The sequence below is a fragment of the Tachysurus vachellii genome, chromosome 6 (genome assembly GCF_030014155.1).
Source record: "Tachysurus vachellii isolate PV-2020 chromosome 6, HZAU_Pvac_v1, whole genome shotgun sequence".
NCBI lineage: Eukaryota > Metazoa > Chordata > Actinopteri > Siluriformes > Bagridae > Tachysurus > Tachysurus vachellii.
Genome location: NC_083465.1, coordinates 6932980 through 6993927, shown reverse-complemented (window position 1 = coordinate 6993927; position 60948 = coordinate 6932980). Strand labels below are relative to the sequence as shown.

General features: G+C 38.4%; 3 protein-coding genes across 9 annotated transcripts in view; 1 reads left to right on the top strand and 2 right to left on the bottom strand.

Moving 5' to 3' along the window:
- The first annotated feature begins 233 nt into the window (after positions 1-233).
- slc29a1a (solute carrier family 29 member 1a) lies at positions 234-29764 on the top strand. Of its 5 annotated transcripts, none has more exons than XM_060871930.1 (14): positions 234-328; positions 5163-5287; positions 21577-21641; positions 21725-21806; positions 22068-22234; positions 23990-24129; positions 24424-24558; positions 24679-24776; positions 25282-25363; positions 25663-25748; positions 26157-26265; positions 26360-26445; positions 27859-28058; positions 28987-29764. In XM_060871930.1, the coding sequence occupies exons 3-14, from the start codon at positions 21610-21612 to the stop codon at positions 29096-29098; spliced, it is 1329 nt and encodes a 442-aa protein (XP_060727913.1). In that variant the 5' UTR covers positions 234-328; positions 5163-5287; positions 21577-21609; the 3' UTR covers positions 29099-29764. The 5 variants fall into 5 exon arrangements, with proteins under 5 accessions (XP_060727913.1, XP_060727912.1, XP_060727915.1 ...); XM_060871932.1 differs by lacking the exon at positions 234-328 and adding an exon at positions 1453-1526; XM_060871929.1 differs by lacking the exon at positions 5163-5287.
- A 3129-nt stretch (positions 29765-32893) lies between these two features.
- LOC132847039 (zinc transporter ZIP9) lies at positions 32894-38387 on the bottom strand. Its single transcript, XM_060871927.1, has 7 exons — positions 38079-38387; positions 37672-37777; positions 36857-37030; positions 36215-36280; positions 35560-35645; positions 34009-34143; positions 32894-33379 (listed from the first exon to the last, which is right to left on the bottom strand). Exons 1-7 carry the CDS (start codon positions 38172-38174, stop codon positions 33122-33124), a joined length of 921 nt encoding a protein of 306 aa, XP_060727910.1. The 5' UTR covers positions 38175-38387; the 3' UTR covers positions 32894-33121.
- A 1425-nt stretch (positions 38388-39812) lies between these two features.
- The window catches only part of tmem63ba (transmembrane protein 63Ba), a 33110-nt gene continuing 11974 nt past the window's right edge, over positions 39813-60948 (bottom strand). For 2 of the 3 annotated variants that reach the window (XM_060871920.1, XM_060871921.1), the window contains exons 2-24: positions 54850-55086; positions 53608-53687; positions 52901-52939; positions 51999-52089; positions 51486-51523; positions 51186-51328; positions 50973-51024; positions 50744-50852; positions 50539-50609; positions 49734-49814; positions 49490-49613; positions 48117-48250; positions 47796-47933; positions 47559-47712; positions 47192-47298; positions 46791-46877; positions 45805-45870; positions 45355-45517; positions 44324-44429; positions 43431-43598; positions 42895-43010; positions 42737-42808; positions 39813-42131 (exon numbers count right to left, since the gene is read on the bottom strand). In XM_060871920.1, the coding sequence (XP_060727903.1) occupies positions 41949-42131; positions 42737-42808; positions 42895-43010; positions 43431-43598; positions 44324-44429; positions 45355-45517; positions 45805-45870; positions 46791-46877; positions 47192-47298; positions 47559-47712; positions 47796-47933; positions 48117-48250; positions 49490-49613; positions 49734-49814; positions 50539-50609; positions 50744-50852; positions 50973-51024; positions 51186-51328; positions 51486-51523; positions 51999-52089; positions 52901-52939; positions 53608-53687; positions 54850-55032 (2505 nt within the window). In that variant the 5' untranslated portion in view covers positions 55033-55086 and the 3' untranslated portion in view covers positions 39813-41948. The remainder of the gene's footprint in view (positions 42132-42736; positions 42809-42894; positions 43011-43430; positions 43599-44323; positions 44430-45354; positions 45518-45804; positions 45871-46790; positions 46878-47191; positions 47299-47558; positions 47713-47795; positions 47934-48116; positions 48251-49489; positions 49614-49733; positions 49815-50538; positions 50610-50743; positions 50853-50972; positions 51025-51185; positions 51329-51485; positions 51524-51998; positions 52090-52900; positions 52940-53607; positions 53688-54849; positions 55087-60948) is intronic. The other variant, XM_060871922.1, reaches the window with a different exon arrangement.

Below are 60948 nucleotides of genomic sequence, written 5' to 3'. Positions count from 1 at the left end.
AAATCACTCTTTCTGAACAAAGGTAGTAGAATGATACTTTACCCGTGAGAAATATTATCGCTTTTTTTAATAAAATTTCATATTAATAATGAATCAAACACCATTCATTTTATTCGACAGTAGGTATTAAATGAATGTTCTAATATTTTTGTGGCACGTGCGGCACATACAACGTAGTCCACCGTGCACCGAGAGGTTGCACGCTATAAAGTAGCACGTAAAGTGGGCGTCATCAAAAGTCCTGAGGCGCATGTGCTTTTTCTTTTTTTGGTGTGAGAGACAACACGGAGACCTAACAAGAAGAAAGTTCTCTTCACTCTACGGAAAGGTAAGTCTGTGTTCATACAAATGAACAAACACATTTCAACGGGAAACAAACTAACGTGTTTGTGTTAGGTTTTTATTTAGTGAGACTTTTGTCTAACACGCGGTTTTTTTGTTTTGTTTTGGTACTTAATCAGTTTCGCGCTGTGTACATGGTTGAATCGCACGTGTCATTTGTTAACGGTGCGTCCTTGTCCTTATTCCTCGTCCTATTTACGTTATGTTTGTTTGGTTAACCTTGATATCTATAAAAAAAAAAAGGAGGCAGCAACGAGCTATAAATAGATAAACTATAGCTGGGACTATAATTAGTGTTTTACACTGTGTTAACATTGAGCACGCGCTTTAATGTTGTGCATAATCTACTCCCAAGATTAAGATTAAGATGTTACCAAACGGGGGATATTCTACAGCTAACGTGTAGAGATTATGAATGGGTTTCTCCATTTATCAGTAATGTTTGATGAGCAGGAGATTCAGACCCACGTGGTTTCGACACGAGGAAATCGTGCTCTTTTGTGAGACAGGAAATTCTTTTATTTCTATTCTTTCGTATTTCTCGACTTCGAATTGAATACGAAGTCGATTATTATTATCACATTTTGTAACACTGGAGTATGTGGAGCTTCAGCTTGGCTTGGGCTTAATGGTGTGTGTAGAGTTCATCAGAATCAGACTCAGACTCAGATTCCAGAATAGGAAGGAGCTTTATTGTCAATATGTTTGTGCATATACACGTGAATACAAATAGACAAAAATATTGAAAAATACATTGAAAATTGTATGTACAGTTGTGTTCTAGAATCTAGATGATAGAATAGTATAGAATGAGATGCAGGGATGTACTAGGATGGAGGCGGTAACGAATTAAGATGATCGCACATGGTTCTTGCATAATGCGGGGGGGATTTTTAACTGTTCACGAGGTAGATTGCCTTGGGGAAGTAACTGGAATTCATATTTATTTGTATAGCGGTTTTAGCAATTGACATTGTCTCAAAGTAGCTTTACAGATCGTAAACATAATGCAAAATGTTAATATAAAGATTTATATAATTCAAACATTCAAGAGTAATATTAGATATATTTTAATGTATTTGTATTTATCCCCAATGGGCAAGTCTGAGGTGACTCGGGCAGCAGTGGCAAGGAAAAACTCCATTGGATGGTAAAGGAAGAAACCATGAGAAGAGACACTGGAGGTGTGAAAAATATACAGTCTGACAGTCTGTTCTCAAAGGCCACATGGAGTTGGCATTTTCTCTTAGTATGTCCGAATACTTAACGAAGCACAGTCCAACTTGAGCTGGTAAATCTCTAGATGCCTCAGGATCCTCACATTTTTGGCCTCATCTCAGTGAAGGTCCAAAATCTTCATGGCACGGAACTGTTCTTGTTCCTGGTTGTGCTGGTATTTGGGGCTCTGAAACGCCGGGCAGATGGTAAAAGTTCAAAAAGCGGATGACTTGGATGTGAGGGATTCAAAGTGATTTTCTGAGCCCTTCTCCTCCTCATCATATATACAGTTCTTGGAGGGTGGGCAGGGGAACACCATTAATCCTTTCAGCATTCCGAGCCATTCGAGCCACCAAACCAGACTGTTATTGATGTGCACAGAACATACTTGACGGCGGCTGACTAGAACTGTTTCAGCATCTCCTATGGCAGGTTAATCTTCCTCAACTGGCTAAGGAAGTGCATCCTTTGATGGGCCAAGTTGTTGTGATTGCACTAGACAGCCAGCTCTTTAACCTCCTGTCTGTAGGTAGACTCGCCTCTGCACTTGATGAGGCAGATGACTGTCGTGTCGTCCACAAAAACTTTAGGAACTTGATAGAGGGGTCGGTCGTTGGTTTGCAGGGAGAAGAGCAGTGGGGAGAGAACACAACCTTGAGGGGTGCCAGCGTTGGTTAGCCTGTTCAACTGCCTTGATAGTACACCGTCTTTTAGCCGAGAGCACCCTCTGTTGTTCTTTCTTATGTACTCAACGTCTACACATGATGTGTAAAGAGAATTGGCGCATCACTTCAAATGGAAGGCTGTGACTGCACTGCTGAACACCAGTCAAGTATGTCAACCATGGCAGAAAAAAAACATGCATTCTGAATCAGAAAGTGTATTAGAAAAGCTAAAGTTCCAAGCTCAGTGGCTGTCTGATTTTGACTGCTTTTTTTATGATGAGGAGAAACATGTGGTGATGTGTAAGTGCCCCACATTAGCTGGTAAAAGGACTTTGTATCAGGGTTGCGCAGTTTTAAAAGTGAAAATCTCACAGCGAACTAAAACAGTAACACTAAAACATGCAGCTTGTCGAGATAGTGTAATGGCTTCAAGCAAAGACCCTGAAGAATCTGCAATTGCAAAAGGGTCTCAAACTCAAAATAAAGAGTGACAGCACAGAGAGATGTGAGATTTCTGTAAAAATTAATACTGCATATTATATAACTAAGAAGGAATTGAGTTTTAAACAGATGAAGCCCCTAATTATGCTGCTGAAAAAATGGGCTGGACATTTGATGGTGATGTCTGCTGTGCTGAACTCATTTCAAATATTGCAGCAGATTTACAGGACATGGAGGCAAAGTAAGTGAAAGAGTCAAACTACGTATCAGTTATGATTGATGGTGAAATGAATTCTTCTGTGACAGAAAATGAAGCTATCTGTGTCAGGTATGTACATGCTGGGCTGTCAGTAAATGATCTTGTCTCTGTCACAGAGCTGTCACAAGCTCATGCTGATGGTGTGACTGACTGCATTCAGTCCTCAATGTCAAAATTTAAATTAGATGCCTGGAAGCAAAAGCTTGTTGGATTTGGTGCAAATGTGCCAAACAGCAGGTGTTGTTGCAAAACTGAGAGTGGACGTAGCAAAACTGAGAGTGGACGTAGCAAAACTGAGAGTGGACGTAGCAAAACTGAGAGTGGACAATCCAAAACTGAGAGTGGACAATCCAAAACTGAGAGTGGACAATCCAAAACTGATCGACATTCACTGTATTGCTCACAGGCTGGAGTTAGTACTTTTTGAAAAGAGGTGAACTTAGTTATTTATGTAAATGACACCTTGATTTGGAAAACCTACCATTTCAGCCCAAAGAGCCACAGAGAACAAAAGAACTGAAGGATCTGCATTTTGTCATTTCCTGGCTGATGTGCTGCAGAAGATCACAACATTACCTCAGACTCTATAGAAGGCAGACCTTATCCTACCAAGTGCTGTTGCTGCAATTGAGCGCTGTTTGTCCAGTCTTGACTACATGAAATCCAACTCTCTCCCAGATGGTATGCTGGAAACTTTCATCACACGGTGTCTGGAAAAGTATTGATGCTCACAACTTTTCAAGGCCAATGCTCTAAGACAACAGATGTTCAGTCATGCTAACCTGGATAACCTGCTTGGAGTTAACAAAGATCAAATTGCACAAGCTGTGATGTCAGCATTTGTTTTGTCAGTTTTAGCACATCCTATCATTAGCAATCTAATGATGTTCATGGCAAGTCCTACCTGGACATTTACCAGACACTGCTGCTGAAGCAACCCTACAGAGGAGCGATGCAAAAGATTCTTAATGTTGTTCAGATTTTTCTTGTTTTGCTGTTCAGCCCAGCAAAATTGTCAAACTGAGGACTTCTGGCAGTTCCCAGAATATTGAAGTCTAATAAGGTGGTAAGGCATTTTTGTATTTAGCTCCCAAACTTTGGAATAGTCTTCCTGATAGTGTGTCTGAACCCCGAACACTTTCGCAGTTTAAATGTTGATTAAAAACTTCTCTTTAGTCAAGCATACACAATACTTCCCATAATCTCGTGCACTAATACATGCACATTATCTAGTTCTTGCTAAAATTATGAAAAGCAGCTACGCTAATTCCTTTCTACTGCTAATTCCTTTCTACCCATCCTGAGATTGTAACAGCTCCGATTGTCTTCCGTGCCATGAAGATTTTGGAAGGCAACCATGTGAGGATCCCTAGGCATCCAGAGATGTACCTGCTCTAGCATTTGGCAGATGCCTTTATCCAGAGCGTTATACAACTGAGCAATTGATGGTTAAGGGCCTTAGTCAGGGGCCCAAGAGTGGCAGCTTGGACCTGGGATCGAACTCATAACCTTCCGAATGGTAGCTTGACTGGTACCAGTTTGACTGTGCTTCATAAGGTATTCGGACATACTAAGGAGTTGCCAACTTTACAAAAAATTCAGAAATTTTTTTTTTCTTTTTTTCTCCATTTTCGTTCATGCATTTTATGTAAAAAAAAAATAAAAAAATCTCGGGATTAAAAAAATTAAAAATTTTACTAGCCAATGGTGACTCAGGCATCATTGTGTCCTTAGAGGGTTTGTTGGAATGGTGTTTAAGGCCCAACTAAAGTCTACAGGTTCCCTGATTTATCCAGGTGTTGCAGGATATAATGGGGTTCCCAAGTTTACTGCACCATCCACGGACCTGTTTGCTTGAAGCAAACTGCAGGGGGTCCAGTGAAGTCTTTCAGATAAGCAAAAACACTCTTTAAAACACTGCTTAATTTTAGGCTTTTATTTTTAATCTACTCCAAGAAGTTGTGTTAAAGACATTTTGACATACAGGTTATTACCAATTGGGGAATATTTTACAACTAACATGCAGAGATTATGAAATTGTTTCTCCGTTTGTCAGTAATGTTTGACCAGGTGATTCAGATGCACGTGGTTTCGAAACAAGGAAAGCGTGCTCATTGTCACGGTAGCAGACAGGAAATGCGTATATTTCTGTTTCCATTCAATGTTTTCTTACAGGAAATCTGGTCAAATTCTGTGTGAGATCTGTCTTCTCAACATCACATTTTGTAACATTGTAGTATGTGGCGCTTCAGCTCGGCTTGGGCTTAATGGCATGTAGTAGAGTGAATCAGAATCGGACTCAGAATCAGAAGGAACTGCTTCCAGTTCACAAAGACAACAACACACCGACAATAAAAATAAGGTAAGAATAAAAAATACACATGTAAATACAAAGACAAAAAAAAAATAATTGAAAAACAGAAATTGTATGTACAGTTGTGCTATAGATGATAGAATGGAATAGAATAGAATGGATGTACTAGGATGGAGGTGGTAACAAATGTAAGGTTATTGCGTAATGGGGGAACATTTAACTGTTGATGAGGTATATTTCCTGGGGAAAGAAACTGTTCTTTTGCCTGGTTGTGCTGGTATTTGGGGCTCTGAAGCGCCGGCCTGATGGTAAAAGTGCAAAAAGCGGACGACTTGGTTGAGGGATCCAGAGTGATTTTTCTGAGCCCTTTTCCTGGATATATACAGTTTTCGAAGGGTGGGCAGGGGAACACCAATAATCTTTTTAGCAGACCGAACTGTTCTCTGTAGTCTTCTGATGTCTGATTTAGTAGCTGAGCCAAACCAGACAGTTATTGATATGCATAGAACAGACTCCCTGATGAGTAGAAATGTTTCAGCAGCTACTTTGGCAGTTTAACACAACCTTGAGGGGTGCCAGTGTTGGTGGAGTGGCTGTTTGACATGAATTTCCCCAGTCTCACTAGCTGCTGCCTATCTGTCAGAAAGCTGGAGATCCACTGACCGATAGAGCTAGGAACAGAGAGCTGGATTAGTTTGGTCTGGGGGAGTGTTGGAATGGTTGTGTTAAAGGCCAAATGTAAGTCCACAAACAAGATCCTCACACAAGTCCCAAGTTTTGGAGGCGTCCTCTTTGGCCTGACAAAGGTATCCGAGTTGTTCTGTAAAGCATGGCTTATAATTGTTGAATGTTCGCTGACTTGTCTCAGTGATCTTTGGCAGCAGCTTTAAAAACTCTCCAATTGCTGATGTCAATACAGGCTTGTAAAACCTGCTTTGTTTTGTTGGTCCATATTTTTACAGACTTCACTACAGGTTAAACAGATTTAAGTTTTTGCCTGTAGGTTGGTAAGAGATGAACCATTAATTTGAAAAACTGGTACGAGGTTGTGGTTTGTTCTGCTGAATATTCAGCAGTTCATCCATGGTAAAACTGATAGTGTTTGATACACAAAAAAGAACAAAAACACTAAAACAACTGGAGAGCGAAGCTGTGTGGTGCCATCATGTAAGGTCAATCATGTTGACGTTAATATACTTGTGTTGGTTCATATGATGATATACTTCAAGTGTATAATTGGGGCTACAAAGGCAGCTCCAAGGCAGGTCCAAAGTTCATACCAAAAACAAATAACACCGTTATGAATGTTTCTAGGACATTGCCAGTTCTTATAGTATTATCTGTTGGAAATGGGCTTCCATAGTATTAACATTCTGTATATTAATGTTAAGTAATTTAGCAGAAGCAGCATATCCCTGCACACATGCTACAGAGAGAGAAGTGAAAACCTTCGAAGATTTCTTATGCACTTGTTTGAAGCTTGTGATTACAACAAGCACTACACACATGAACTGCCAAGTCAACAAGTCTTTCATGCTTACTGTCACAAATTCCTGTACCTCTTTCACATGTTTTTTAAAACCTCATCCCTTAGAGTGACTAGTATTATGGCTGCATGGCAGTGGGTATGTTCAGTAAACACTGTAATATCTTTCTTACTGTGGTTCTATTGTTATGCTGTTCTTATGGGAGCCTTTTGCTGGCATGGATTTTTGTCCACTTATAACAGAACAGAAGAATCACTACAAATCTATATCAAGCATCTTGATTAATCAACTTTATCCTGTCAAAACATTTCTGTCCTGATGGGAGTAGTCACCTCCAAGACACTTTGTTGTTTTGTCCTTTAACTGGTCACCTGTTTAAAACGACAATGTTCTCAGTGCCTGCCTGCGAACATGAACACCAAAGTGTAAGGTTTACTTCAGGCACATTGTTCCAAGATAGTACAACAGATCAAAAATATTAAACAGGTGTGCACATTTATGTTGTGTCCTTTTTTCTTTGAGTCTCATTCTATCTTTTCATCAAGTATGGAGATAGTTCTGACATGATTTGTCTGTGTTTTTATTTAATTATTTTTTACCTCACAAATTCCTGCCAGTTTTATGGGGGTGTGCCATACAGAATGCACTCAAACCAATGGGAGAATAACTATAAAGTCAAAAGACCAGATGTGCTCTGGTTGATAATTTAAAAAACATATCATTTATTTAGTGCAGCATGACCTCATACTGCCAGCTGTCTGCCATTTCTGGCCTGCCATTACATGATCAGTCAGGAAAGAGGTACAAAAGCATTCTCATAGCTTCATGAATATTGATGTGTGGTTTGACTGCGTTTTGACAAGCATCGAGATACATTTCGACTAAAGCTTATATTGCGCATGAATGAGATCATTTGTGATTCACTTTCTTCCATAAGCAGTTTCATCCCAGCAAACAGCAAGATGACTCATTTCCACACTGCGTTTTGAGGTAATTTGTTGTTTTGATTAATGCCAAGAGAAAACATTAGCATCACTCCGGAGTTTTGTCTCATTGCACTTGGAAATGCTTTCGTTGTCATCATGGCCTGCTGTTCAGCTTTACTAAAGGTTTTCTTTAGGTTTTTTTTATAAAAAATAATAATAAATAATAAATAAATACCCGTGACCCGAGGAAGTTCGGATAAGCGGTAGAAGATGAATGAATGAATGAATAATAAATAAATAATTAAATATTATTTATTTTCACAACACAACACAGTGGTACCAGTATGTCACATCAGCCATCAGTATATACAGCCACATAGGCCATATCACCTTATAATCTTTGGATATACACGTTCATACATAAACAAAGTGCCAAAACAATATAATAATAGGGAATAATAAAAATAATAATAATAAAAAAAATACAGCAGGGCATATCAAAGTAAACTAGATTTGTAAAGTTCGTCGTGACAAACTTTGATGTTGGCTTTGACGATGCAAGTATTCGCGAAGACCGGTGCTTTTTGGAGGCGAGTGGACATAAGGGTCAGTGTTACTTTTGGAAGCAAGTAGACAGAAAGCTAGGGTGCCAAAACATTTGGAGATAAGTGGAGACAAGCATGTGACAGATGTGATCATCAGAATACTCTTGAAGTTTCCCACATGAGTCCATGTTCATGAATCACATGTCCATGTTGTGCTAATTATTTTTTTCATGTGACGTCATGTGACATGACCAGAATACATGTGAGGCAGTTCTCATTGTGCTGAGTGTTTTGTCACAAGTCCATGTTGTGCTAATTTTTAATTTCCACGTGACATCACATGACGTCATCAAAATACCTGTGAGGAAGTTCCCCTCATTGTTCTGAGTGTTTTGATATTTCATATTTTGGGGGCGGGGCTGCAGCACAACCGAAAAGCCAGCCGGTAAACTTTGTTCAGAGTATCACCCTAAAAGAGCTGGCCGAGTTTGGTGTAGATAGTTCGAAAGCTTGCCAAGTTATAAACCTCCAAATTTTATAATGGGAGTCTATGGGGGGAAAAAAGGCCATTTTGAGACCCGGTACCGGAAGTACCGGTACTCGGATCGCTTAGAAAAGTAATAGCAACAAACTTCAGAGTTCAGGGTCTACAACATATCTGAATTTGGTGCATGTGGCTCAAATGCCCTAGGAGGAGTTACTCTTGATAAATTTTTGTCTAAGCTTAAATAGGAAAACAGAATGTTGGCTTCTACAAAGCCAAGTATATACAAAAGTTCAGTACACTTTCTTTGCCACAGTCAAGGCACAGACCAGTTTCACAGTTCAGAAGGTAAACATTTGGAGATAATACAAAAGACTTTCCAATAATCTTCTGAATAATCTTATGGATCTCTTTCCAGTAACCTTTGATTTCATCACAATCCCAAAACACATGCATCACTGTGCCAATGTCCGTCCCACACTTGAAACATAATTGAGAAGAATTGGGGAAAATTTTATGAAGTTGAACTTGTTAGATAAGTCCTGTGGATAAATTTATAATTCTGTTTGTGGGCCGATACTGAGACACCTTTGGGGAAAACACATGTACAAACAGATAACCACTCCTCATTACTAAAATTTGATCCTAAGTCCTTTTCCCATATTCCCTCAGAGAATCAAAAGTTGAAGAACCCACATTAGACAGCAAAACATATACCTCACAGATCTTTTCCTTAAGAGTAAATGAAGAGAGGAGCTGTTTTTCCACTTCCGTGAGATCAAATTGTATATTTCCTTCTTTAGAGTATGACTCTAAAAAGTGCTGTAATTGTAGAAATTTATAAAAATCATTACTGGGCAGGTGAAATTCCTGCTTTAATGATTATAATAACATGTCAAATTTTGAAACAAAAAATTTAGTCTCGGAAGAATATTCATTCTTATAACATTAATCCTACCAAAAAAAGAATTTGGAAGAATTGACCAATCTGTTCTGATTCATTTTTGTAATTAACTCGGGATAGTTGGCTTTATACAAATCGAACAAATTAGGCGTGACATTGATTCCCAAATATCGAAATCCAGAAAGTGCTAAATTAAAAGGGGATTTTGTAATGGCTTTGGGGGGAGTGTGAAAATACAGTGCCTGAGACTTGTCTAAATTGATCTTATATCCTGAGAAGTTACTATATTTTTCAATTACGGCAAGAATTGCGTCAGTAGAGGTCTCGGGATATTTGAGAGAGAGCAGAACATAATCTGCATAAAGGGATATACAATGTTCCTGTAGACCCATTTTAATTCCATGTATATTGAAATTAGTTCTCACAGCACCAGCCAATGGTTCGATAACCAAAGAGAATAACAATGGCGAGAGTGGGCAGCCCCGATGACATCCTCTGCTTATTGCAAATCTGTCAGACAACATTCTGTTAGTGTTAACTTGAGCCATAGGGATGGAATATAAAAGTTTACCCAAGCCGATGAAATTAGATCCTAGTTCTATTTTTTCTAATACTGCAAAAAGAAAAGGCCATTCCACCCTATCAAATGCCTTTTCAGCGTCAATAGATACAATGAAGGCAGGTTCTTTGGTAGCGTTCAAATGATCAATAATATTCAACACTCTACGAATATTATCAGTGCCATATCTGGACTTCACAAAACCTGTCTGATCTGGGTTGACAATGTAAGGCAAGACAGTTTTGAGCCGGCGAGTTAAAGATTTGGCTATAATTTTTATAATCCACATTGAGTAAACATAGAATTTGAATCTAAAGTACTATTTATTGCCTGCATTAAAATTGGACAAAGCTCTGGCCAGAATTGCTTATAGAACTCTAACGGAAACCCGTCTTGGCCGGAAGCTTTACCGGTTGGCATAGATTGTATAGATTGCCAGATTTCTTCCTTAGTAAAAGGGGCATTTTAAAAAAGCTCTAGTATCTTCCGAAATGCTAGGAAGGGAGACCTCACTTAGAAAATTCCGCAAATCTTCACTGGAGCCGCAGCTGTATAAAGAGTTTTGGCTTGGCTTGTTTCCAAATTCGTAATAATGCTGTTTACTGAAAAAATAAGTTTTTTTTAACATGTTCTGTATGATCTAGATTAAGTTAGGCTCTGGCTTTATTTAACAAAATCCAATTATCTTGATTTGGGAGTCTTTTATGTTGTTTTTCCAGAAAGTATACTTCAGCTTCTAATTCTTTCCTTCTTTGGGTTCTAAGTTTCTTCATCAAAGAAGCATAAGCAATAAGGTGGCCTCGCAGCGTGGCTTTGGCAGCATCCCATTTTACCGCAGGGGAAACTGGTGAATTCTGATTGTCCTGCCAATATTGAATTATTTTCTGTTTAAAAAAAAAAAAGAGTGAACGTTAGTATTGCTTAAGAAAGTGTTAAATTTCCAGTAGGATGAATTCTGAATTGATATACTAATATCTATCTCTAAATAAACAGGACCATGGTCAGATAATACAATAGGGCCAACATAAGAACTCACACGATGTATACATTCAGAAGGTATGAAAAAATAATCCAGTTTTGAATAGGAATTATGAGAGTGAGAATAATCTCTGTCTTTAGGATGCAGCTGTCTCCAAATGTCCACCAGGCCGAGGTTCGTACAAGTGTTGCGCAAAATATGTGAGGATTTACAGCTAATTGAGGCCTGGGGTGTTGATTTATCCACATTTCCATCAAGTGCGCAATTGAAGTCACCTCCCAAAAAAACAATGTTTTTCAATACTGGTTAAATTTTAACACCGCATATGACATAAAATTAGGGCAATCTATATTTGGGGCGTATACATTTCCTACAGTAATGTGTCTTCCAAGAATTAAACCTGAAATCAACACAAATCGTCCTTCGGTATCATATTCTACATGCTCGAGAATAAATGGGATGTTTTTATGAATAAGGATTGCAGTGCCCCTACTGTTTGTGTATGAGGAAAAATAAATCTGACCAACCCAATCTCTTTTTAACTTCATATGTTCTTTTATAAGATAAATGAGTTTCCTGTAGCAGCAAGATAGATATATGTTCTTTTTTAAGGAATGTTAAAAATTTTCTTCCTTTTAATTACATGGCCCATGCCCTTTACGTTCCAAGTTACTAATTTAAGTGTGTTCAGCATACAGAAAATGTAGTCATAAAAGTAACGTGCAGAGTTATACAACAGATTATGCCAGTATGAGATGCCAGTATGAGAAACCAAATGCAAACTGAAGAGTACCACAAATAGAACATAAACCCGAAAAAAAAGAACCCCCCCTCCCCCAACCCCATCCCCAAACGATGAGGCACAGATGACATCAAGAAGTCACAAAATAACACAAGGCGCCTTAAAACTAACTAAAGGTTTTCTGAAGAGGTCTGCATTTTGCACTCCAGACATTGTCAAAGTACATGTGAGGTGGCTGCATCATAAACCAGTTTTTCCTTGGCCCTTTGAGTTAAATCAAAGATGTTTTTTCATCCTACTATGTTCTGCTTCAGGAAAGTCTCTAAACAGAAGAGAACATTTCAAGTTTAAACCTGCTGTATTCTACTGGAGCTTAATGTTAGGGCTTCAGGCTTATTGTTAAAATTTTGTACAATTTACAAAACAGGCTTATTGTTAAATCAGGTTAATGTTAAAATATTTTAGCTGTCTTTAAAATTAAAGCTACTTGTGTGGGACATGAGAGAACTAAATTAAGTACAAGATGTCCTAAAAAAAAGAAAAGGCATTCGACTCCCTGTGTAATTAAACCTCTTCCTAGTTTTGGTAAACTGACAAATGCCACAATTTGACAGTGTGACTATTTCAGTGGTCAGCAAGCTTCAATATCAAATGTTTGTCTGTATTATATCTTATATCTGTCTGTATTACTTCTACTATGTTGATATTTATATATATATATATATATATATATATATATATATATATAAAATCTCAACATAGTAGATGTAATACAGACACATACACACACACACATATACATATATATATATATATATATATATATATATATATATATATATATATATATATATATATATATATATATAAAATGTATGTATGTGTATATATATATATATATATATATATATATATATATATATATATATATATATATATATATATAATATAAAATGTATGTATGTGTGTATATATATATATATATATATATATATATATATATATATATATATATATATACGTATATGAATATATATATACGTATATATATATATATATATATATATATATATATATATATATATATATATATATATACGTATATATGTATATGTATATATATATATATATATATACGTATATATATATATATATATGTATATATATATATATATATATATATATATATATATATATATATATATATATATATATATACGTATATATATATATATATATATATACGTATATATATATATATATATATATATATATATATATATATATATATATATAAATTTAAATGTCTTTAAAAATGTTTTTTTGAATTGCTTAAGACCCAAATGCCTCCTACGCTGCCAGCACCAACCTGGATACCAACCTGGGAGGGTTAAAACAATGTTGTACTATCATAAAGCAGCTGAATGTACTTAGTAGTCAGTGCTAATCCTGTTCTCTTTACATCACAAGAAACCTACAGAATAATGGAGTGTAACTGGAAGAACTGTTTTATTTCAAATTAGAGCTACATATGCTTCATCAGCCTACCACATACGCAGTATTTTTGTAAACCGTGACAGACCCTTCTTCGGATTTTGCAGGTTTAGAAGGTCACCAAGTTGGGGGAAGAGATAAGGGGCTATCTCTTTACCGCCATGGATGTAGGACCTCTAGGAACCATGGTGGGGGAATAGATATCCTTGTTAGCATGCAAAGCAACTTGCCATAAGTATAAACATTGCAGCTCTGAGCTCAGTTGAGGATGGATCGTTGCGAATAATAATTGTAAACAGTGATGACCCGAAATACTTCCACAAACCTGACAACTTAAGGCAGGATATTTTTTCTTTTTCTTCAACACCTTCAGTGTTGTATAATATTATTATAATTATATATATATAATATAATATATAATAATAATTATATATAATAATATTATAATTATATAATATATTTATCACTAATGAGTAAGCCAGTGCCAAGCAAAAACTAGACCAATACCTGATACCAGTGTAGGTATCAATGCAGTCACAGGTGTCGACATCCAAGTAAAAAAAAAAACACATCCATTTAGTCTAGTCCTAATGTTGTACTGCCAGAGGCTCTAGGAATAACCTGCCATGTCACAACCACCAATAAACACCATGTAACCTGAGGACGTCTCTTATAAAGCAAAAGCAACTAGTCATAGATCTAATAGGCTATTTAAACAACTGGACGAAGAAGGATTTTTTTTTTTTTAAATCGACATGGTTTCATATAGGGAATTTAATCTGGAGTCAAATCATTTGCGGTGGAGTTTTTTAGAATAATTTTTCACATCCACACACAGCAGCTGTACTGTCGCACCCTTGCTGCCTCATTGTAGCCCTCCTCAAATTACGTGCTGTTTATTTGAGGCTCAGCAACTCACAAGGATGGCTATTTTTAGTGCCCCTGGCAGTACAACTGTACAATACCTGAACACAGGAAGTATCGACAGAGAAGAATATTGGAGGGTGTCATGTCATGTCATGGAGTTCATCAGTTGTGTTAACTCAGGGTTTGTTTAGATTCAAACCACTAGGTAGTTATGATTTGCTACAGGTTTCAGACAAAATGACTCGAAAGTATTTAATTCTAATACGTTTCAGAAATTATTTGAAATACTCATTATATTAGCATCCCTTAGAAATGGATGGATCATGGCAGATGGGAAATGGATGAAACGCTCTATCTGTTAAAGCTGGCAAGCAACTGTTCACCAGACTGTTCTTTCTTCAGTGTCCTCTTCAGGAGGTGAAATGCTGCTCAGTTGGGTTAAGGTCTGGTGATCGACTTGGTTAGACTAAAAACCTTCCATAGTTGAGTTGGCAATGTGTTTTGGGTAATTATCTTGCTGCATCATGATGTTCCTCACAGGTAGATCATTTTGCTCATGAGCATATCATTTCTTTCTCCACACTTTGGTAGTGTTAATTAACTGTTGTACTGTCTCTGTATTTCTTTGTGGTTTGCACAAATCTGACAATCTGAATTGTGGCCTCCGTTTCTGCTCTCAAAGTTGTCTTTAAGTTGCTGTTTGCTGAGGTCACTGTTGTTTTGGGGGTTTTCTTCACAGTTCTCAGTGTTTTTGTCATCTGGCTGCTACTGATCTTGGCTGACTTGGCTGGTGGTTAGTACACCAGTGATCTAAACCTCAGCCCCCATGGCAAGTGTTGTATTGGATATGCCCTGTACTTGTGCAATGGCTTCGATTGATTTTTCCCTCTTTTCTAAGTTTTAAAATGGCTTGCTTTTCTTCCATAAACAGCTCTCTGGTCTTTATGATTCTTTAACAATAAATGCAGCCTTCACAAGTGAAACTCATGGTGAAAAATATTGGCCTTTCCATTCCAGTACTTACAGAAGAGACTGTATATACCTGTATGTGCATATTCCTCCTAGGCAGAGTTTCATAGATTATTTTTTAAGGTTTTCTCTTATCATATCTCAATTTTGTTTCGCTTGAACACCCATTAAACAAGCTTTTAAAGAGCAACAGTTCTCAGTGCGACTCTTTTTCTTAAATAATTTTGACATTCGCTGCGTTTGCTCCCCGTCCCAAAAGATCAGGGAATTATAAGAATGTGTATGCATGTGATTTTAAGATAAGGTTGCTGAGCAGGTAATGGTATAACACTAACCCAAATAGATTAAGACATGCCTATCATGTGATGGGCTGATCCTGAATAATTCTATTGGTTGTAACTGAATTAGGCTGTATACCATGTCAGGAAGAAAATAGGTTACAGTCACTGTCATATAAAGAAAATTTTCAGTAACCTTTTTTTACTTCATGCAATCTCGTTGAGGCATAAGACCTCAGACGGTATGCTGTGGTCTCTGGCACAAAGACAGTGACCTGTAAGGTCTGGGGTGGTTTCACAGATGTTCAATTGAAAAGATGTTCAATGTTCAACACTAACTTTTTCAAATGCTACAATATATGGCTAAACTATAGCTTAGCATTTGTGAGCTAATGTTAGAACGCTCAAAATAACAGTAAAGTCGGGATGTTTCTTTCTTTGGGGTGCAGTGAGCCAAAAAATCCCTCTGGTTATTCCTATCTATCAGTTGTTTACCCAAAATACATTGTATAGCTCATTGAACAACATTGCCATTGGGAAAATAATCAGAGTAAGCCAACCATGCCATTCTGAAATATATAAACACTCAACATGAATTATTTTGCTGCCTGTGCAAATGCTGTAAAAAATATTTTTCTATAGATTTTGTCTCCTTATTCCAGCTCCGTGAATCATTATGGTGCTCAGGAGATTTTTCAGTTATGATGATGGAAAAGTGGTACATAGTGTAAAAGGGGCAATCCATCCATCCATCTGTTCAAGAATCCTGCTTATATTTGTTTTTGGCAACCCTGTCAAATGGACCAAAAACCCTCATAGTAGTGTCAAGTTGTTTTGTTTTGTTTTTTTTAACGCTGGAGTGATGCTAAGAGCAAGTTTAGAAAATTTTTTTCTAAAAAAAAAAAAAAAAAAATTTTTTTTTTCCAACTTTCACAACAGCACACATGCTGACATCTTTATCACTCCAGATTTAACCCTGAGTTAACTCCAGTATTTCTCAGCAGTAATTCTTATAGTGCATCACTTAAGGTCATGAAGAAATGAATAGTCTAAGAAGCATGGTGACATGCCATCTGGATTGATTATTCAAACTAAAATATTGCATGTATTGCTCTGGAATTTCTCTATTTTACTGACTGAGATAGCTCGGCTCTGTGAAGTAAAATTGGAGATTGTTTTCTTTTATGTGACAAAAGTTCTCGACTTTTTCCTAGACCGTTTTCATTTTACTTTGTGCAATGTTTAAACAATTAAAATGCAGTTGAAATCTAAATGAAACTTCTAAATATACACTCACTGAGCACTTTATTAGGAGCGCTGTGCTATGCTTAAGGACCTCCCTTTTTTTTTCCCATGGATTCCAAAAATGTTGGAAACACTCCACTGAGATTCAGCTCCATGTCGACATGACACGAATGCTGTGAATCTCCTGTTGTAGCACATTGTCACTGAAGAACATTTAACTCATTTAACTGAATGATGCGGTCAATATGGGACTGCATTATGTTCTGCAGCATCTGGACAGACCAGGGACTTATGTGAGGATCCTGTTTGTGGACTTCAGCTCTGCTTTCAACACCATCATCCCATCACTCCTTCAGCCCAAATTAACCCAGCTCTCCATACCCTCCTCTGTCTGTCAGTGGATCACCAGCTTTCTCACAAACAGGCAGCAGCTAGTGTGACTGGGGAAACTCAAATCCAGCACCCGCACCATCAGCACTGGCACCCCCCAGGACTGTGTTCTCTCCCCACTGCTCTTCTCCCTGTACACGAATGACTGCACCTCTAATGACCCCTCTGTCAAGCTCCTGAAGTTTGCAGACGACACCACACTGATCGGCCTCATCCAGGACGGTGATGAGTCTGCTTACAGACTGGAGGTTGAACGGTTGGCTGTCTGGTGCAGCCTTAACAACCTGGAGCTGAACACGCTCAAGACAGTGGAGATGATCGTGGACTTCAGGAGAAACCCCCCTGCTCTCCCCCCACTCACCATCATGGACCGCATTGTGACAGCAGTGGAGTCATTCAGATTCCTGGGAACCACAATCTCCCAGGACCTGAAGTGGGACATTCACATTGACTCCATTGTGAAAAAGGCTCAGAAGAGGTTGTACTTCCTTCGCCAGCTGAAGTTCAACCTGCCACAGGATCTGCTGAAACAGTTCTACACTGCTATCATCGAATCCATTCTCTGCACTTCAGTGACTGTTTGGTTTAGCTCAGCCACCCAATCCGACCTCAGGAGACTACAGAGGGTAGTCCGGACTGCTGAGCGAATCATTGTCACAACTCTCCCTACACTCCAAGATCTGTACTTCTCCAGAGTGAGCAAAAGGGCAAAGAAAATCACTCTGGACCCCTCACATCCAGCACACTTACTATTTGAACTGCTGCCATCTGGCCGACGCTACAGAGCCCTGAGCACCAAAACGGCCAGATATAGGAACAGTTTCTTCCCTCAGGCAATCCATCTGATGAACACTTAACATACATCTGATGAACACCTAACATACACAGAACAAAACCTATTCTTACATTGTCTACAAGTACGCATTTATATTTTATTTTGCACATCTTTACTTTAATTTGCACACTTGTATTTCAATTTGCACATACAACTGTCTATTATTTGTGTTCATGTCTTGCCATTGCTATATGTTTACACTGTGGAGCTCCTGTACTAGAAAAAATTCCTCATATGTGAAAACATACTTGGCAATAAAGACCTTTCTGATTCTGATTCTCATTGTCATGTTTATGAATCAAGTCTGAGGTGACTTCTGCTTTGTGACATGGTGCATTATCAGGCTTGAAGCAGCCATTAGAACATAGTGAATTGTGGGATGCACATGTTCAAGAACAATACTCAAATAGTCGGTGGCATTCAGGTGATGATTTGTGCCAAGAAAACCTTCCTTACACCATTACACCTGTCTGGACTGTTGACCCAAGGTAGATTGGTTACATGGATTCATGCTCTTGCCACCAAATTCTGACTCGTGATGCTCACACGTGACACAACTCTCATTTGTGAACCTCAGCAAACATCAGGTTTAATCAGACCAGGCTTTGTTTTTCCAGTCTTCATCTGTCCATTTTTGGAGTCTGCTCACAGCTTTCCGTTCTTGACTGTCAGAAGTTTAAATTCAGTTTATTTCTATAGCACTTTTAACAATTCCCATTTGTCTCAAAGCAGCTTTACAGAAGTATGGAAACAGACGAGAGAGAGAGAGAGAGGAAAAAAGAAAGAAATATATAATAAGAAAATAAGGACAATAAGTAAATAAATAGTATATACAATTTAAAGTTTAAAATTAATTTACAAATATTAATTTAAAATTTAAAATATGATGTATCTATCCCTATTCCTAATGAGCATGCCCGAGGTGATGGCGGCAGGTAAAAACTCCCTGAGATGTTATGAGGAACGAAACCTTAAGAGGAACCAGGCCCAGAAGGGAACTCATCCTCATTTGGGTGACACTTGACAGTAAATAATGTCCTTTCTACAACAGTTTATAATAGTGCAACTGAGTGCTCCTGAGGAACTAATGGGTCATCGTTCAGCGCAGACCCATCCACAACAATCCCATGAGATATTGGCTGACCATGCAGATCAATCTCTGGCAGGATGACCACCGAAGTTGAACCCAGCATGACCTGCTGCTATTGTAGCACATCATCTGTGCGCATGCTGAGATGCTTTCCTTTTCACCACAATTGTCCAGAGTGATCGATGTGTTACTGTTGTTTTTCTGTCAACAAGTCTGGGAATTCTCCAATGATCTCACTTATCAACAAGGCTGTTGATAGAGCAGAGTTAACCAATACTCTCTGAAAAAGGGGAATCCAGAGTGGGTTTTCATTCCAACCAGGCAGAAGCCTCATCTGATCTACTGAAAGCCACAACAACTGATTAAACGGGCACAATCAGGTGTGGCTCCCACTGGGATGAAAACCTGCACCCACATCAGCTCAGGAGAACTCCTGAATTCCAGGAGATTGTAGCTTATAATATAAAACAAGCCTGCTTGATGTCATTGACACAATTCCTCATACTGATGGGTGATGCGAACATTAGCCAAAGCGGCTGGCCCGTATCTGTGTTATACATTTTACTGCCACACAAATGACTGAGTGTGTGGTTTTAGATGAATAGAAATCTTTAATTTATTTTATTTATTAAGCTTGCTTGCTTTCTTTCATTCTGTATTTCTTTCCAACCAGCAACTGTGAAAGAACAAAAAAAATCCTTCCACTCAGGCCAAATACCAAGATGTTGCTTTCCTTTGTCCTTTAAGCTTCCCAGAGTAGGAACATAATCATGATTTGTGCAGATCATTTTGAATGGTTTCAGTAGAGCTTTACACACATCTGATAAGTGCATTAAAAGAACCTTAACCCTTTAACTGTGTTATCTTAATACGTCTCTGCAACATGGATACAAAGGTCATTTAATAATTGTGCCGTTGCTCAGTGAACCGTGCTTCATAGTGAACTGTAGCTTTATACATGTTCCTATAGGGATGATCTTCTCACCAGTCATGTCATGTGGATTCACTTAGAGCTCATTTAATTTCAGATCATATTAAAATGTGCAGATGCTTTACAAAGTGTACCAGTGTTCAGGTTTTGTCTGTTCTAATGCCGAGAGTGCTGACATTCACTTTTTTTGTCAGTAGGCGACCTATTTAGTTTTATTCAAACGGTTGCATTATGGGACATCTGGGCTGGTAGCATTGACCTGGATTGATTGCTCTTTAATGGTGAAACATTTATTTATTTAAAACCTGTGAACTGAAACATACAGACTGTTGAATTATTGAAGTTGTATGTACGTGGGTGTGTGTACACACGTGTGTGTATGTTAGGTAGTTTATTAAATAAAAAGTGTATTAAATGTCTAAGCCTAATGCATGTAGTCATGCTTTCTAATCCCTACATCTATGTGATGCATTCCAGAGGTCTAGTGTTAGGGAGGAGTGAAAGTGAGAGGCGGGAGTTCTACATTTCTGAGAACTGTACTGTTCTGTTGCATTCATCGTATTAGATGAGCTTTGTTCAGCAGCTGACGTTGGAGTTTGACAATGTTGGTGAAGCGCTGAAGGATACACTTTTTTTTATTTTTATTTTTGTGAAGCATTGTGGAGGTTATTTTTTATTCTTGGTGTGTGCAGTTGCTAAGGTCAGTTTAATGCAATAAGGCATCAGCATGTCCTGCATTATATTTGGAATAACAATTGTTCTTGATCTTTAAACATTGCTCTCAGTGCACCTGATTTCCGAGTGATTTCTGATTGTTATTAGTGCTCTCTCTGTTTAGATTATTAGCTCTCTCTTGACAATGCAAACATCAGTACGGTCAGATGACAGGCAAGAAGAAATTCTAAACGTGCCTTTTAGTTTTATTTATTTATTTTTTTAATCATTTCTGTGATCATTTGTAAGTTGCATGATACTTGATCATTCAAACGTATTAACAAAAAACTTCTGGTGCCTAAAGTAAATGTTAAATAAATTATTTTCAGTGTTTTGTCTGTGCTGAAGATTTTGTCTGTTTAGAATGTCTAACCCTTTTGTTTTCTCTTGGAATTTTATGGTTTAAAAAAACATGACTTGATTCCTGGCTTGTAGGATTTTTCTGAACCCCTGCTGAGGAGGGAAATTAGTGGCATTATTGTTTGACGAATTCCAAACCGTGTGGGTTTTTTTTTTTTTTTTTTAATAAATTGCTTTATAAGGTTTTCAAGTCAAAGCTTACTTATAGGCCTGTGTGGAAAATGCTGATTTATTTATTTGTTAAATATTTTTATTGCATTTTTATTTTTTTTAAACAACAATCATTCATTTTGTGACACTTTTTTTTCCTAAATAAATCTTCACAAGATGGAAATGGAATATGTCTGCCTTTTTAAAAAAAAAAAATTAATAAAAATAACGCTAAATTTTATTTTTTACAGCTTTTGAATAGACTTTTTATTTTTGTTGTTTACTTGTATTAATGTACCTGCACCCAGGATCATTTTTGTTGAACCGGTCTTTCACAAATAGTTTTCACTTTTTGATCATTCCTAAAATTATCCTTATCTCCCTCCAGCTTCTGTAACCGTACACTTTCCATCAGCGAGAAATGACGACCGGAACAAACTCACCACGAGACAGGTGAGTAACATCACTTCATACCTTCAAACACAAGTCCTGGATGCTGAGAAACTGCAGGTGTATTAAATTGGTTATCTCTGCAGGTATTATGCTGTATGGATTATATTTTTTATCCTGGGACTGGGAACACTTCTGCCATGGAACTTCTTCATGACTGCCACCCAGGTAACAATGCTCTTTTTTTTTTTTATTTATTTTTTTGGCTAGGACTCATTTGTATGCGTGTGTGACTAAGTTCACTAAACCTTTTCTACTCCCCTTGATTGGTTAGGATTGAATATCTTAGTTTTCTTAAAAACATTTGAACATATCGCATACATCATAGCCTTTTTGTAGTAAACCTTAACCATGATATGGTTAAGATACAGATATTTGAGCAATTCGAAAGATGCCTCTTCATAAGATTGTCTAATTATTTCTTCACAGTACTTCACTGGCCGTCTGAAAGATCCCAAAATGAACGTGACTGTTCAGAACCAGAGCATAGCTGATACACGTAGTGTCCTGGAATCGAAGTTCAACAACGTGATGACACTGTGCGCTATGGTGCCGCTGCTCATCTTCACCTGTCTTAATTCCTTCCTTCATCAGAGGTAAAGCAAACTTTACAGTTTTCCTAAACTCAGGAACTATCTTCAGGCACACCATCATTCTTTTTGGCCTCTTAAACATTCAATCTGTATTAACACTCTGCTTGTACTTGCGTATATCTGACGATATCAGGATTTGAAGCAGTCGGTTTGGTACGGCACAATCTTTGCTCATTTTTTTTAAAATTGGATTCATTTTCTGTCACAAAAAAATTTCAAGCTACTGGGAAACTTGCCAATGTTTTTTTGTTTGTTTTTTTTAATTATTTTTTTTTACTATAAATTAAAGTAAATATGCCAAGCAGTCATAACATTAAATGTTACTGCCAAACGGTGTTTGTCGCCCTTGCGCCACCAAAATAACTGTTAGAGCTATTAACAGTGAGCTGAGGTAATCTGGCACCAGGTCGTTAGCAGCAGATCCTTTATGTCCTGTAAATTGAGAGGACTTTATGGATGTGTCTTCCTTCAGCACATCCCACAGATGCTCGATCAGAATGAGAGCTGGAAAATTTTGAGGCCAAGCCAACACTTTGATATCTCTGTCATATTCCTCAACCCATACCTGAAAGGCATTATCCTGGAATATTGTTGACATGATGGGGTGTATTTGATGGGCTAGGCTCAATTTAGAAATTCTCATTTCTAAAGTCTGTTCTCATAACCAATAGCATGCACTGACTTTATTTTCCATATGCTGTACACACCTCAAATGACGCATTAAAAGAATGTCTTTGTGCCAGTTAGCATTAATCATTCCTCCTCTTAAAGCCTGGTGAACATGAATCTAAAATAGACGTCCATAGAAGCTTTGCTTGGATTGTAAATGTGGACTTATTAATAAAGGAAAACAAGTCCCCTTTGATATGCTTCTCTGAATTATGAGTTGTATGGTTTCATGGCTAATGGCTAAATGTCATTTGGCCCACAGGCACAAATGTCAGACTGTACCCATGGTTAAGGCTGTTTACACTAAAGAGTCTTTCACATAATTCATTTGACGTTCAGTGTGGAATGATGAAGTTTACACAGTGGGGCAAATCTTTCAGTGAGTCTCTGCAGGGCAACAGAGCCGCGAACAACTTCAGAACAAATTCCAGCATGGCCAAAATGCAATGAAATAAAGAACACAATCGCTAACTGTTTACTTAGAAATGCTTTTAATACTTGCCATAAGTGCACTGATGAATAGCTCACTGTACATAGTGATTTTTTTAAATCTCAATCCTACCTGCTTCTGAAGGAATTCTGATCAATCGCTCCCTTTCTCCCAGTTATTTGATTATATTCTAGGAAACTGAAATAAGTTAATTTCGAACATATTGTGGGCAGATAAAAGCAGGGACCATAAAACAGAGAAGATCAGGGATCGTGGTAGACGTGCAGTGTAAGCCCCACCCTGATTATCAGGGCTGACCTTTCATCGTCCCATGAGCTTCATATCTCCCTTGCTCGCTCCCCTGTTTGTTTGTTTGTGTGTTTAGTTTCCACTCTGGCCACTAGTTCGCTCTGCTGTTGGACAAACTAGCCAATGAAAAAGACATGGTTTTATTTTGTTGTGAGCTAAACATATAGTCAGGGTTTGTATTCTTACAGTATATTCAGGTATCCAGAAGGTATGCTAGTTTTATTTAACAAAGAATTTTGTGGTATCTCTGACAGCCCTCTGACAGCCCCATAAACATTTATCTCAGGACTGCACAAAGAATGTTGATCTTTACTCCCGCATATCTCTCCATCTTTCCTCCTCTGCCACAGGATTCCTCAGAAATGTAGGATCTCCGGCAGCCTCTCTGTGATCCTGGTGGTGTTTCTCATCACTGCAGTGTTGGTCAAGGTGGTCATGGAACCTTTGCCCTTTTTCGTCATCACCATGATCAAAATCGTCTGCATCAACTGTGAGTGGCTCTGCTGGATATCTCTGGTTTGCAGTTGTTTCAGAGCGTTCGGGGCAACACGACAGACTAGAACTCTTTGATGTTGTTATTATTACATACTGGTTTGAGATGTCTAGCTGTGGAAAAGACAACAAAAAGAGAACATGCAGTGGGAACTAATCTCTGAGATTCCCATGGGGATCCACTGTCATGTGTGATGTGTGAAATTCCCATGTGTGATACCATGTGTCAAGTTGACTTCACTCTGCTGATCTTCTTTTCTCACCATTTTGCTTTCTCTTTTTCCTCATCAAGGTTTTGGGGCGATTCTGCAGGGGAGTCTGTTTGGACTGGCAGGATTGCTCCCGGCTTCCTACACTGCGCCCATCATGAGTGGCCAGGGATTTGCTGGAACATTTGCAGCCTTTTCCTTGATCTGTGCAATTGCCAGTGTGTTTTTATTTATTTATTTATTTATTTATTTATTTTTATTTTCCAGCACATCCTACTGATTTTGTGTGTTATGACCTTTTGGGCTTATGATGTTTTTTCTTATTTTGATGTTCCCAGCTGGTGCAGAGATGCAGGACAGCGCTTTTGGCTACTTCATCACTGCATGTGTTGTAATTGTTCTAGCCATCGCTTCTTACATTGCACTTCCCAGAATGGTACGACCCTGATTACTGAAGTGTATCACTGTGAACAAAATTACACTAACATTAATTCATTCCAGTGTTTATATGCACCCATATTTCTTTAAAATCTATATCTTTCACTTGCAGCCTGTAGCATTAGAATCACTTTATATGCGAATGAGTGCAGCAACATCCGCATATAAAGTTTTCTTAACTGGCTATTCTTAACTGGCTAAAATAATAAAATAGAGCAATATAGCAAAAGGGTCTTCAAGTCTTCTCTGCAAATGGCTGGTGTGGCTGCAGGTTGTCTTTCCACCCAAGATAGAGTCTGACCTGCTGAAATGGCTTTTTGGTAGTGCCCTGGTCTTGATACTCACCCCTTAGTCAAGTATCCATGCCTTACCTCCAACCTTGCTCAGTTCAGGGCTATGCCAAGATAAGAAATGATAAAGTTAAATCTGTCTTCGATGAAGTTCTGGCAAAATGTATCCAGTGCTGTTGAGCTTTATATCACACGTGTTTTCTGGCTTTGTAGGATTTTTTCAAGTATTATGCCGACGCCAACTGCCCCAAACCAAGCAATGATGAGGAAAACACGATGGATCCGTTGAGCAAAGGTAAAGTCATTAATAACCACACAGATGCTTTTTTATTTATTTATTTATTTATTTTTTAAAGCTCTCAAAGAAAATCCAACCCAGAGATTTCCCAATTCCAAACTATCTAACATTCTCTTTGGCACTACATTTGAGTACTTTTCGATAAAGTCACAGCCTCTTGAAACCCTGCAGTGGTTATTCTGCATGTTTCTTTCCACATTGGTGTTATTTACACTTCTTGCACACAGTGTTTAAATTTGTGCTGGAAAGCAACAAAGCCATGATGTCATTGATGGTTGTGGATGTTGATGTTACAGAGAGCTCTGAGGAGAAGAAGGCAGTACTGAATCTGACTGAAGAGGAGACCATAGATAACGTCACTGTGTTTGCCATCTTTAAAAAGGTACTCCAGTGTCTAATGTATAAGGGAGTCTCATCTCATACAATATGTCCTGGGCCCGTATTCATGAAAATTCTTACTGCAATGAGTTATTAGAAAAATTTTAGAAATGTGGGCGTTTCTCCTTAAAATGACAAAGATGATCATAGTTAAGAAGTTATTCACAAAGAATCTTAACCCTTAAAGGGGTTCATAATGTCATAAGGAGGCCAAAAAAGTTTCTTTAGCAGAGAAGAAAATGGCCGAAAGGTGAAGAGGGAGAAGAAATGTATTGGATACAATATTTAATAATGATAACGAGTTAAGACGCTATGGATTAGATCGTGTCTTGATTATTCTCTGAGATAATTCTTGAATCTGTATGAATACAGGACCTGATGCTTATCCATTTTTGTACCCCCACACCTTTAGCTCTGGCTGATGGCCCTTTCAGTGTGCTTCGTCTTCACCATCACTATTGGAGTATTCCCGGCAGTGACTGTGGAGGTCCAGTCCTCTGCAGAGGATGGTGGTGATTGGCGTAAGAGTTTTTCTGAAAGATGTGAGATTGAAAATTTCTACATGCTCATTATGTCCTCACCTTATTGGCTTCCTTCTTTACTGCTTACCCCTAGATAAATACTTCATTCCCGTGTTCTGCTTCTTGCTCTTCAACTTGATGGACTGGGTCGGACGGAGCTTAACTGCAAAGTGGATGTGGGTAAGTGTGGAGAAGTGCATGTTTTATGGTTACGGGGAAAACATGCTGGCTCAAAGCTGCTGTTTCACTTTCTGACCAGGAAACAATCCAGACATCTGGTGTGCATGTTTTTTATTTTTTTGAGCATTTCCAAGGTTGTATCTGTATAGACTATTTAGTATTCTTCCCCCTCGAACCACCCCGATGGAGCTGTAAAGCCTTTTCCTCAAACTGTGACAAAGAACAGAGGGCATGAGGATAAACATCAAAAAACAAAACAAACTCGTACTTAAGCGACAATTCTGAAATTTTGATTCAATTGTAGTTGTGTTTATATAGCGTCTGTAATGATAGAGACACTTTTGAAAACGGGTCAAGTTCACGCTCAGCTGTCCCAGACAGCACACAGAGAGAGATGCATATCTAAACTGGCTTCAACAAGACAGAAGACAGAATCATCACACCTTACTTGACTGATGACCACATACAGACCATCCTGTCAATCAAGATCCTGCAGATCCTGCACCTCGCCCAAAGAAGAGCAAAACCAATAGCATTTCATTTGAGAGACTTGCATGTACAAGGACCAGCAGGTAGCCACTAAATCATACAACAAACCAGGAACAAGCGCACACATTGGAAGTAAAAGCTAAAAATATTTAGTGTGGTCTTTCCAGCTCATGGAAAAAAGAGTGCGCAGTGGAGTACATCCAACTAATTAATGTCTTTCAGCTTGCCAGAAGGAGAGCAGAATATCATCCTGTTTCTGGGAACAGCAGGTGGCCAAAAAACAAAGCACACACACACACCAAGGACAAGCACTTGACAGCCTGTAATGAACTTTGCTAGTTTTGTTTTTGCTGAATTGCACTGGCCAGAAAAACACTATGTACTATTTTAAATTGCATCATGTTGAGGCTAACACATGAGGAGCAGCACAAAAGGAAAGACCTTCTAAAATTCTATTTAAAGTTCTATTAAAAATGTAATTATTTATTAGAATTTGAACAAACCTTTCTACCAGGTCTGTATCAATAAAAGTGGAAAAAGCAGAATCTAAGATGCTTAACGTGTTATTTTTGCCTTGGGACTAATCATGGAGATGCACGATACAGCTGGTGAAACACTTACGAAGCTTTAGTTTGATCTCTCTAAAGACTATTGTACTCCACTTCAGCATTAAGGGAAACTCTTCTCAGCAATGCCATGTGTCTGCGTCTAGTCTGGTCACTCAGTATGATTCAGTTATTAGATGCCTACCTGAGATTGTAAACATTTCATGACAATTCCATATTATTGGAACCAAACTGAGCGTATTATACACAGTGCCCTGCCTCTGTGCTGACATGATTCCCCATGTTTGTGTAACCAGTATATCTTTGTAGAGCATCGGATCTGTGGTGTTAATATTGTTTGCGTGTTCTGTCTTTTCAGCCTGGTAAAGACAGCATCTGGCTTCCGGTGCTGGTGCTGGCTCGAGTCATATTTGTCCCCCTCTTTGTTCTGTGTAACGTGCAACCCAGGAAAAACCTGCCTGTGGTGTTTGCTGATGACGCCTGGTACATCGTTTTCATGATCCTCTTCTCATTCAGCAACGGCTACCTGGCCAGCCTGTGCATGTGCTACGGACCTAAGTGAGTATGAGGAGTTTACACCAGCTCGTATACAGGATCTAATGCAGTGTCGCACAATGTACTGTACATTCTATTCCCAAATCTTAGACTCCAGGGAGCCTGTTAGAACCGTCATTACATAAAAACCCGATAGTTGTGTTGGGGAAATCCGATTGGCTGAGCTGTTTAAACGCAGTCATAAAATCCTCAATATACACACCTGTGATCACACTAGAGTAACGAATTAAAACCAGTAATACTGTTAGATCATAGCCAGTGTTGTTCATATAGTTACCCTAATCCTTTCCTGTTGTGTTGCTTAGCAACCAACACAATACAGTGCATGATGGGGGGAAAAAAGTGTATTGTGAATATTATTAATAACATGAATTATATGACTTTATCGTGTTTTTTTTCTGCTTGATGAGAACAAACCATTACGAGAGCTATTATGTGAAAGGCAAGTCTATTCGTGTTCAAGGAGTGTTCGAGGCTTCAGCTCAAGTCGAGTGCTATGCGTCAAACGGTTCAGTTGTGTCCAAACATCTTGCCAAACCTGCCACACCTACCATGTTCATAAAGGTGTGAAGGTTTGTGGACACAGCAATGACTCTCGTGACTGTAAATGATTTTGAGATTGTAATCTCCTTCTGCTGTTACTGTTTTGGTTTTCATGAATATCAGAAAACTAAAATATTCGAATTCTGATTTCATTAAAAACAAAAATAGCTGAGTTAGCAGTCTGATCAGTCAAGTGGGAAAAGGTCCGCAGCACACAGCTTACTACAGCAGCAGAAAGTGTTGGAGAACGACAAAACCCTCGTTCCCTTTATTCTTCTATTGTACTTTACTTCCAGGACATCCTGAACAGGACACTCGCACTACAGCTGAACACTCATGTTACTATTTCCTATGTAGTAATTGTCACTGTTTTGCATTCGTCCCGCAGGAAAGTGGCTCAGCGTGAAGCAGAAACAGCCGGAGCCATCATGGCCTTCTTCCTGTCCTTAGGTCTGGCCCTGGGAGCTGCGTTGTCCTTTGGCTTCAGGGCAATGATCTAGTACTCTTTACTCATTATGTATTGCCTTCTGGGGGAAAAGGACAGAAACATTGCCAAACTGCTATTCTGTGCCATTTGGAAACACATGAATTTAGAATTTAAGATGAACAGAACTATATAACATAACTGCTCTCTCAAGAGAAAATATCACTTATGCAGAAGAACATTGGAAGAGACCTTGTGTACAGGGTCTGTGATGGGAAGAGAACACTTTATTTACGAATAACTGTTCAAACAAAAGCCATCGTGTAAGCCAAAAAACAGCGATTTATTAGTTTGTGGTTTTCCGCCCTTTTTCTTTCCGGGTGTTTAGAGTTTATTTGTTCGGTTTGAAATAGCAATAGAAAAAATGTTGTTTGTATTTTAGGCTCTTAGCTTTTATATTTAACATTGTTTTTAAGAAGTGTTTGTACTAATGTAGAAAGTCGCCGTAGTTGCAGATACACATGGCTCATGCTTGTGCTGTGAAAACAGGCATCATGTTTATTTCTACTGTAACTGCATGCGCTCAGTTAAAACTATAGTTATTTTAATAAGTATTATTTTTTTATCCATTTCTTAACAAGCCATTTAAAAAAAAGAAAAAGTGAAATCTCTCATTATGTACGGCTTTAAGTTAAAGCATGTATATATTATTAAATAAAGAGATTTAATTTTTAATTCTAAACATTTTTGGTTTTGCTTTACCTACAAAATAAAAGTGCCTCAGTTTTGGGAAAGTGCATGCGACCTGAAAACAGACCTGGATTGTAAGGATGCAAAGATTTGTACGTATGAACCCCAGCTATGGGAGATGCATTCGAAACATTTATTAATGAGGTAATTTTATTTTTTATATTTTTCCAAAAACGTCCAGTGTAGTCTAAGCAGTTAAACAGATTTCAAGAGCCAAGCTGATGTTTAGATAGTGTTCCACATCTGGTGATTTGAGCTTTATACTACAGAGGAAGTGCAGACAAGGCTCTGTGATTAAAGGTATGATGAAACCAATAGCTGGGTTCAATAATCAATTACTGATTTACTTTTTTGTCATCTCACTCACTTGACTGTGTATTAATCTAATCAGTATAAGGTGCTAGCTATAAAGTAATGTTATACTTATAGCAATTAATGAAATTAGTTTTCGGTCTGCCATTGAACCAAATACAAAGATTGTTTAGCTAAATTTTAAATGCCTGATAAATCAGGGCCTGTATTCATACAGATTCTGAGAATGATCTCCAAGCTCCTAATTTAGCTTAATGATGTCTAACTAGGAATCTTATCTTAAGAGAGATTCAGGACCGATCACAGTGCAACTCTGAACAAGGACAATACAACTTTTATCATAGAGGAGGCGGTGCTTAACCTGTTACTAGGTATGATGCATTCTTTTGAAGACTGTGATTGGTTGTCCAATAAAAAAGGAGCGCTTTTAAAATCTGGTCTACTATAAACCTTTACTTTGTCTCTATGTTAAGATATTTGAGGCTATATCGTGTAGGGAATATGTTCGTGTCCGGTCATATTAGAGATGTGCTAACATCTGTATGTTATAAATGTAAATATCTGACAAAGCACAGAAATGTCATAGCGACAAATTATATCATTTCTAAGGCATTTCGGCTCTGTTGCCGAGATGATGGTGTAATCCCAACACAATCTAATGCATAGCTTCTTATTAACTCATTATTACTAAATATTGTATCCAATACATTTCTTCGCCCTCTTCACCTTTCGGCCATTTTCTCCTCTGCTAAAGAAACTTTTTGGCCTTATTTTGACCTTTGAGTGCCTTTAAGGGTTAAGATTCTTTGTGAATAACCTTTATCTTTACTATGACCATCTTTGTCATTTTAAGGAGAAACGCCCACATTTCTAAGATTTTTCTAAGAACTTCCTAAGAACTTTCCAGGAACCCTTTTTCATAAATACCGGCCTTATAGTTTTTACCTCACACATGTGGTAAGGATGAATAGGAAAATGTAAGGTTTGATATGTTCTACATAATCTTCATGATTTCTAAAGAATGATTTCTAAGGTCTGTGCCAAACAGCCCCATAACAGGCTCTAACCGCACCTAATGTATAGATTTAAAATAGTATTTTAAATTCAAATAAACTTGAACAAAATTACATTTAAAATCTCTCTTAGTGAAATTCTGTTTTCTCGGTAATGACGTAATAATGAAATAATGAATATGTTTTTATATTTTTTTGTGAGCTTGCTTCTGAACCAAAGTAACTGGACAGATTAACATCATGAATTAAATTAGCATTTTTATCTTGGTAGCAAATCAGTTTAGTGCAGTCTGTCTGCCTGAAGGGAACCAGTTCCACTGGCAGCCACATTTATCCATGCCATATAATAGTAGTATACTTCAGATCATGACTGGTTCCTTTCTTCATGATGCACCTCTCCATGAGTGGTTTCTTGATCTGGGAAAGAAGCAGCCCTTCATTTTGTCACATATACATTACAGACAGTGAAATTCTTTTTTCACATATCCCAACTTTTGGAGGTTGAGGGCAGAGTCAGCCATGATACAGCACCACTGGAGCAGAGAGGGTTAAGGGCCTTGCTCAAGGGCCCAACAGTGGCACCTTGGTTGGGTTGGGGCTTGAAATTTGATTCTCCAAACAACAACCCAGAGTCTTAACCGCTTGAGCCACCCCACCACTGTCTCACTGCTGTGAGGGGCATCTTCTTCATCAGAGAAAGAATTCTCGGCATCCACCACAGTTGTTTTCCATTGGTCTTCTAGGTCTTTTGATGTTCCTGAGATCACCAGTATGTCCTTCACAGGAGGACAGATAACTTTGTCAATGTACAAATACTTTTAGTCCTGACTGTGTGTCCAGTCCATTTGTGCCTTTATTTTCAGATCAATGCTGGTCAAATGAACAACTATATGATCACTAAATTGATCTTTTTTGTGCAGCTCACTTGCCACTGGATCAAGTTTAACATGGCCCTCTACACCAAACTCTTTTGACACGACAGGCTTCTGAATTATTTCTTGCATGTAGCTGTGAATATGTATTGGTAGAACCTGACCTTGCATTAACTTCCTAACCTTCTCACCTCTGTCTATTCATTTTTCTGTTGAAGCTGCTGATGTAATCTCACACGCTGCATGAACGGTGTTGAATGTTAAGGCTGATCGCAGTACAGCTGTTTCACAGACAGGAAATCGAATGATTCGTTCATTGATGATCTCTGAGCCATAGCAGCATCTAGATAGAAAAGCCTTGATGTTGGAGAGAGGAGCTGTGCAAGCGCATACACTTATGAATCAGGTTCTAATAATAAACAGCTTTCATCTATTTAGGTCATACCATTCAGGAGGAACTCTAGGCTCTTCATGTGGTGTTTGAGAAGCTTAGGGGGAAACAAACGATGAATTAAACTTCAAGAAAATGTTTATGGCTTGTCTGGGTTGACTTGTGTCAAGTCATTTATACAAACTGCTGTTTTTTGTTTTCTGTTCTCATTACCCATTAAAATTGTGCTGAAAAAGTGCTGTGGGGTAGGTGGTGGTTACATTTTTTTTTAACCTTGACTTTAAGTGGAAACCAGGTGCAGAGGTTCACGTGTTCTCTCCATGTCAATGTGTGGGATCTAGAATTACAGAAACTGTTCTTTTTCTCTCTTACATTAACAGTTTTGGGCTCTTTTAATTTCACTAAATGAGCAGAAATCACAATTTTTCACTCCACTTCTGGATGGTGCTGAGGAGCAACGGTCATGTCATGCAAATGTTGAAATTAATGACACAGTAGGTGCTTTTGCAAAGAAAAACTAGGACTGCATCAGAAACAAAATCTTAACGTGTTTATTGTTCTTGAAGTCTGGGACCCAACACTGTAAAATATATTAATAGTGCAATTAAATATGGCTAGTGCACATGAGATATAAAAACTCAGTACCGCTGTGTTTAAGGATTGTCAAAAATGCAATAAGAATTATGAATACTCGATCATTGCGCATTATCAATGATTTACAATACATTCATGCCCAACGGATAATCTTTGGCAACAGTTCTTCATTCGTCAGGTAGGCTGAGGGCTAAGAGCACAGGAAGTCCAGCTCCAGCGACCAGCGTGATGCTTTCCATTAACCCGAGGCCTGCGTGATGGTACGCTCCTGTTCCTGCATGGTGGTGAATGGGGCTGGATCTCAGCTGCCCTCTGCTGTTAATCTCAGGCAGCACATGCACTGTAGCCACGTAAAGGAAAGTCCCAGCAGAGACCAGCATGCCGATTCCTGTCATACCCAGACGGTGCTGTGAAGAGCCACCAATCTACACGGATTAAAAAAAAAACCCTTTATGACTCTTCTCAGGTGAGACGTCAAATCTTGTGGTGACTCTGATCTTCAGCGTGACTATTATTTCTATCACCATGAGCTAGATCGGTTGTGCAGGAAAAATGTTGTAAACGTTTTAAATAGTTATTTCGAGCATTAATAAACAAAGCAGCGAAAGAAGACAAACTAAATTTCTTTAGAATAATCAAACACCGGGGGCACGGTGGCTTGGTTAGCACGTTCGCCTCACACCTCCAGGGTCAGGGTTCGATTCCCACCTCCACCTTGTGTGTGTGGAGTTTGCATGTTCTCTCCCCGTGCCTCGGGGTTTCCTCCGGGTACTCCGGTTTCCTCCCCTGGTCCAAAGACATGCATGGTAGGTTGATTGGCATCTCTGGAAAATTGTCCCTAGTGTGTGATTGCGTGAGTGAATGAGAGTGTGTGTGTGCCCTGCGATGGGTTGGCACTCCGTCCAGGGTGTATCCTGCCTTGATGCCCAATGACGCCTGAGATAGGCACAGGCTCCCCGTGACCCGAGGTAGTTCGGATAAGCGGTAGACGATGAATGAATGAATAATCAAACACCTGGTAATCACAAGCCAGCTCTCCTCCATAAGGTCTTACCGCAGTTAGGATGAAGTAGGTGCTGATCGCAGTCAGAGGCGCTGCACAGGAAAAAGCCAGCAAATGCTTCTGAACTGTGCTTTTCTCCAATCCTGCGTGCAGGAGGAACGAGACGAGACCGAACGCAGCTGGGGCCTGGACAGAAAGTGAAGTAAGAATTCTTAAAATTGCGTCCGTATTTAGAGACGTTACTGGTATTCAGCACTAGGTTATGTGATTAAACCTTGTCGTTCATGTTCCCAAGGTTTCCAGGTTTCTCTAGAGGTGTCTGAGACTAGTTGCTTAATGCCTTTAACACATTTTATCAGGGAAAGAAAATGTGGACTGACGTTTTTGGCTCACAAATGAAAAAAGATCAGTCACACTTTATGATTTGGCAGAATTTAAAATAACACTTTGTACAAAATATAGATTTTGTTAATTTTAAGAATTAGGTGAATTAAGCAATAAAAAGAACTTTTACTTCAATTAAAAATGTCATGTTTTTCTGCCCTGGGGTCTCATTTATAAAACTGTGTGTAGGATCCTTACTAAAAGTTTACGTACGCCAAAAAAAATTCAGATTTATAAAACCGTGCTTACGCACTCCTCTAAGCAATGTTCCCATTATAAATCACAGATCACCCGCAGATGTGCGTACGTGAACCAGCCTCAAATCCCGCCCTGTACACGCCCATTTTTAACCATAAATAGTCAATGCAAATCACTGCGCGGGCACGAGAGTGGACCTCGTTATAATGAGTTTTCTCTGCGCTCTGTGGGTTTAAAAATGGGGTGAGGAGCCAGCGTCTCAGGGGGGTAGCCACTGTCGCCTGTAGGTTATAATTATATTAAAAACAAAATAGTTACAGTTTCTACTTTTTAATATTGTTAAACTCACCAAGAAGCCAGCCATCACGTACTGCGCCTGCATTTAGTCTGTTCCCTACACTGCTATGTGTCAAGATAAAGGAATCATGTGTTGAACCAGGCCAGCGTGGCACAATGTTTGTGAGGGTCATGTTGGAGTCACATATGATTTGCACATTAATAGAATGCACATGCTTTCTATTAACATAAGCAAATTCATTTTCAGATGGTGCCCTTATAGCAACATGAGCGCAGTCAATTGCGCCGATTACATTTGGGAAACCAGACATTGCTGCAAATTGCATTTTAATTTCGGCTTGTTCTCGCACAGTGTAGGGGAACCTGACGTATCGACTACCCATATTAAGTATACCATTCAAAACGACAGATATTATGGCACTCAGGGACGGCTGTGATATACCAGACCTATAGGGTGAGATGATAGATTCCAATAGAATTATTTCATATACAAAAAGGTCTCTAAGACCTTTTATTTCTTATTTATTTCTATGTATTTTCTACAATCTAACTTCAGTTCACGACCTCACCATCTGTGTCGCCAATTCCCTTTGTCTCCAGAATGTGCGTACGCACGTCTCAAAGTTTGCTTAAAGGTGCGCACGTTTCCAGCCCCGTTTTGTGCGTACGCACGCTTTATAAATGAGACCCCTGGTGAGTACATAATGATTACAGAAATCTTACCTTGTGCAAAATCACAGCAAAGAAGACAATGACCTGAACTGACACTTGAGATGATGCAACAGCTGCACCTAGAGCCATACCATCAGCTACGAAGACACAGACAAAAAGAGAAGATAAATTTCAGACAGATCGAGTCCTGGGTTGCAGAAAGTGTCAAGTTTCCTAACATCCTGCTTATCTCCTGTGGTCTGGATCTTTCAATCTGGGACAAAAAAACCCAATCCGCTCTTCATTTAAATAGCTGTAGCTGTCAGGATGTGTATGTCTACACCAATACAACACTTGTCTGACTGTATATTTATAATCACACCCTCCAGTGTCACCCATATGAGGATGGGTTCCCCTTTGAGTCTGGTTCCTCTCAAGGTTTCTTCCTTTACCAAATAAGGGAGTTTTTCCTTGCCACTGCTGCCTGAGTCACCTCAGACTTGCTCATTGGGAATAAACACATATACATACATACACATACACACTGTGAACTATATATATTTTGAATTTTTATTATATTAATTCTTTATATTACTCCTTATGTTTATCTTCTGTTCTATGTTTATGTTCTGTAAAGCTGCTTTGAGACGATGTCCATTGTAAAAAGTTCTATACAAATAAACTTGAATTGAATATTTTTTTTTTAAAACATATTTGTTGACAGAACCTGCTGCGTGAATGAGGAGACCCAGAGTTGCTGTGGTGCTGCCACTGTATACGCTCGCACGTGAGACTAGAAAAGGAGAGAGACATAGAAGGAATGCTGTTATACTCGTCCTGTAGGGCTCGTAAAAAATTTGCATATAGAGAAAACCAAAACTGAAACTACATGAGGAAAGCAACTGATATTTAGCAAAGTTAAATATTGACATGATTTAGATCATGAATATGAAACAGAAGCTTTAAGCTCAATGACGAATCATTAGACCTGCAGGAAATTGATTTTATTGCTGTAATATGATGTCAACAAGAGGCGATCCTACTACTGGTTGCCATAGTAATAACCCATATCAGGGGGTGGAAAAGTTAGCATACCAAATCTGTTTCTATAACGCTCCAATGAAAGCATCTGGAGGGAGATTCCGTGTTTGTGTATAAAGTTCAGCAGTGTGTATCTGGATCATATCATACGAGATGAAGGAGAAACAGCGTGCACTCTGCTTTTATACTCACGTATAACCAAGTCACTCCATATTAGCATGAAGTTCAACTCATGAAGTAGCTGTCTTTTCAAAAATGAACCATCTCTGCTGGCTCTCTTTCTGTGAGTTGCTGTATGTGGAAACATAGAATAACTCCTGCTGTTTACCGTGTGAGGAACAGTAGTCAGCAATCTGATCAACCACAAACATCAATGTGAAGCCCAGGACCAGTGATGCTCCAATGAAGACGTGTGGACGCAGTCCTTTCTCTGTGGAAGGCTTGAGAATAGCATTCGCATCAGAGGCATTTAGTCTAGCTGTCACAGCTGAGCAAAATGAATCTGTAGAAAAATGAAACAGTAAAAACATAAATAAATCACTGACAATATCTGGAACAGCAGCTGGCTCTAGATTACAGTCCAGACAAGTATATTTCTCAAAAAAAAAAAAAAAAAAAAACTTTCTTCCTTTAATATGAATAAAAATGTCCGGTGAGACAGAAGAAACGATGATCCATATTAAATTGAATAACCTCCTTACTTAGTATTAATTATCGATCAGGAGCATCAGGGAACATTTTGTTCAACCACAAGCTTATGTTTATGAGTTTTAATTGAACTTGTCATGGCATTTAAACGGTGTCTGTAAGATCTGTTTTCACACAACACGGTTTATAAAGTATCGAGAGCATTTTTACGCTCGGAAACAAATTCGCATAATGTTTGATTATACAAACAAATAGCAGTATCTGTACTGATGCAAACCTAGAAATAACACAGGAGGACCATACTGAGTATCAGCCTAAATAAAGGTGGATCAAGATCTGAATAATATTTTGAACAATAGCATTAAAAGTAACAGAAAAAACAACAGATTTGGCTCAGATGCCTTTGTTTATGAGTATTAATCAGTAACACATTAACTTTGTAAGCGTGGCCATTCATTCTGGATCAGGCTTTAAGTTACAGTGCAATTGACTCACCTCTGAAAGACCCCTCAAGTAGCTCCACCCCCTCTGGAATAATAATCGCGAGGGCGGTGCCACACAGAAGCCCCGCCCCCAACACGGTAATAAACTGCTGCTTCTGCTGTTAGGGATTAGAGAAGTATTTTTAATACAAAACTAAATCTTCTAAAATAAAAAAAAGGTATTTAGGCAAAAACACAGACGTTACATTTATATTCAGAATGATATTGCTTTGATCTTTTTATGTGTTCAATGCCAATCCAAAACGTCACACGATTATTTAGAGAATATTTACAAAATAAAAGTCTTAATGCTGCGGTATTTCACAATAAGAGTCTGACACGAACAGCGTTTTATTTATTTATTATTTTTAGAGTTGATATATTTTTGATACATGTGGAATATGACAGGTTTGCTGTTACCTGGGAAAAGTTGACCAGTAGTGGAATAAGTCCGAGCAGAAAACATCCCACAAACATCGCGAGAGAGATTAAAATAACAGCCGCAGCTCCGTCCATCGCGTTCGCTTCAGTTTTCTCCTGTGCTTCAAGTCCACTAACCTTTATAATATTCAGACGTCTTCCAAATCTTCACACGCCGCATGCTTCCGTAAAGACGGTGAAACGTGTAAAATGTATACTGTGAGCCCTCGTGATGTTCTCACGTAGCACAGTTTCAAACTTTCCACGTCGCAGCTTTAAACAAATCGAATATAGTTCTTCATGTTGCCATTAACATTCTGCCCTCTGGTGGAGAAGCAGAGGAATTACACAGATGACGCAGGATTTCTGGAGGCGATTCACAAGACTGCAGCACGAGACTGCACGAGTGTGCGAAAAAAAGTGAACATCAACAACAATAATAATAACAATAATAATAATAATAACAATTATTATTATTATTCAATTAGCACTATACTATATGGCAGAAACCAACATATATAAAATTGCCAGACACAGGAACAGTTTATTTCCCCAGACAATCACTCTGATTAACTAGTGCTGCATTATCAGAACTGTCAGTCACATCATCTGTAAATAATACACACTACTGCTGCTGTATATTGTACAAAAAGCATAATATTGCACAATACTGTTATTTGCACTATCATGCACTCCCACACTTTATGTACAACTGATCAGTCATATTTTCTGTATTCATGTTTAGTACTCGTACTGTTTATATTGTCTTACATCGTCTGTATAGTCTTATACAGTCCGTTTTGTCTTGTCTTGTATAGTCCAAACTAAATGTATAGTATAGTGATATTTATGTCTGTACTTTTGAGAGTCACCAACAGCTGGAACCAAATTCCCTGTGTGTAAACGCACTTGGACAATAAACCTGATTCTGATTCTGAAATGGGTCATTTTCTTCCCATACATTTTGATTCCTTGGACCCAAGGACCCAAACCTGTTCCAGCAAGACAGGAGGTTGGTGTGGAAAAACCTGTTTGTCCTGCAGAAAGATAGGGTGGGTTTGAGAAACCTGACCTCAAACCCAATAAATGTCTTCTGCACCCCAGACCTCCTCACTCGACATTAGTACCTGATCCACACACACACACACACACACGCACACACACACAGACAGAGACAATCCAAATGGATAAATATTAGCATTTCTATGCTGCATCTTCACCGTTTTGATCACATATAAGCCCAACACACTTCAATAGGCTGCAATAGCATCACTGCATCTGTGCGCGGTCCTGGGCTCGTGGGTGCACTTTTTTCCCCACATTGGCAGCAAAAACTCCAAATACCAGAAGAAAAATCATAAAACTTACAAAACAGAGTAGTCTGCTTTTTACTCTCATGTGCACAAAGAAGTTTAAATCTATTTGTCTCAATGAAAGACAATTTGTCTCTTAAAAAATAGGTGCATGACTCCACTAGATGGATGGAGATTTAAAAGGGAAGAATATGTTCAGTGGCTAACTGTTGTTAAAACTGTGGCTTACTCACAAGCTCATAACACTGTTCCAGTTTCTCTATTCAAGTGCTCCTGAGAGAAGGAGAGACATTTAAACAGTAATTTATATGTAATTATTTCTTGTGTCTGATCTGGAATCAGCTATATATTTCATAACCATGAAGGAATACACACAAAAAAAAAATCAGATGTTAGAAATGAAAGAAAAACTTGACTCGTGTTTTAGCAGTAAAGGCTGAATTTATTGTTTAAAGACATGGAAGGCTCTGAAGTGGACATTATAAAAAAGAGGGAAGCTACGATAGAAAACAGTTCAGAGAATCACGGTTTGCATTCCACATTCCAGTGTTCTTGAGGAAAACAAAAACAAAAAACAAAAACTAATTGGCTGTACATGTTTGAGCTGTAAACATGTCCTTAAATGCCACAGTTTTGTGTTCATGAGAGCAGTGCAGTGACAGTCTATTTACACACAAAATGTAGTTCCAACAGCTTATAGAGTCATACAGTGGTCACCTGTTCCAAAGAGAAACAGATGAAATAAATAAAATCTCAGATACAAACGGAAACGCCGATAGCGATGTGTGCGTAAAGTGCAGCCTCCAGGTCATGTCATGATTTTATCGTCATCTACTGGGTTAAACTTCCCCCAGAAACACAAGAACAAATGAATCAGACAAACGTAGCGACTTTCTTTAAGCCGAGGACTAAAAGTGTGTATCAATCACAAATGTGCTGCTTCATCATGAGTGTTTTACATCACCATGAGTCATGTTTACAGTAACACGAGGAGCAGTATCATTGCCACTGAACATGAGTAGGAGCGTCACTGCTGTTCATAAATTAGTGAGATTATATGCTTTACATTATTGATCAAGCATCAGTACAGAAAATATTTGCATCGCTTCATTTCTCCTCTTAATGTGCAGTCATAGGCTCAGAAACAAACTCACCGTGGTTTCATGGCTGAACATTGCAGGCCAAACATCAGACATGTAAACAATTAAAAATACATGGACTATTATTCTGCAGTCATTTTTCAGTACCATCCAGGGCCTGTTGAGATGGCATGTGTTTTTACAGTGATATGCTCCCTTTCTCTTTTATTGCTTTTACGTCCCACAACGATCATTTAGTCGCTCCTTCTATAAAGCAAATTAGACACATCGAAATCCACAAAGACACAGATGTATCTCCAGACCAGACAGAGATTGACTACATTAATTGCTACATTGTTTAGAATTGATGGCAGGATAGAGAGGACTTTTAAAAAATAAAGAGAAAAAAAAAAATACACAACTTTCATGCTAGAACGTGCAAGGACGTGACGACTGTACAAAAGTCTGTCTTTGAGAACATCCAACAAAATCAAGAGTTAACAAGATCATATTACAATCAGGTAGTAAAGGCATCTAAATCAGTGTTATAACCCCATAGTCTGTTTATTAAAGTAGTCCCCTTATAAATGAGAGCACCGCTGCAGCCTAACCCTGACAATAACGAATAACTTTGCAGTTATTAAGCTCGATGTTTTGCTGGACAGACGGCTTTGCTTCAGCATGGATCCATGTAGTGCTAAAACAATTTGATGAGACAGGAAATGTAGGAGAGCCAAGGCAGCTCGTGTTTAGGTCAGCTTTAAAACACTGCAGGAAAGCAAAGTACTTGGTGCTTGCTTAATGGGTTTTTTTTCCAGTTATAGCTGAAGCCACAAAGAACATTCATAACATTAACATTTTGGCTCATCACTGCAAAACTGACACATGCTTTTTTTTTTTTTTAAAAATTGGAAAAAAAAAAAAATCCCTGTATTTGCAAACATAGTAAGTTGGAGTGTTTCCAGATAAATACTCACATACAGTATAGAGAACAGTTTACTTTTCTGAACCTGTGAACCTACTGATTAAAAACGTCAGACTTGTAACACAAAATAGGTGCATAATGCATAAATACAATGATTTCTCCAAAAGCAAAACCAAAAACATCATCAATAATGCTAAAGGAATAGATTTTGCGATGATTAAAGATTCCTCTATCCGAAGGTGACGTAGGTGATTGAGAGCCAGTCGTACATGACGTGAACAGCAGGAGTGCCTTAGTGAACTTGATTAGATTTAATGTTAGTGTGTAGTAGCACAAGTGGCTTTTTCCACATCAAGTAAGAAAGGTAATGGTCAAGCCTTGTTAGTGTTTGCTAGCTGCCCTCCAAGCCCAAAGGAAGGAACATATCTAGGTGTGACCTCTTGGTCCGGACAGCATAAGGGTCCTGGAGCACAGCTTTATCCGATCTCAGTACAGTGTTTGCTTTTGATCTAATTATAGTCTATTTAGCTCTATTTACTGAATGCGGTGTGCCTCACTGGTGCACCTCGTTGTCGATGAGACTGTCCTCTCCTGACTGGAAATCCACCTCATTGACAACAGAGCCTGGCACCATGAGATCATCATCCTGCGAGGAACTCTGGCCGTATTCCTCACCGCTCCCAGAGCCTGACTCGTCTGGGCCCTGCTCCTGCAGAACCTGTGCAATGTACTTCTGCTGAGAGACAGGGGGCAAAGGGCAAAACATAAAGGTTTACAATTCTTTATTGTTTTACAGCAAAGACCAGGTAACGAGCTGTAGTGTTTATCAGTACAGTACGCTCTAGTAGGGCTGGGCAATATGACATCTCTGTACTTACAATGCATTATATGTATCAGGATACCATGTATATATAATAGCACAGTAACTTCTGTCAAAACAGGTGTTTATTAAACTAATGAAGTGATAACATCTACTGATCCGCATGCTATTTTCTTGCTCCGTCTTTGAGACACTGATATTTTAAAATAGACATTTAAACAGGTTATTTGCATTTGAACTTTATTTGAATACCGTTAAATGCTGCTTGGCATAATAGCTCTGGGCGACCAGAAAGAAGGGTTAAAACAGATCCTATAGACAGGCCTGACCTGGAGAACTCAATCATGAATGAGTTATATGTAATACATCCACAGTTAAATGCAATATGCCCTTCCTGATAAGACGGTGTGTGGATTTAATGCTGCATTCTGTCACTTATGTGTTACTGATGTCATGGTGAGATGAGTTACGTGTAAGAAAACGATAGACAACGCGCTACATTGATAGCCGTTCAATCTCACCGCAGATTTGATGGGTGGGGAGGTGCCAGGAGGCTGTCCGTTCTCTGCTCCATCCACATCCTGCGAGTCAATCTACAGAGAACACATGAAGTGAAGGTTACAGAGAAGTAGAGTACGGTACATACAGCCACGTTCGTGAAGGTGTATTACGGACTTACCTTGTAATTGTGCGCGCTCAGGTACTTGAAATGTCCGAACACGACGTGTGAGACACAAATTATGATGGTGATGATCAGAACCACAAATGTGAACATCGAGGTGCCAGCGAGGAACCCTAGAAAGAGTAGAGACGACATAACAAAAATGTTTGTTAAGATGCCTTTATTAATTGCATTCAAATGAATAAACTAATGTTCTGGGACAATACATGAATGGATGTATGTATATATGTATGTATATTGCAAATGGCACCCGGATGAGACATTTTATCTACTCAATAGTCTCCAGGTCTGTTGAGCTTGGTTTAAGAAATCTTGTGAAGGAGCTCAACAGTCTGGCATGTAGATTTTGCTGTCATTATTTAACAGCTCCTAGTACAGTGTGCATAATGAATTAATTAAATAATGAATTAAATAAATAACTGCAAACTATACACAATACTAAAGCTACTGGAATTTTAAATAGGCTGTAGGCACGAATCATTTATATGCATGTAGCAAAATATTTCATGAAAGTTTCATTGAAAGCTGCTCACCTGTGCGTACAGTGGAGAAGAAAAGCAACCAGAAGAGGCACAGGATGGGTGCAGCCACCACCTGGTTCACAGCTCCGGAGTGGATCTTCTTATCCAGTTTAGACGGCAGGTAGGCGTAGTACATATTATACCTGTCTACAAGGTGCTTTAATAGCATGTACATTAACCCTAAAAAGAAGACAGAGAGAGAGATTAAAAGACTCTAGAAGCTCCTTTCCAAAACAGCTTGTTTGCAATGTCGTAATTCACCCTAAAAACAATATCCTCAATGCAAATCTGGTCAGACCTGATGGATGTCTTTCTGACTCATTCATCGTATGGTACGTCATCAGTAGCAGTTTCTGACATGACTGTTAAACGTCTCTAGACTTCAAACAGAACATGGCTCTTGCTGCTTAGCGTGGATTCACAGCAAATGTCATATCGCACATTAGGCTACGAATGTATTTTACACACACATTATTTATCTCACAATAGCTCACAATTATAGTTCATAATTCCCCCACATCACATAACAGCTACTGGATGCTGAAACTCATGGACTGAAACGAACGCTTTGTAATGCTTAGGGCCCTAAAACAATGATAACTGATAAGCACATCCTCAGAAGTCATCATTAAGCATGTTTATGACCAAAGATATTCAAGAGCACAGCCATTATATACAGGGAATTACAAAATGACCATCTATTAGTTTTTTTTTAAGCATCTGAAAGAGACTGCTGCTTTACTTCATGTGTTGTAGAGTAAAGTTACATTTTTACAGGTATATTTTAAAGCATCTAATATTTAAAACTAAATACTCAGTTTTTAAATGACATGTGGTCTGAGAAATCATTGATTTTCTATTTCCCCTTCCCATTGTTCAGAGTTGTGTGGGTGAGAGAAGCTTACCAAAAGGAACGATGATCGGACAGGTGATGCTGTAGGTCATGACTACAGTGAAGACGTTCATCAACCAGGCGTACGCTGCCCCGAACTGGAACTCGTATGCTTGATGCTGTGTAGCAAATACTACATTAATTTAGCTTTAGGACTCACTGTATATGATTTATTGTATTTTACCGTTACCCTAATGAATGCTATGATGAATTGGGAGGGAAATAAATTGTACAAATTTCAATTTATTGTGATTTTGAAGTCTATGAAGTGCTTTCATGTGTTTTCACAAGTAGTGCACACTAAATGGCCAAAGGTATGTGGACACCCCTCGTATTAATGAGTTCAGGTATGTCGACCACACCATTGTCAACAGGGTCATGACATCAAGGACACAGCCATGCAATGCTGTACAGAAGCATACTTATTTAGGTGGCACTGTCATAATATACCAACCTTGCCACATAAGTTAAAGCAAATTCTGCCCTAATCAACTGTAAGTGCTATTAAAGTGAAATGAAAGCGTCTTGAATCACACCTGCACTGGAATCCAAAGTGGAAATGTTCTCTGGAGTGATGAATCACACTATGCAATGACCATAAAGTCAGGGTTTGATGAGCCTGATGTAAAGGCCTCAAATGCCCTGCAAACAGACCGGACCTCAATCCCACTGAAGATCTTTGGGATGCACTAGAACATCGATTGCATCACCATGCCTTCTTGTTTAGAAGTATCTAAACAACACAGTATCTGACCTTGCAAGTAGTCTTTTGACCGAATGGACACAAATTCCCAAAAACACTCAAAATCTTGTAGATAGAATTCCCAAAAGAGTAAGAATCTGTTAAAGATGCAAAGTGGAGCCAACTCCATATAAATTCCCATGCTTCTCATGGGTGTGATGGTCAGGTGTCCACATACTTGTGACTATATTGTATATATACTGTGAATAGTGAATAAAGCTAATGAAGTAATTCCTACCCCTATTAGCTCCTAATAATGTGCAACATGCTTAAAGCATTGAGGGGCTCAGGACATTCAATACCTTCTTTACATTGCGTCTTTCCGCTGCTGAGCGAGCCAAGCACAGACGAATCATGTACATGAGCAGACCCGGAATGCGCAAGAGGTCCATGGCATTACCGATGAAGGCAGAGGCGATGACATAGTTAACAAAAAAAGCCCCATTGTCTGGAAGAAATACACATCTGAAAGGAAAAGAAAGGAATAACTTTTCAATAAAAATCTATGGACAGTCACTTGAAGAAATTATATTTACATTACTGTTAATATTTACATTGTATTTTATATTTACATTACTGTTAATGAACTGTTAATGTGCAGATGTTATATATAGATGATATGTAAATGGCACTGCTGATAATATAATATATTATACCCCAAGCCTAATGCAGAATAAAATTAAACCGTGATGCAGTATCACACTCCCATATTCCGACATGGCACAGAAAGGCGTGCTTATGCAATAACTTACTCGAATCTCACTTTAGCGTTAGCCAGGAACATCCTGTCAAAAAGCCATCGAAAAAACACATCCAAACTACATAAAGAAAAGAATGAACAGAGCATATTACTGCAGTGACAGCACATTGCTTCATAGTTAACATACTTCAAGTACCAATGATAAGCTAACCCAAAGTTTTTGCAATAAGGAAAACATTCTCATAAGATTGATAGGAATTTACAACGATCAGCCATAACATTAAAACCACCTGCCTAATATTGTGTAGGTCCCCTGTGTGCTGCCAAAACTGCTCTGACCTCAAAAGATCTGTGAACATGTGTCAGATCCTTTACGTCCTGGAAGGTTTGAGGTGAGGCCTTCATGGATCAGACTTTTGTTAAGCAAAACGTTATTTTGATTTGATAGAGATCTGGTAAATCTGGAGTCACCAGCCTGAAGTCAGTCATACTTCTAAAAACATTCTTGACAAATATCTACATTACTCTGCTGAAAGAGCCAACGCCATTAGGCATTTCTGTTGTCATGAAGGGATGTACTTGGCCTGCATTATTACTTAGGTAGGTGTCAAAATAACCCACATGAATGCCAGGTCCCGGCAAAACACTGCACAGCATCCAGTTTATGCCATTATTGATTGGTAGGTACTACACCAGTGCAGAACAAGAACAAAACCGGAGATGTCCGTATTGGAGAAGGCATTTAACCATCACAGTTTCACACAGATTCTTACACTTACCCGTTTCTCCTGCTTCCAACACATCAATTTCAAGAACTGGCTGTTCACTTGCTGGCTAATATATCCCAACCCTTGACAGATGGCAATATAACAAGATAATGTTATTTGTGTCAGTAATTTTCATATTATGGCTGATCGATGTAAATGCCCAGAGAAATCTTTGATTACACATTTCAAAATTTCAAAAGATAGAGTGTTTAATCGTATACAGTAACACAAACAAGTGTAAGACAACGGCTTTATGTATTCCAGATCTAACCTGCTGAGTCCTAGAGATGGCAGCAGCAGGACCATAAAGATGAGGAAGGTGTAGCACTTATGCATAGTGGTTCTGTTCTCCCCAGAACTGTAAGGAAACATTCCCCAAATCACCAGAGTAAGGAAAAAAAGAAAACCACACACACAAAAAAAATACAATTGCAGATTAAATTGTATGTCCAATTTGTTCATCTTTGCATAGCTTTCCGATTTTAAATAATCTAAAATCTAAATTTAACATACAATAAAGAAAGCTATTGTTTTTGCAGTTGTCTATTTCATACATTTTATTTTGTGTCAAAGTGCACAGAACTTTTAACCTGGCCTGTGCCTCCATTATGTGCTCTTCTAATACAGTGCTAGCTGATGTGTGTGAAAGAAAGCAGGGAAGCGAGTGTGTACCGTGTCCAGTGTGCCTCAAAGAAAGCAGAGTAGTACACGATGGTGGGCAGCAGGGCCGAGAAGGACCACAAGAGCAGAGTGGGGAAGAACTGGGTGATTATGGGATTCTGGAAGTCCAGACCAAAGCAGAACACAGTGAAGAGAAGGACATGGGAAGTGGGAGTGACAAATTAAAATCCATTTGGTTTATTACTTTATAAGATCCCACTTTTTATTAAGAAGTGTCCTAAAACACCAACTATGACTAGTCCTGCATTCCTTTATAATCTGTTTATCTGTCAAACAGCCAGGTCAAAGCTAAAACACAGCATGCATGTATAGGGAAGTTAGAGAAGTCATTCTCATGTTCCATGCAATTTCTACTTACATTTAAGTATTCCACAGGTTTTGTAACATTAAACTTGTCCATGGTAGATATGATGATGGCAGGAGTGGTGAGAAAGAAGAGCAAGAGGAAGAGGAAACAGTTGATAATTAAGCAGCGGAGCCACCAGGATGCGCCGCCTATTGACAAGTGTTCCCTGCAGGAGAAATGACAATATTACTACCTGCATTGCTGATTATGGAGGGGGACAGTTGGATTGTTCTGAACAGAGGCTCTTACCAGTAGACATTCTGAGGGTCAGGAGCGTAGCTGACTGACCAGTTGTGTGTATATAGGATACTGCTAAAGGGTGAGGATTTGGGCTCGCGCCGACAGTGACAGCCATGAAACTTACATGCATTAAAGTCCTTAAGAATACTAAAGAAAAAAGAACCAGAAGAGAAAAATACTTGTGACAAGTCTTCTGACAAAGAGACCAAAAAAGAAATATCTAATGCACCATTTATAGCTGATGTTATACGTGGTGTTATAATTTACACATGTACCAGACAACCAATGTATACATCTAGATACATCCAAAACAGAGCCTCTCAAACCTACACTGCAGTCATGGCTTCATTCTGGAAGGTGACGAAGGCCATATCCAGAGGCTTAGTGCTGACCTTCTCTTTCTCCTTCTTATAATCCTCTCTCAGCTTGGCCTCCAGCTCAGTGTAGTAGTTCATTGCTTCCCTCTGCACAACACCATGACATATCAGTTTCAATTTCCATTAAGAAAAGGTAAAATGTTACACATGAAAATATGCCAGTGTTCACTGAAGTGATAACAAAACTGAGCATGTAGAGCACAACAGCGTTCATTTTTTCAGTCACACATGAGAAAGTATACAATATTACATCGTGGGTTCTGTTGATTACATAATGGGATACAGAAAAAAAGAAAAACAGATGATGAAAGAAACATCGCAGAGGACCAAACGGTGTGGTGGTGATGTGTGAGGAGCTAATGAAGTCCCAGGAGGTGCAAATGAGCTATTCTAATGTGTTTAGCGTCTTCAGATGGTACAATTCTCAGAACACTGTCACTATTGGAATAACCGCTTATTAATAGGTGACCGTGAAACAAGACATGACAATTGAGAGATCATTTCAATAAACTTGTTTCATTAAACCTTTCCAATAGTCTACTGCCTCTTTATTAGGTTTCAGTGTTTTGTTACATCTTCAATAAATCGATTGTTTTTAATTAGACTTTTATTATGCTTCCGTCAGAGGAAAGAAATCCTCTGACAATTTTTGGTTTGTTATTTTATATACTTCCAGTGCATATATCCAAATGTATTCAAACGTACAGGCCTAAAATCCATTAAAAAAATTATATGGAGAATTAAAAAAAAATTATTTAAATTAATTAAAAAAACATTAGTAGACAATTACAGCTTTGTGATACCAAGGATTCAGTTTACCAAGTGATGGTGAAACACCATGTATTTTTGCAGCATTTATACCTAGAACCTGTATATACCGAAGTGTCTGAATACCTTTTTTCCTATCAGTTTTATTATTATTTTTTTTATATATATGCATCTTAATTATACATATGAATACATTACTTTTGTTCATATTTATAAGTACAAAGGCAAAAGATATTGTGTGTACATCTGCATTGGACATGTACACTAGAAGCATGTTACATAATAAAAAAAAAACTGGTCTGATTTTCCCCTCACGGTACAACGGAACATCTCAGGCATATCATTTTCAATGGTTTTCTCAGTCTGTACATTTCACACAAAGCTGACTCAATCCTACTGAGCGTCGTCTGTAAGAGGACCCATAAGTACTGGATGATATATACACAGGTGTATAATACAGTTCAAAAATAAAGAATTGCTCTAAACAACTTGAGTTATAATATGATTCTGTACACTGCATTTTATCCAATAAATACTAAAGCACTAAAGAGGCCTCACCTGCTCACAGCCCTTTATGATGCAGCAGCAAAGATGGCCACATGGTTTGGGGTTGATCATAGTGTGCACATGTTCCTTGCTATACAAGTCGGTGTAGAACTTCCTACTGCGTTCCGTCTTCTTCCTGTAGAGAAAAGCTTAGTAATGAACTGATAACCACTCGGTCAAATAATTACTCTCAGCTAGCCCACGAGCAATTTTTGGCTGTTTAAAGGAAAAATAGTTGCACATGGTTAATGTTCACCTTTCTGAGTCCAGATACATGAGCTTGGCCACATCATAACAAATGCGAGCTTCCAGTACAACACAATTTTCATATGCTTGCCTGTGTGTAAAGAGCAGAGAGCTCAGTTAGGGCATAAATAAATACACAAATTAATAAAGGAATCAATAAAAGAACGTTATTCATGACTAATAGGGATGAAAATAATTATAGAGAACAAAAACTTGATTTCTAATGACAAGGTGACATTAACAGTAAACCTCGGAGAAAACAAGTTCATACTTCTACATATAATCAACATGTTCAGCCTCGTATTTTCTGCCTGATTCGCTTTCAAATATTTTTCAAATTTTGTGATTTGTACGTGTAGTGTTTTACCTCCTGTTTGGAATTACTGAAGAGCATTATAATGTGTTTTTATAATAACGCATTATATAATTAGGGATTTAGCCCCAATATTTCATTTTGGCCACTGGAAAGCACTACATGCCCTTTTGCGCATACACGAGCTCACGTTAGTGTCACTGTGATTGACAGGGAAAGAGGTGATGTCATCTCCGGTCTCAAAAACTGATCTGCAGTGCAATCTGTAGCAACTCTATATATTATAACTCTGATGCCATCTTATAACAAACAAGTAACATAAGCCGGGTCCCACTGCTGACAAATTAAATTAAAAAGTGTGTGTTATTGTCTTTGGCTGTGATCTTGCGTACACCCGGGAATTAAAGTTACTATGGCAATCCTACATCAGTGTAGCTAAAATAATAACATGTAAATGATGGAAGACTTCAGATGTGAGTGACATGAATATTAGCAGCATTACTCAAAGTGCAGCTTTATTTGACTTTCTTCTGCATATCTGTTGATTCCATGTATGAATAAAGTGCGTTTCACCTGTGAACAGAAAGAAAAGGGGAAAAGATCATTTAAAAAGTAGTTCTTTTGGATGGAACAGTTATCAATTATGAAGTAATTGATGCACTCTTGGTCTAGACCACAATGTTCCAATAACGCTGCAGCCCACTCACCAAATCGTCTTCTTTGTAGTGCATCTTGGAGGTGTGTCGCCTCATGCTGTAGACGGTCAGTAACAGATAAAGGAATGCAAAGATTGTGTGCAGCCACAGCAGGTTGTTCCTGTATTAATACAAATGAACATCAATTAAATGCTTTTGTTGTACACACAATTCGTACAAAAGAACCGCAAATGCTAAAACAATTAATAAATAATTTATTTAATTAACTAATGAAATTTACCCAGATTTTAAGTTGGCTATTGTTGTTCTTCCAAAACTGTATGCATTATGGTCTGTGAAGGACAAGGAAAGATATAAAGAGCTGAGCACAGAAATCTGCTTAACCAGATCTTCAAACTCATGGCAGAAATTTAATGTCTGCCATAAGTGGTGGCTGCCTTTAGAACAAACGTCATAATCAGACTAATCGACAAAGACAGACTCAATAACTCACCCAGAAGGTCCCCTGAGAAGTTGACAGGCAGGACAATGCCCACTGACAGCACACCCACCACCACCAGCAGACCTATGATGTGGCGCTGAAAGGAGAGATAGTGTACTGCGTCCTCGCCACATTTCTCCCTGATCTCATCATCTCTGTGAAGGAAAAAAAGACAAGCAGTGCTATACTTAGAGTGCACAGATATATTATCAGACAAAGAATATTTCTAAAAGCTTTCACACAGTGGCCACTATTCTTGCTCGCACTCACAATGACTCAATCAAGAGCTTAATAAAAGTTCATAGAACTTACTTGATCCTGAAGATAGCCGTTAGCCAGGAACAGAAACCCTGCAGGGAAGACACACAGCACATTTATAGGATGTGTACACACATACACATGACACCAGCAAGGTATTAGCGTTGCAGTCTGTGTGGTGTTGTTATAAGTGTAGGTGTACTATATATAGTGTAGGTGTACTATATATAGTGTATAAATACTCATAAAATAACTAAGTACAAACAGAAGTCTGCCAACTGAGTATATAAGGCATATTATTTACTAAAATACAAGTTTATTTTGTTGGTCATGGCTGTAAATCTGCTGCACACGCTAGATTACACATTGTGGCCTGCTTGCTGCAGAAAGTGGGAAAGGGAAAGTCAGACAGACGGCTTTGAGACTAAGCCGAGAAAACCTTTACAAAATACCTAGGCGTGTGTTTAAGGCCTGTCCAACGAGTGACATGGTGAGAGGTGTGTTCCAGTGGATGCTGGGAAAGTGTTGGGTAAAACTTGACTAAGCCGTTATAAATAAAACACTTACGCTGTCTCTTTGGTCAAAGTCGATGGAACTGGAAACCGAAGTCAAGCGCTCGTAACGGGAATCCACTGGTGTCTGCAATGCGGAGGCCACACTGTGTGCAAACACAAACCAAACAAGCCAGTTTACTCGGTGTACTCTGCATAGGTGCATGTCTAAAGACATTACAAACTAAAAAAAATGCAGAGTCAGCACACTTGTGGTAGGCTATACAACACAGAGCACTATTATTTCATCTGTGTGTAATTTGTTCACACAAAAGAAGTTGAGCTAATATGAGTGGCTAAATTAGTACTTCAGCCACGTGTCATGTAACTAGTATCCTAGACATTTATTTCAGTTTTTCCCCCCTTGGTGTAGTTAAGGATCAACATCCACAGGACAAATTAAGCCTTGAGACAAGGTGACATGCAGAACAAGAAAATTTAGTGATGGTTAGACATGTACAGAGGGAGAGAAATCACCATTGATCAGCCGACGAGAGCACAACTATTACAAAAGGAAATAAGAACTACAAAGATAGCATATATATGAGAAATATTTTTGGAGCTAATTACACAGAGCTTTACCTCTCCTTGCAAGCAGCCTGCCTCTGAGAAGCAACAGTCAAGTCCAAAAAGGCATGCTGAGCATTAAATTAACACACATGCATCATTGATTAGTCTATAACTAGATTAAAAATAAAGCCCTTCACCGCTGGAAAAAAATGTAGAGGAACAATAGAAAACTATGCAATTATGTAAGAGAAGAATGCAGATAGAGCTATGTTAAAGACATTTCCACCATCCCGAATGGAGAAAAAAAGACACAGGAAAAGGCAAAGAGAGAAGGTTAATCCAGAGAAGGTTGTTTGGAAAAGAGAGCAGGAACTCCAAAGAAGTGTTGAAGGTAAAAACATGACATACTATTCTCGTTCGTCCAGACGCCGGTACCACTGATCCTGCCTTAAAGTAAAAAAAAAAAAAAAAAAAATTGAAAACAAAAGAAAGAAGCGTGATGAGATTTACATTTACGTCATTTGGCAGACGGCATTATTATCCAGAGCCACTCAGATTTTTCTCTCATTTTATACATCTGAGCAGTAGAGGGTTAAGGGCCTTGCTTAGGGCCCAGCAGTTGCAGCTTGGTGGACCTGGGATTCGAGTTCACAAACTTCTGCTCAGTAGTCCAACACCTTAACCACTGAGTTACCACATCCCCCACACGAGATCATGTAATGACAAACTCACAGAGGAAAGTGAAATAACCTGGTCACATCAGTGAAAACGTTTGACATCGGTGGCACTTAAAGTGGTGATTCTTACCATATTTAATTTTACTGGAAGTGACAGACTGCATTTCACTGAACGTTAATCTGTCAATATTAGCAGTCATTTGAAATCTAGTGGTGGTGAGGGTTGTATGGTCAAGCAAATCAGAATGGCATCTTCTCACATTAAGGACAATAATAAATGTTATACAGCTGATATGTGAGAGTGTAAACTCAGATTGTCAGAGCGCACAATCAAGCAGCTGTGGGCCACTCATCAATATACCTAATGAGGTAGACAGTCCTACTCTGAGAAAGATAATTAATGCTGTATTTGATGGGACAGAACTTTATTTTTCTTACCTGTCTGCATCTGAGACCAGAGCCAGGCGCCCATAATCCCAAGCTACTTTCCTCAGGAAGGAGAACACAACAAGCAGCCCCTGGATGAAGACCACAAACACACACACCCACACCTAAATGTAATCCAAAGCTACAGTAAAGTGACAATCATATTACAGGTGTACTGTCAACTGACCACAAACAAACAGGTCACAGCTCACATTAATGGTAAAAATGTGGGGAGCAAAAAAAGGTTATCATCATTCAGACTTAAATATTCTATTGATACGAACACACCCACTTACACACGATACGATATTGCAGTTGATGCACAAGACAAATGTACATGGTGTACACTATGTGAGAGAGAGAAAGAGAGAGAGAGAGAGAGAGAGAGAGAAAGAGAGAAAGCACACAAGAGAGACTATGCAACGTACCACCAAGTCAAAAGTTTTAACAAAAGCTCAGCAGGACAGTCTGGATAACTGCACTGTTATATGCAAAACTTTCAACACTGCAATAAAATACACCCAAAAAAGTTAGTTTTAGTCCACAGAAAAACTGTTTCCTCAGCAGCGTTTTATCTCACTTATGAATATATGTAGATAATACAAAAAAAAAAACAAAAAAAAAAAAAACATCCAGGGCAACATATGTTTCTCTCTCTCTCTTTTTTTGAGCAGTTGAGGGTTCAGGGCCTTGCTAAATGACCTAGCAGTGGCAGCTTGATGACCTTGACATTTGAACATTTGAAATCAACCTTTCGATCAGAAGTCCAGCATCTTAACCACTGAGCTGACACTTCCCACAACAAACACTAGATCGAGGGTGTGGCTGAACAAGCGCTCACACACACAAGCACACGCAGGTGCAAGACATCATAATGGAATAAAGACTATAATAAAACTATTGTGTATAAATAATACACAATAATAATGCTACTAATAAAACTATTGTGTATATAGGCTCATGATTGGCATAAGAGGATAAGGCCATAGATCCTGATTTCGATACTTGAAGCATAGTGCTTTCCTCGGAACGTGTTACGCTGCACAGTGATGCAACATGAGGAGCAACTTGAAAAGTTGTGGTTGGCTATCTCTGTGCCTTGGAGGAAGCACATCAGCATTCCCCTTCCACTGTTGTTGTGGGAATTGTGACAAATCTGAATTGCGTCTCACTAAAAAAACCTGATAAAAAATAATAGCTATAATAAAGGAGTCGTTCGAGCCATCTGCAATTGTCAACAAAGCCGTGACGTACCAGGAAGCACATGAAGTCGAGGGCAAGGACAGTGGGCACTCCTCCGAACGGAAGTCCCTGCAGCACAGTGCTCCGGATTCTTGCCGTATAGCACCAGGCCTTAGAGGCATTCAGTGAGCAGTTCGAGCAGGCCTGAATCTCGCCCAATACACCCATCATCAGCACGAACAACAGCAGCATCATGAACAAGTAGCACTTTCACCACAGCTGCATTCTGGATCTGGACACACACGCCACCTGCAGATAACACAGAGACAGAGAAAGTTTCAAACAAATAAAAATATTTAATACAAGAAAAAGTTCTACTGACAAAATAAAGCAGATAAAAACAAGGAGACTTGGTATGCACAAGACAGGAAAGACAGGTTTGGAACATAACGAGTGATTCTATGGACTGCAGAGAACTGCAGATCTAAACAGATAATCGCAAAACAGAAACTGCGGGGAATTAAAGTCTATCCAGTGAACACAGCTTACTAGTCACAAAAAGGAGGACATGTATGTCTCACCGTGTGGCTCACTGTACACTCCCTCACACCCACAGATTCTAACAAACATCCTTGTCAGAGTCGGGACACCGTGAGTCTCAGGTGTGACTCACAGATTACGTAATGGAGAAAAAAAAACAAAGGCAGTAGTTGGCAGCCAAGAAATGTTCCCTCTCACATGTGGAGATATGTATGATCTGAAAAGAACAGCCTTACAGGCTCTGACTATTTTCTCTCTTTCTCTCTCTCACACACACACCAAACTCAATACACACACACACACAGACACACACACACAGACACACACAGAGAACTTTGTGACATCAGCCAAGAAGGAGGCTCAACAATAGACAAACAGAGGTCGGGCAGTTCGGTCAGTCTTTCCCTCACCACCAGTTTAAGTATGAAACACACAGAGGTGTGATACATTTGGACTCGCGTTTAGTAAAGTATCAGTCAATAAATTAGACACTCACAAACAATCCTGAGAAAGAGATATTGAAGGAGCTGAATGAATAATCCACATCATACATACTCGCTCAGACTGATGATTACATGTCAAACAAAAGCTCAGGTCATACTGTGAGAAAAATAAGTGTGTGCGTGTGTGTACAGACACTTTTATTCTGTTTATAAAATTAGCATCCCAAGAACGTGTAGCTTCTACCCGGGTATTCTGGTTTGGATGTGACAACAAACAGAGCATTATAAGACATTTACACTGGTAAACATTTGAAAGGTGCAAATGTAGAATATCACAGTCACAATTGGGCTGTTGTACTGATTGGAGGGATTTGGTTAAAGGCACAAGGCTGCAGTCGTGCTGATATTCAGTACAAACAGAATGACTGAATATGTAACATTGCTTTAAACTTGCTTTTATACATCGGTAACAAAATTAAAGAAACGAAGCGAAATTAGAACAGAAATGAAATTAAAGCCCTGTTCACAACGCTCCTAAAGAAGGTGGTGTCATGAATTGGAGTAAGCAAGAGTAGTAACGGTTACAGTCGAATGTAACGCAACCGGAGTGCAGACCATCATGAAGATATTGCTCAATCACTTCAGTTAACATTCACTATAAACAGAATGAAGGAAACACTGAGTTTGATCTCAGTAGCTTGGATGTTGGAATAAGGGTTGGTTTGAGGATCGTTGAAGATCAGGGGTTGGGGAATGCCGCTGGATTTTAATACAGAGTTGGATGCCCTTTGGATCTCGAGTCTTATGGGAACACTTATTACAGAATTGTTGGTCTCTGGGTAATTAGTGCTTATATACTCAAAGCATTGTGTTGCCAGGCACTGACTTGGACAAGCTGTACAGTGGGACAGTTCAAAATGAAGTTATTATATTTCTATAAAATTTAACCAAGCTGGAGGTGACGGTGGCAAGGAAAAACACCTTGAGACGTCATGAGGAAGAAACCTTGAGAGGAACCAGACTCAGAAGGGAACCTCATCCTCATTTGTGTTCTGCTGGTGAGTAAATAATATAAATGTAAATAATGTTCTTTCTACAACAGTTTGTATTTGAGTGGAATTAAGCAACCAAGAGCTCCTGAGGAACTAACAGGTCAGCGTCATTTCTGAGTTCACCACAAACTTAACACAAAGTCTTCAAATGATCAATGGTGAAGACCCGACCACAAAGCAGTTGGAAATGTCTTTGTTTGTTACAGCATTACTTAACTTTAACCTTCAGATCCAAACCTGAAAAACAGCCTCTGAGCATTTTTCCTCCTTTTAACATACGCTGCCTAAATTCCAGCAGGTATCTCCTGGCATCTGCCAAACCACATTCATCCATCAGACCAGTGAACATGTTTCCGCTGCTCCAGAGTGGTATGTGATTCATTCCAGGTAAATCCTCGGCTTGTGTAAAGCTGCTCATTCACAGAAGAGGCACATTTTATGAATGCACAGTTCTTGTGCTGATTTTCCTTCCATAGGCAGGATGAAACAAAAGACTGGCGATTTTCACGTGGTAAGGGCTTGTAAGTTTTTCTCATTTACTGCTTCAACTGTTGTCGCACCTCGATACTTCCATTTCACAATAACAGCACTCACAGTTGGCAGAGGGCAGAAATTTTCATGCAGTGATTTGTGGCAAACATTGCTAAATAACTACAATTCAAACCCAAATTTTAAAGGTTACTGGACAGCACAAACCTCCCACACCAAACCTAAATTATCTTCATTATTGTTCCACATGCTAACAGAACAACAAGCACGCAATCACCAGCCAATCTACAGAACAGAGCCTTTTTATCTGTTGCTTGTGGGCATTAGCTTGTTTGAAGATTCACTCACAGATTGGCTTTACTTGTACCTCTGCTTTTGCTTCTGTAGTGTGAAAGGTCAGAAGAGTGTTGCTCTGCCCTAGTCAGATAAAGGCTCTTCTTGAATAAAACTGCTTAGAAATATTAATGGAGTGCATTTAAAAATTAAACATTTAAAAAATACTGAAATGATGAAATAAAATACTCCTAGATGGTTAACACAACACACACACAGCTAATTATACGAACATTATTATAGCACAGAAACTGCACAAAAACATTAGGTAGGGAAGAAAACACAACAGAACTCAGTTGTATTTGTCTTCAAATTATGCAGAGTGCTCACTGTACAAGATCCTCTATAGGGGTTACTACAGAAACAAAACAGACTAGAACAAGGGCATGAATATTAATTTATAGGTAATTTTACAGCCAGAAACATGGTCTCGGTCGAGTCGTGATACGGAAATAATGCACACCGAACAACCAATCAGATTTAGGCATTCAACAGTGTGGTGGAACAAATAAAACTAAACTTTACTGTGCTGTAATGATGATCTTAATCAGTGATCAAAGTTTTCATTACAATTCTAGATTTAATCTTGCTGGATATACAATGGCTGCTTGTCTAATCTTATTTTATTGCTAAAATTATGAGCATCTTATTTGAATCATACTCAGCGCAAGTGTGGTTAAGGCTGTTTATGGTCGTGTTAAGAATATGCCTAGATTGCCTGATGGCAGATCAAATTTGAATTATTAAAAACAACAACCTTGTGCCATCACTGCTCCTACTACTGTCTGGAAATCACCCAAAAACACACGAGTGTGTCGGCCTTATCACTTTCACTGTACGATTGACCCACATGACCCATTTCTGACTAAAGCCCTTTATTAAGACAATATAAATAATATTGAAAATATATGTGCATATTTTTATTTTTTTTAAACTGCATTCAAACATTAGTTCTGGTCTTCAGTAGGCCAGTAGGCTGAGCGCTTGGAAAGATAAAGGCTTACTAAAAGGATTCTATTACAAGGAACCAGCGTACACATGAATTAGTGATGCTTTAATACAGAGCTATTTGAAGAAAATGAATAATGGATAGAGTTGCCACTGGACACAGGAAATGTTCATAGTAAGGATAAGGTTATGTACTAGGGCCTGAAAAGAAAAAAAAGTCTGATAACTAATAAAATCAGCCGTCAGTTTATATTTAGTCTCAGAAATGGTAGAAACTTACTATAAAATCAATAACAATTAAATAAATAAAAATACAGCTAATTGAATAGAATATACATTTTACTTATTCTATTTTAGGCAGCATGAAAGACTCTGGATTAATAATTATGCAAAAGTGATAAAATTTTGAATTAAACCACATTATTAGCTAATAATCTGTCACCCAACATCAGTGTGATTATGTGGCGTCTGACCTGCTTTTGAGTTTTATATCAGACTCAGCTGAAACTTGAAGCTGATGAAGTTTAAACACAGCTCATCTTCACAGCAATATTTCGTGTGTTGTGCTAAATCTGTTTTAATCCAACAAACAATAGCCACAATATAAATCCCTGTTTTTCCAAATTTTCTTCATGCAAATGGAGAAATGAGGTTTGTGCTCTTACAGAGTGAAAGGAAACAAGCGTTCAGACACTTTGCTTTTTTTTTGTTATTTAAATTACTTCCTCTTTATATATCCACTTCTAATGTACACATATGGTCTTTTTAGATTTACTTAAAACAAATGTGATAAGGAAAGAAGTGTCGGATGATACATATGTAAATATTCCACAAAAGCAGGTGATGAAAATGTTTATATAGGATGTTGCCACTGGTTTGGAAGACTTTCACGCCACAAGTAGCTTTCACAAACAAACAGAAGATACAGAACCATAGCAAAGCTCAAAAACACAACTAATCTCAACATCTCCATACATGTCCTAGAGGGAAACATGAACAGACAGATGTACCAGGACACGTTAGAGGAGAATCTAAACTCATGGGTCAAGAAGATGGACTTTCCAACAAGACTCCAAACAAAAATATAAATCCAATATAAATCCACTGATATTTTACAGATGCTTCTGACTCTATCATATGGATCTATCATGTGGATATATGTACTGTAACTGTAGCTGTAGCTGTGTACGACTGTAGAAAGAAACTTGTTAAATGATTAAAAAGCAGGCGATTAAATGCTACAGATAAATACACTAGTTTATGGCTTTTGAGAGCAGCAGTGTGCCTGTGTGACTCGCTGTGCTCCATCTGCTCCTTCCACTTCTGATCAACAAATCAATAAAGCTTACTCATTGCAACAGCCTTCAGAGTAAAGTAATATGGGCCTAAGAATGTTCAACAAGAAACACAAGGAGGTTTCTGTCGAATCTACAAGTTGTTCTAAAGGACCGGTGACATAGGATAGGATTTAAAGGTGTAATTCTGATGAAATCGATAAAAATCACAGAAATGAGATCTCTGTATGACTGGTTTGACCTTTATTATTATTCTAGGTGGTTGAAGGATCACATGTCCATAGCACGAATGTAGTAACAGTAAGAACAAAAAAAAGCTCCAGAAGAGTTACTTCTCTAAAAGCTCATGAAATTGTGTCTATTTTATTGTTCTCTGTTTGAACAACAATACACAATTTTTGGCTTAAACTGAAAAGAGCGAGTCCTTTTTGCCAACATAACACGATAGAATATTTACCAACATGTCAATCTGTACGGCACAGATATTCCCTGGGGATATGTCTGTAGGATATTTCATTGATCTGTTTCAGTCACGTGAAGTTTTTCTCTTAGCTGCACCATAACTGACCATATGACTTATGACCGCTGACAGAAATTCAAAAACGTATAGATATGGGGATTCAGTAGCTCCGAAATCTTTTGCTCAAAAACATAGCAGTTAGACATAAAGTGCAATGAATATTTAGATACAGATTTGGAGGTGAGTAAAATCACAGAATCTGTCTGACAACAGCAGCCTAACTCCACCTCTCTCCCTGTGTAATGCTAATCCAGTCCAAATATAGCTTTAAGCCCCAATAACCGATATAAACAATATTTAAATGTACTAGAGAATCGAAACTAGAGAAATTTTGCCGTCTCTGCTAGAGGAAGTTAGCATAAAAAAAAAACTAAATTGTTGTTAGTTTGGATCCCTATAAAGAAAAGCTTACAGTAAAGGGAAATAAACATTAAAACACTTGTTTTTGTTCATTTATTCATTTATTATATATTTATATAATAAATATCAGTGTATATATATATATATATATATATATATATATATATATATATATATATATATATATATAT

What these genes read in the sequence shown, in the direction of transcription:
- slc29a1a (XM_060871929.1), top strand. Translation starts at nt 21,610, where the DNA reads ATGACGACCGGAACAAACTCACCACGAGACAG. An exon ending in CTTGATCTGTGCAATTGCCA is followed by an intron (nt 24,559 to 24,678) that starts GTGTGTTTTTAT and finishes TGATGTTCCCAG; the next exon opens with CTGGTGCAGAGATGCAGGAC. An exon ending in ACATTGCACTTCCCAGAATG is followed by an intron (nt 24,777 to 25,281) that starts GTACGACCCTGA and finishes CTGGCTTTGTAG; the next exon opens with GATTTTTTCAAGTATTATGC.
- LOC132847039 (XM_060871927.1), bottom strand. Translation starts at nt 38,174, where the DNA reads ATGGACGGAGCTGCGGCTGTTATTTTAATCTCTCTCGCGATGTTTGTG. An exon ending in TGACTACTGTTCCTCACACG is followed by an intron (nt 36,281 to 36,856) that starts GTAAACAGCAGG and finishes CTCCTTTTCTAG; the next exon opens with TCTCACGTGCGAGCGTATAC. An exon ending in TTGCTGTGATTTTGCACAAG is followed by an intron (nt 34,144 to 35,559) that starts GTAAGATTTCTG and finishes CTTTCTGTCCAG; the next exon opens with GCCCCAGCTGCGTTCGGTCT.